General features: G+C 45.8%; 2 long non-coding RNA genes across 2 annotated transcripts; one reads left to right on the top strand and one right to left on the bottom strand.

Moving 5' to 3' along the window:
• Nucleotides 1-13,445: 13,445 nt before the first annotated feature.
• On the bottom strand, nt 13,446-55,509 carry LOC148149220 (uncharacterized). The gene is made up of 3 exons (XR_015758235.1): nt 55,279-55,509; nt 38,152-38,408; nt 13,446-14,247 (listed from the first exon to the last, which is right to left on the bottom strand). It is a non-coding gene; the product is annotated as an uncharacterized LOC148149220 (long non-coding RNA).
• Nucleotides 55,510-55,599: 90 nt separating this feature from the next.
• Nucleotides 55,600-62,118, top strand: LOC148149219 (uncharacterized). The gene is made up of 2 exons (XR_015758237.1): nt 55,600-55,636; nt 61,248-62,118. It is a non-coding gene; the product is annotated as an uncharacterized LOC148149219 (long non-coding RNA).
• Nucleotides 62,119-72,089: the final 9,971 nt, after the last annotated feature.

The following is a 72,089-nucleotide window of genomic DNA, read 5'->3' as shown; positions in this document are numbered from 1 at the left end:
TGAGCCCTGGTTCTGAACTTCCCCATCATTGGGAACATCCGTCTTGTCACATCTGGTTCCAATTTATAGCTTTCTCCAAGATTCCCTTCCTTCATTCTTCTCAACTCAAATGAACACAATCCTTACCAACTCAACCTCTCGTTATACGTCAGGCCTGCCATCACAGAAATCAAATGGCATTCAGTAATTAATATTAATCAGCTCATTGTGGAACACAGACTTTGAAGGTCAGGGTTTGAAGATAATCATTGCTAATTCTGAAATTCAGGTTTCTGTTGCAGTAATCTCAATGGAATTATTGGATACAATCTTACAACAGCAGAAATATGGGAGGTGTAAATGGAGGGTGCAGACAATGGCTGTGGATGCTGGGTGCAGACAGTGGGTGCAGACGGTGGTGTAGATGGTAGTGTAGACACGAGCAAGACCTTACGTGGTGACCAGACAAGTGGCTGTGTGGAATCACACAAAGAGCAGCCAGTGAGCCTGACACAGTCAGGGACACTCCCTGGTGCTGAAGGTCACGTTGCTGCTGGTAAAGGTCGCATTTCATCTGGAACTGCACTCCCTCCCTCCACACTCCCCTCTTGTCCCCACATGCCTCATTACAACTCCTGGAGATGCCAGCCAGCACCCTGTGCCCTCGCTCAGTCTCCATTGACCTTGTCTCCATTAGCCTTGACCCTCCTGCCAAGCACCTACTTGGGCCTTCACTGAAGCTTGAGCCATTTCCTCTGATCCTTGATGATGAGTTTGCCGTCTTGGAACAGCCTAACCTAGTCACCATTAACTTGCACTGTCCTCTCAGCATGGAGCATAGATTGACACAGCGCAGAAGAGGCCCTTTGGCCCATTGAGTCTGCACCAACATAGCTACCACGAAAGGCACTCTAATCCCAATTTCCTGCACTTGTCCCAGATCCTTAAATGTTATTCTATTTAAAGATTGTGAGGTTTCCACCCTCCACTACCTTCCCTGGCAGAGGGTTGTGTGTTTATAGTTTATATCACCTCAGGCTCATGGAGATTAACAAAAGCTCAACTCTTTGGGCTTTTTTAATGGATGGCAAGGTAGCTCAGTGGTTAGCACTGCTGCTTCACAGCACTAGGGACCTGGGTTGATTCCAGCCCCAGGTGACTGCTTCTGCACAGTTTGCACATTCTCCATGTCTGTGTGGGTTTCCTCCCACATTCCAAACATGTGCAGGTTAGGTGAATTGGTCATGCTAAAACTGCCCATTGTGTTCAGGAATGTGTGAGTTTGGGCCTCTTGGGGCTGCAAGAGTTTAACCTCCCTCATTCAGACAGCTCCCCTCCCTGTAAGGTAATATTGCTGCATTTAGTTTAGGGCTAATTGACCATTGAAATATGACTATAGCTCACCAGCATTAGCTGAGCAGGCAGCCACTACTGGAATGACCCTGGCTCCAGAAAATCCCCTTGTAATCGGGCAACACATTAGGGAACACTGACTCTGCAGTCCCTCCCTTACTGAGAATACACTCTCAGTATTCACCTTTCTCAGCTACCATCTCAAATTCACGGTAAATTCTGTGAACTATGATCCTGCCCTGCTAGCTACCAGATGAAGGAGCAGCACTCCGAAAGCTTGTACTTCCAAATAAACCTATTGGACTCTAACCTGGTGTTGTGTGATTTTTAACTTTAGCCATCTCACTGAGCTGCCATCTCAGACTGAATTGTTTTTCATCTGAGATTTGAGAAGATTTACGCCTAATCTTCAATCCCCATCACAAAGCCCATTCTCTATCCACCGCTAAGAGACAAATACCTCAGAGTCACCTACAGGCATCACAGAGTAACACACTCACACTCAGTGAGATACCGATGATCAGAACAGAATAACACACACACTGAGAGAGCCAGACATCACTGGGTAACATGCTCACACTCCATGCTGCCTGTAGGTGTCTCTCTGAGCGTGAGCAGGTTACGCAGTGCTGCCAGTCAGTGTCTCTCCTCAGGCAGCTGAAGAAATTTGGCCATCTTAATGAGCTGCCATCTCAGACTGAATCAGCTGAACTGTTTTTCATTCATGATTTGAGAAGATTAAAGCCTAATCTTTAATCTCCAGCACAAAGCCCATTCTGTATCCACCGCTACGTCTGGACCAACAGAGTGAGGAGGGAATGCCTCAGATTGGAATTATTGAGTCCCAACAACTTACAGTTTCTGTTCTGTTCATAACCTTGACAGATTCCAGATCAAATGGATCATTTAAAAGTGATTGTTGATTGGCTGTCTGTATCATCAACAACAGAATGACATGTAATTGATTGACAGGCAAAGTAGCCAATTGTGACAATAACCTGCTGAAATGCAGCCAATCAGCTCAGGGCAGCAGTCCATTTCCAATGTACACAGCCCTCCCCTTCACTGTTTGATCATGTAGCATTGCCCTCGAAGAAGGACATTGCTTGTCACTGGCCACTTGGGTGTTTCCTTTCTTTCTCTTGGTGGAAATTGAATAAAGATTTGTACACCTTGTGTCTTTCACTGTGTCCCACGCCTGCATACACACAACATGGGTGCTGGGGAAAATATAAGCAGTACTACAGTTCGGCGATAGTGTGGGGGTGTTATAAAATAAAAGAACAGGAGTGTCAGATATCCTCTTACTTAAAAAAATCCAAAGTACCCAGAGACAGAGACTGAATCTTCTTCATCTTTATTCCCTTTTCCAGATTGACATTGACAGAAAACAGACTGCAATTAACAGCCCAGACAGAGATAGCTGCACAAATTCACAGCTACAATGGAGCTTGAGGAAAACACTTGTGGAGACTTTCTCAATAACATGAGAATCCCTGTAAACAGTGACAAAACCTTAAAATGGAACTGGCGGCTGAGCAGGAAGGAGATCTGGTTTACTGAAGCAGAGACTTCTGAGGTTCACATTGTTTTGTACAGCTGACAGTCTTCAGCATCTTTGAAAGTTTTTACTTGGCATCACAAGACAACACTGTTCCCATCATACACTCCCAGGACAAGGACAACATCAGATTTTACACATCATAAAACTCTTTCTAACCTGTCCCAATAACCTGCCTTAACTCCTGAACCTCAGAAGTGTCTCTGAGCCAGTCCTGAGAAGGAAGAGAATTGAAATTCAGTGCTGACAATGACCTTTGACCTGCCAGCTCAGCCCTGTTCTGTTTTAAGTTGTGTCTCCTCTGTGGACTGTCTCAAACACTCTACACACATTCTGATCTCCTGATGCTCTTGCTGAGGGGTGAGGGGAGGGTCACGTGGGTGAGGGCACAGGAGAAGCGAGCGTTGGAATCCCAGTCAGACCCAGAGAGGGTCAGCAGGCTGCTGACACTGTAGGTGCTGTCCGAAGCTCGCAGGTAGTTGCTGGTCTGAACCCCGTCCGAAATGACTGCACCATCCTTCTTCCACTGCACCTCCAGCTCATTGGGATAGAAGTGATTGGCAAGGCACACCAGGGTGGCAGTACCCTTGGCATTGACCTGCTCTGGGGAGGGGGGCAGCAGGGTCAGCTTGGGCTGAGAGTTGTCACGGCCTGTAAGACAAGAGAAACAATTTTAATCCCTGCCATTCGAAGGGATTTCAACTCTTCGAACATTAACTGTTAAAACAATCCATTTGAACATTTGTAGTCAATACCTAACAAACCCGACAAAAGAACAGACATTGTTTAAATTGCTTCTTGGGATGTGAGTGTCACTGGCAGGGCCAGCATTTATTACCCATCCCTAACTGTCCCCGAGAAGGTGATGGTGACACAGCAGAGAGAGAAGGGACAGTTTTAGACCATCGTTTATAGAATGAATGTGGGCAGCTGGAAGGGCTATCAATGGGGGAGCATTTCAGTGACAGTGATCAGAACTCAGTGAGATTGAGAATAGGGATGGAAATGGAGAACCATGGAGCCTGTGTAAAAGTTTTCATTTGGAAATGAACCATTTTACTAAATTGTCGGTGATTTGGTAAAAGTGGACTGGAAACAGCGACTGGACAGGAACTCAGTGTCAGGGCAGTGGAAGGCCTTGAAGAACGAGACAGAGATTGTTCAGAATCTGTTCCCACAAAGAGTAAGGGTGGGGATGTACAAATCTAGGCTCTCAGTCCGGAATGTGTCAAAGCAGGCAGAGTAGGGCAGACCAAACAGGGAAGGTGATGTTGGTTATCTGGTGGTCAATCCTGCAGAAAGCTGAGAGGAGGATAGAAAATGCAGGAGTGAAATTGAACAAGACCAGAGGAAGGCAAAGAGCTGACAGGATGAAATGGAATAACAGCATTTACAGTACAGAAGGAGGCTATTCAACCCATCATGTCTGTGCTGGCTCTAGAAAGAGCTGTCCAGCCAGTCCCACTCTCCAGTCCGATCTCTGTTGCTCTCTAACTTCATCAATTTCAAATATACACATTGAAACCTTCAACAGAATCCACCTCCACCATCCTGTCAGGCAAAATGTTCCAAATCTTAACAACTCTCTTCGGAAAGACATTCCTCCCCATCTCACTCCTAGCTGTCTTGCTGACCATCTTGAAATTTTTACCCATAGTTACAGACATACCAACGCATGGAAATGGAATATCCTCCTTAACGCTGTCAAAATTGTTCAAAACAGTGAACAACTCAATAAGATCACCACTTAATCTTCTCTGCTCAGAGCAGAATAAGCCCAATCTCTCTAAGCTTTCCTTGTATCGAAAATCCCTCATTCTGGTATTATTCCAATACCTGGTATTATTCCAATAAACTCCATTGAAGTCTTTCCAGGGTTTTAATATTGTTCTTTAAATAAGGTGCTCAGACCTGAACACAATCCTCCAAATCTGGTCTGATCAGTGATTTATAGAGGTGGAGCATCAGTTCCTTGCTTTTATACTTTATTCTCTATTTTAAAACCCACAGATCCTGTTAGCTTATAACTAACAATGCAATAAGGGGTTAGAAGATGAAATACGAGAAGATGAAATGCCAGCTGGTAATATAAAAGAAGATTGCAAGACTGTTTTTTTGTCGAAATATAAAAGCTAAGAGGAAGGCAAGACTGGATGTTGGACTGCTGGAAAATGAGGCTGGAGAAGTACTAATGGGGAACAAGGAAATGGCAGAGGATCTGAATAGTGACTTTACATCAGTCTTCACAGTTGAAGACACCAGTAGTATACCAGAACTTAAAGAGATTCAGGGGCAGAGATGAGAGTAATGGTTATCACTGAGGAGAAGGTGCTGGGGAAGCTGAAAGTTCTGAGATGGATAAATCAGCCGGACTGGATAGACTACACCCCAGAGTTTGAAGGAGATAGCTGAGCAGATTGTGGAAGCATTGGTGGTGATCTTTCAGGAATCACTGGAGTCAGGGAGAGTCCAAGAGGACTGTAAAATGGTTAATGTAACTCCACTGTTTAGGAAAAGAGGGAAGCAGAAGATGGGAAATTATAGGCTGGTTAGTCTGACCTCAGTCATGAGTAAGATTGTAGACTTCAGTTTAAGGATGAGATTGCAGGGGAGCTGGAAGTGCATAGTCAGGTCGGCTGTGTCAGCATGGCTTCATCAAGGTGAGACCTGACAAATCTGTTCGAATTCTTGGAGGAAGGAATGAACAAGTTAGATAAAGGAGAGCCAGTGGACGTGATCTCTTTGGATTTACAGACAGAATTTGACAAAGTGCCATATAGGAGGCTACTGAAGAAGAGAAGAGCCCATGGTGTTAGGGGCAAGGTCTTGGCATGGATAGAAGGTTGGCCGCCTGGTAGAAGGCAGAGAGTGGGATAAAAGGACCTTTTTCAGGATGGCAACCGGTGACTAGTGTGGTCCTGCAAAGGTCCGTGCTGGGACTACAGCTATTTACCAAAAATGAATGATTAATTTATGATCTGGACAAAGGATCTGATGGCATTGCTGCCAAATCTGCAGGCAAACCAAAGATAAGTGGAGGGACAGGTCATGTTGAGGAATGGAGAAGCTGGAGTTGATCAGGCTCAGAGAGTGGACAAAGAAGTGGCAGATGGAATACAATGTGGGAAAGTGTGAGCTTATGCACTTTAGTAAGAAGGATAAAGGCATAGACTGTTTTCTAAATGAGGAAAGGATTCAGAAATCTGAATCACAAAGGGACTAAGGAGTCATAATCAGGTTTTTCTTAACGTTAGTATGTTGGTTCAGTTGGCAGTTAGGAGCACAAATGCAATGTCAGCATTCATTTCCAGAAGGCTAGAACACAAGAAAAGAGGTGTACTGCTGAAGCTGTATAAGGCTCTGGTCAGAACACAATTCATGTATTGTGAGCAGTTTTGGGCCATGTATATAAGGAAGAATGTGCAGGCATTGGAGGGTGTACAGAAGGGTTTTACAAGAATGATCTTAGGGATGAAGGGCTTATCATATGAGGAACAGTTGAGGACTCGATGGAGTTTAGAAGGAGGAGGGGAATCTCATTGAAACTTACAGAATACTGAGAGACCTGTCTCGAGTGGACACGGAGAAGATGTTTCCAATCGGGGAAGAGACCGGGACATGACGGCACAGCCTCAGAGTGAAGGGAAGACCCTTTTCAACTGAGATAAGGAGGAATTCCTTCTGCCATAGGGTTGTGAATCTGTGGAACTCACTGCTGCAGAAGGCTAGGGAGGCCCTGTAATTGAGTGTACTTCACACAGAGGTAGCTAGGATCTGAATGCTTCCCATCATGAGAGCAGGAAGTGTGGTCAGTGACAGCAGTTGGAGCTCCGGGTTTCGGAGCTTGAGCAGCAGCTGGTGTCAGTGCGGAGCATCCGTGAGGCTGAGAGCTCCGTGGAGAGCACGTTTTGAGATATGGTCACTCTGCAGTTTCAGAGTGTGCAGGGAGAGAGGGAATGGGGGAGCAGCAGACAGTCCAAAAGGACCAAGCAGCTAGTACAGGAATTCCCTGAGTGCATCCCACTCTCCAACCAAGATTCAGTTCAGAATCCTGATGAGAATGATGGTTCATCTGGGGAGTGCAGCCGGACCCAAGTCCATGGCACCACGGGGGGGGTGGAGGGGGGGGGCACAAGGAAGACTGGAAGAGCAATAGTGAGAGGAGATTCGAGTGAGGGCAATCGATAGGTATTTCTGCAGCTGCAGATGGGAATCCAGAATGGTGTGTTGTCTCCCTGGTGCCAGGTCAAGGATGTCACTGAGCAGCTGCACAGCACCCTGAGGGGAGAGGGGGAACAGGCAGCAGTCGTGGCCCACATCAGTCCCAGTGATAGAAGGAGAAAAGGGATGTGGCCCTGCAGTCAGAATTTAGGGAGCTCGGGAAGGAATTAGCAGCAGGAACTAAAACGTAGGAATCTCCAGATTATTTCCAGTGCTCCATGCAAGTGAGAATTGGAACTGGAAGATAAGTCAGGTGACTATGGGGCTGGAGAGAGGATCCAGGAGGGAGGATTTTTGATTCTTGGGGCATTAGGACTGGGTCTGGGGGAGACGGGACTTGAAGAGAACAGATGGATTGCTCCTGAGCAGAGCTGGGACAGATTTCCTTGTGGGGTAATTTGTTAGTGTTATTGGAGAGGATTTAAACTAACTTGGCAGGGCTATGGAAACCAGGATGGAACATCAGAGAGGAACACCAAGGATCACAGAATCCTCAGTGCAGTCTGTAGGTCACCAAGCAGTGGGCTGGATGCAGATGAATAAATCTCCAAGGAACTTACAGAGAAGTGGAAACATTACTGAGTTATTATAATGGGGGACTTTAATTATCTGAATATAGCCTGTGATTGGAGCAGCGTCACAGGCAGAGCTTGGCCAGCATTGTGGGAGTGTGTTCAGGTGAATTTTCTCCAGTTGTGTGTTTCCAATCCAATGAGAAAGGAGGCTCTGCTCAGCCTGGATTTTGGGAATGAGGAGGCTCAAGTAGATCAAGTGTCAGTGAGAGGACATTTAGGGAAGAGTGATCATTGTATCAGAAGGTTTAGGGAGACAGTGGAAAAGAACAAAGGCCATTCCGGGGTCAAAATGACCAAATGGGGAAATCACCAACTTCCATGGGGTAATGACACATCAGCTCTGAATAAACTAAGGTCTAAGGTTGGCAGGAAATTCCTGAGGTGAATAATATGGGGTATAGATCAGGAACAGTCGAAATATACTTAAGGGAGGGCAAGCAATCCCTGAGCCCTTTTGAGGGCAGAAGTGGAAGAATTAAAGTGAATAAAAAGGAGATTTTAAGAAGGGGAGTAGAGACAATCCTGGTAATCATAGACCAGTGAGCCTTACTTCGGTTGTGGGTAAGTGTTGGAAAAGTTTCTAAGAGATAGGATTTATAATCATCCAGAGAGAAATAAGTTGATTTGGGAAACTCAACATGGTTTTGTGAAGGGTAGGTTGTGTCTCACAAACTGATTGAGTTCTTTGAGATGGTGACCAAACAGGGGGATGAGGGTACAGTGGTTGATATGGTGTATATGAATTTCAGGAAGGCACTTGATAAGGTTCCCCACAGTAGGCTATTGCACAAAATACAGAGGCATGAGATTGAGGGTGGTTTAGCAGTTTGGATCAGAAATTGACTTGCTGAAAGAGGACAGAGGGTGGTGGTTGATGGGAAATGTTCATCCTGCAGTTCAGTTACTCGAGGTGTACTACAAGGATCTGTTTTGGGGTCATTGTTGATTGTCATTTTAATAAATGAGCTTGATGAGGGTGCAGAAGGATGGGTTAGTAAATTTGCGAATGACACTGAGGTCAGTGTAGTTGTGGATAATGCCAAAGGATATTGTAAATTACACAAGTGTATAAATAAGCTGCAGAGGTGGTCTGAGAGGTGAAAAATTGAGTTTTATGCGGATAAGTGTGAGATGATTCATTTTGGAAGGTGCAACAGGAATAAAGAGTACTAGGCTAATGGTAAGATTCTTGGTAGTACAAGTGAGCAGAGAGATCTCGGTGTCCATATACATAGATTCCTGAAAGTTGCTACCCAGGTTGATAGGGTTGTTAAGAAGGCATAAGGTGTGTTAGCTTTTATTGGCAGAGCGATTGAGTTTCGGAGCCATGAGATCATGTTGCAGCTGTACAAAACTCTGGTGCGGCCGCACTTGGGGTATTGTGTACAGTTCTGGTCACAGCATTATCGGAAGGATGTGGAAGCTTTGGAAAGGGTTCAGAGGAGATTGATTAGTATGTTGCCTGGTATGGAGGCAAGATCTTATGAGGAAAGGCTAAGGGACTTGAGACTGTTTTCATTAGAGAGAAGAAGGTTGAGAGATGACTTAACTGAGACATACAAGATAATCAGAAGATTAGAAAGGGTGGACAATGAGAGACTTTTTCCCCAGATGGTGATGGATAGCATGAGGGGACATTGCTTCAAATTGAGGGATGATAGATATAGGACAGATGTCAGAGGTAGTTTCTTTATTCAGAGAGGATTAGGGGAGTGGAATGCACTCCCTGCAACAGTAGTATATTCGCCAACTTTAAGGGCATTGAAATGGTTATTGGATAAACATGTGGAATGAAAATGGAATAATGTGGGATATATGGGCTTCAGATTGGTTCCACACTTTTGGTGCAACATCAAGGGCTGAAGGGCCTGCACTGAGCTGTAATGTTCTGTGTTCTGTGTTCTTTGAATAATGAAAGGGCAAAAGATTAGCTGGGACAGAATAGGGCCCCTTAAGGATAAATGAGGTCACATCTGTGTAGGCCCAGAGAAGACAGGTGAGATCCTAAAGGGATATTTCATGAATGTATTTACTGGGGAGAAAGACATGAAAGCTCGGGACCTCAGGGAAATAAATAACGATGTCTTGACAAGAATCCTCATTTCAGAAGAGGAGTTCTTAAAATGCATAAATTTGATAAATCTGATCTATGACTCTAAGTGTATCTCAGGACATGGTGAGAAGCTAGAAAAGAGATTGCTGTGTCCCTTGCTGAGATATTTGTATTATCAACAGCCTCGGGTGAGGTGCTGCCTGATTCGAGGTTAATGTTGTTCCATTATTGAGGAAAAGCTGCGAGGAAAAGCCAAGGAACTACAGGCCAGTGAGTCTAACACCAGTGGTGTGTAAGTTGTTGGAAGAAGTTCTGAGAGACAGCATCTATATGCATTTGGAAAGGCAAGGACTGATTTGGGATCATCAGCATGGCTTTTTTAGTGGAAACTTGTGCTATTGTTGTTCACCATTTATATAAATGATTTGGATGTGAAGAAAGGATGAATCGTTAGTACATCTGTGGAAGACATCAAAATTGGTGGCACAGTAGACACTGAAGAAGGTTATCTGAGAGCACAATGGGATCCTGATCAATTGGGCCATTGGGCTGAGGAATGGCTGATGGAGTTTAATTCAGATAAATGCAAAGTGCTGCATTTTGGTAAGACAGAGGAGATGGGTGAGATCTTAAACGAATATTTTTGCGGCTGTGTTTACTGTGGAGAACGACATGGAAGCTAGGAAACTTGGAAAAATCTCTGGGATCAAGTGTATCTCAGAATACTGTGGGAATCTAGGGAAGAGATTGCTGGGCCCCTTGCTGAGATATTTGTGTCATCAACAGCCACGGGTGAGGAACCAGAGAACTGGAGAGGTTGGCTAATGCTGTGCCATTATTTCAGAAAGGCTGTAAGGAAAAGCCAGGGAAATATAGACCAGTGAGCCTGATGTCAGTGGTGGGTGCATTGTTTGAGGGGATTCTGAGGAACTGAGGTTTTTTGAAGCGGTGGCAAAGAAGATTGATAAAGGCAGACATTTTCAACATGGATTTCAGCAAAGCATTTCACAAGATTCCACATGATACACAGGTTAGAAAGGTTAGATCACGTGGGATCCAGGGGATCCATTTGGATATAAAATTGGCTTGAAGATAGGAGACAAAGAATGGTGGCAGAGAGCTACTTTTCAGACTGGGGGTCTGTGACCAGTGGTATGCCACAAGGATTGATGCTGGGTCCACTGACTTTTGTAATTTGAAAGCATGATTTGGATGTGAATGTAGGTGGTACAGTTAGTGAGTTTACTAACAGTGTATATTATACTATGCAGTATATAGTAAAGAAGATTATTCTGGAGTACAGCAGGACCATGATCAGATAAGGCAATGGGTGGAGGAGTGGCAGATGTGTTCCAATATAGAGAAAGTGAGATGCTGCATTTTGGAAAGCCAAACCTGAGAGAACCCATACAGTGAATTGTAGGGCCCTGTGGAGTGTTGCTGAGCAAGGTGTTGGTCATCTGTTGCTGGGACTGGTGGGTTTGAGCTATCGGGAGAAACCAAAGGTCATTCCAGTGGTGAGGAATGTCAGTGATGAAAGTGGATCGGAGAAGTTGGGACTGTCTTCCTTGGAGAAGAGAAGGCTGAGAGGAGGTTTGTTCAAGGAATTCAGCTTCACGAGAGGTTTGGATACAGTAAATAGGGAGAAAATGTTCCAAATCAGGAAAAGGATTGAGTGCGAGAGGCCACAGATTGAAACTAATTGTTCAAAGAAACACAAGTAAAATGAGGAAAAAACATGTTCAGCCAGTGAGTGGTTAAGGTGTGGAATGCACTGCCTGAGAGTGTGGTGGAGTCAGCTTCAATTGAAACATTCTGAAGGGAATGAGACTGTTATTTGAAAAGGAACAATGTGCAGGGTGACAGGGAGAAGGCAGGAGAATGACACTCGGTAAATTGCTCATTCAGAGAGCTGTTTCAGACAGGATGGGCAGAATGGTCTCCTTGTGCACAGTAACAATTCTGTGATTGTGTGGTTGAGCAGAGTTAAAGCTGGGGGAGGTGGGAGCTCGGTGTCTCACTGTGCTGCTGCTGCTGCTGCTGCTGCTGAGGCCAGTGAGATCAGAGACTGGGACAGGGAGCCAGAGCTCACATCAAACTCTGCCCGTGTCCATCACACTGAGACTGGCAGGAGGCTACTTACTGATTTCACTCCATGCTGCAGGAATGGGACCACAGGCTGCAAATGGACAGAGCTCCTCCACACGGTGAGTAAAACTGACTGACTTATATCTTGCTGCTTAAAGGGGCAATGGAACTAAAGAAATACAGCTGGACACCCTGTTAGACACAGTGCTCCTCAATCAACCATTTCATTCACTGCAGCTCCACACTTACACCTTCAACAATTGGAGGGTGGTACAATTGCAACACTTAAGAGGCATTTGGATGGATTATGAATAGGAAGGGTTTGGAGGGATATGGGCCAAAATACAAAGTAGTTTCCAAAGTACAAAGGGATCTGGGATTGCTAGTCGAGGATTCTCTAAAGGTAAACATGCAGGTTGAGTCCGTGATTAAGAAAGCGAATGCAATGTTGTCATTTATCTCAAGAGGGTTGGAATATAAAAGCACCTTTGTGCTACTGAGACTTTATAAAGCTCTGGCTAGGCTCCATTTGGAGTACTGTGTCCAGTTTTGGTCCCCACACCTCAGGAAGGACATACTGGCACTGGAGCCTGTCCAGCAGAGATTCACACGATGATCCCTGGAATGGTAGGTCTAACATACGAGGAACGGCTGAGGATCCTGGGATTGTATTCATTGGAGTTTAGAAGATTAAGGGGAGATCTAATAGAAACTTACAAAATAATACATGGCTTGGAAAGGGTGGACGCTAGGAAATTGGTTCTGTTAGGTGAGGAGACTAGGACCGGTGGACACAGCCTTAGAATTTTTTTTTTAGATTACATTACAGTGTGGAAACAGGCCCTTTGGCCCAACAAGTCCACACTTACCCGCCGAAGCGCAACCCACCCATACCCCTATATTTACCCATTACCTAACACTACGGGCAATTTAACATGGTCAATTCACCTGACCTGCACATCTTTGGATTGTGGGAGGAAAACGGAGCACCCGGAGGAAACCCACGCAGACACGGGGAGAATGTGCAAACTCCACACAGTCAGTCGCCTGAGGCGGGAATTGAGCCCGGGTCTCAGGCGCTGTGAGGCAGCAGTGCTAACCACTGTGCCACCGTGTCGCCCAGAGGGGGTAAACTCAGAACAGAAATGCGGAGACATTTCTTCAGCCAGAGAGTGGTGGGCCTGTGCAATTCATTGCCACTGAGTGCAGTGGAGGCTGGAACGCTAAATGACTTCAAAGCAGAGATTGATAAATTTTTGATGTCACAAGGAATTAAGGGCTACGGGGAGAATGCGGGTAAGTGGAGTTGAAATGCCCATCAGCCATGATTGAATGGCGGAGTGGACTCGATCGGCCGAATGGCCTTACTTCCACTCCTATGTCTTATGGTCTTATGGGCCGGGTGCTGGCAGGTAAGACGTGATTGGATTGGGATATCTGGTCGGCATGGATGGGTTGTACCAAAGGGTCTGTTTCCATGCTGTACATCGCTATGACTTTATGACTCTATAATTCAGCATTTGTGTTTTAGAAAGTTTCAGTGCTTAATAACAGAGGATTGAGGTTAACTTACTCAGTCTGAGCTTGGTTCCTTTACCGAACATGTACCACAGTGAGAGCTCCCAGTGCAGAAGCTGTACAAAAACCTCTCCTCTCTGCTTCCCTCCATCACTCTCACCCTCTTCCTGTCCAGCTCTCATTTACCCTCAGCCTCTCCCTGCCCCTCTCTGTCTCTCCCTCATTCATGTCTTTCTTTCTCTCTGTTTCTCTCATTCTGTTTCTCTCTCTGTGATGTGTCCAGCTGGGCTCGGACGGTTTGTGAACTATATTTTTCATTGTCAAATCTTGCAGCTGTTCTTCACATGTGGCCATGGAGTGTAAGGGGGAAACTTGAGGCCTTCAGTGAGTGGTGGACACCACAGGGACTGGAGTGTGTAGTGGACAGTGACAATCCCGGCATGGGGTAATTTGTTCAGTTTCATTTATATCTAACTATGTGTATTGGTGGTGGAGGTAGGGTTATGTGTCTATTATTACATACAACATGTAATTATGAATGTGTCAATACAGGAGGTGGTGCTGTGTGTTTTGAGGTTTTTATACGGCTCTGTATCACTGGAAAGGTCTGGTGTAACGCTGCATACAGTAATAGTCAGCGACATCCTCATTCTGAACGTTGCTGATTGTCAGGGTGTAACTGGTCCCTGACCCACTGCCGGTGAATCGCTCAGAGACTCCTGTGAATCGAGTTGTTGCATCATAGATCAGGAGAGAGGGTTTCTGACCTTCTCGCTGCTGGTACCAAGCAAAGTAGCTGCTAATGTCTCCACTGGCCGAACAGGTGATGGTTGTGGTCTGGCCCAGTCCCACTGACAGCACCGGGGGAGACTGGGTCATGATGATGTCCCCACTGATACCTGAGGGGTCAGAGAGAAACACAGTGAAGTCAGAACTGTCACAGAAAGAGCCTGTCAAATGAGAGATTGTTGGAGACACTGAGCATTCCTCTGGTTTCAGCATTTTCCCTTCAATCACAAGTCAGTGGAATTGAAGAGAAATGGAGAGCAGCTAAAGATTCAAGGTGGAAGGAGAGAGATTTGTACCTGCGACACAGAATGCCAGGGGCCAGATCAGCTGGATGTGTGAAATCATGGTGTGTGCTCCTGTCCCTGTGCCTGGTCCCTGATAAACTCTCCCTTCACTGGGCTCTACTTTATAAAGCTGCAGCCTGTGAGAGTCTGACTGGGTGTTCTTCAGTATGTAAATGGCATCAGGCAGAGAGAGCCACATCAGCCCCTCACACTTCCTCTTCTCTCTCTCTCTCTCTCTCTCTCTCTCTCTGTCTCAGAGAGTCATTGATGTGAACAGCACTAAATGAGGCTATTTGGCCCATTGTGTCTGTGCTAGACAACAAAGACCTTGACAACTAATCCCATTTTCCCGCTCTTGTTCCATAGTCCTGGAGGCTACAGCAACACAAGGGAATATCTAAACACTGCTACAATGTCATGAGAGTTTGTGACTCAACCAGCCTTTCAGGCAGTGAGTTCCAGACTCCCACCACCCTCTGGGTGAAAACAATTCTCCTCAACTCTCCTCTCATTCTCCAACTCCACTGGGCCTAGACTCACTCGTGTTCGGAAGGATAAGAGGGGATCTGATTGAAATGTATAACATTCCAACAGGGTGGGGCAGGGAGGAGGTTTCTCCTGGTTGGGAATTCTGGAACCAGGGGACCCAGACTTGGGGGATACAAGGTTGACCATTTAGGGCTGAGATGGGGAAACATTTCTTCACTCTGAGGGTAGTCAACCTGTTAAATTCTGTACCTACAATGCAGACAGCTATGGAGGAGAGGGAATTGAATGTATTTCAGATTATTGTTTTGCCTTTTCACAGCATGAAGGGAATGGGGAGAAAGCAGGAATATGGCTTTGAGGGAGAGGATCAGCCATGATCATACTGAATGACAGAGCAGACTCAAAGGGCTGAATGGCCTACTCCTGCTTCTAGTTTCTGTGTTTCTGTGTCTGTGTTACCTTCAGTTTCTGACCCTGGTTTTTGACCCCTCTACCCATATAAAAACTGCCTTCCTGTCGAATCTATCTGTGCCCCTCATAATCTTATAGTCCTCTGTCAGGTCTCCACTCAACCTTCACAGCTCCAAGGAAAACAACCCCAGTCTTTCCAATCTTTCCTCATCTCTCAGACCCTACAGCCCAGGCAGCATCCTGGGAAATCTCTGCACCTTCCCGAGTACAATCACTTCCTTCCCACAATGTGGTGACCAGATCCTGTCTCTCTCTTTTTATCACTTTCTCTCTTTGTCACTCTCTCTCTTCCCATTCTGTTTCACATCTGTCAATGCTATCTCTCAGTCTCTCTCTTTGGCACTCTTAATCTCTCCCATCCTCTCTCTCTCTCTCTCTCTCACACACACACACACACACTTTCAACCCTACCGTCTCTCTCTTGATTCCCTTCACTCTTAGTCTCACATCTTCCTGGTCTCTTTCTGTCTCTCTCTCCGTCCCTCTCAGTCACGCTGTCTCCCACTCTATTTCTCGCCCCATATCCTTCAACCTCACCATCTCTACTTCCAGGTCTGCATCTCTCTCACTCCCTCCACACATCTCACACTATCACAGACACACCTCCCTCTCTCTCTTTCTCATGCATACACTTTCCCTCCAACTCTCATTCTGCCTCTCTTCCCTCTCTTTCTCACAGTATCCCAGGTGGTGACAGTTAATTGCAGGGTAAATCTCCCTCTGCTCTGGCCCACTCATGGATGTTAACCATTGACCCCAGAAGCATGTCTTCTCCAGGAGTAATGCCCCATTTCCCACATTGACCAGGCATTAGCCTGTCTCATGATGATGGACAGATTCTTGTTAAACGAAGGGCAGGTCTGTGCTGTTGGCCTGTTCTCACTGGGGATTGGTTTGGACACAAAGCGCATTCCATGAAGGCCCAGCAGAGAGAGGAGATCCTCAGGCCATCAGTGTGAACTGGGGGTACAGGACAGGTTCTGACCCACTGACCCATCCCGCCTATTCACAACATGACCTAATCCCTTCCCTTCTCCTTCCCCTTCCACGGTCAGGTTCTGGGTCAGGGTGTTTTACTGGGAAGAGGTCAGGACCATCACACAATTGCAACAGAAAGGAACTGAGTCTGACACCCACCATGGTGTCCATGATGCACTGGACTATCCAATGGAGACCAGTAAACATAGGCCTCCTTCCCACTGAATGTCCAGCAGAGACCAGTATATATGGATCTCCATATCATTGGATCATCCAATACATATCAGTAAACATGAACCTCCATTACACTGAGCCCGACAATAGACACCAGTAATCACAGGGCCACAGCCCATCGGATGCTCCAATAGACTTCAGTAAACATGGGTCACCATCTCACAAGACACTTCAGTAGAGGCCAGTAAACTAGGGCCTTCTTTGCCCTGGACCTTAACAATGGAGACCAGTAGACATGCATCCTGTTCCCACTGGATCTTCCAATAGTGACCAGTAAACATGGGCTTCCTTACCACTGCACCCTCCAGTATCTGAGCTTCAAACCCCACATCCTCTCCATCACTACGTCAGCCCCTTGACCGCAGAAACCCTTATTCCTGTTCATCCCACCTCCTAACTCCATAATTCCGGTGTGCTCTCTCACCTTCCTTCCACCCGCTCCATAAAGCCCAACTGTCTGAAATGGAGTGGTCCCTTCCCTGTCTCACACCAAGGAGGAAATGGGCAGATATTTACTGAGTAATGGAGTAAAGGATGATGGAAAGTTGTCAGGAAAGTGGAGTTGTGTCTGAGACGGGATCAGCCATGATTGTATTAAATGGTGGAGCGGGCTCAAGGGGCTGAATTGCCTGCTCCTGCTCCTAGTTCTTATGTTCATCCACCACCCTCCCCCATTCCTCATACTGCAAATTTGTGAAACATCCTGGAATGTTTTGGATATCGAAGGTGCGATGTGAATTCAAAATTTGTGTTGAATTAATGTGGGGACAGAATTATGCAGGGACTGTGATAGCTCCTGCAGTTGAATATCCTGCTGGCAGGCTTCGGCCTTCCACCTACAGAAAGGGAAAGACGGGGAGGTCAGAATGTGATGTTGGGATCAATGGCATTGTCCCCCAGCAATGTGGTTTACCCTTAACTGCCCTCTGAAATAGCCCAGCAAGGCTCTCAGTTGTATCAATCGTGACGACGTCTCAACAAAGAAATGAAACCAGACGGACTGCCTGACATCAATTTCGACACAGTAAAGGTATTGACAGAAACAGCCCTGTCTTCCCTGCTCCATCCTCCTTACTGACATCTGGGGGCAAGTGCCAAACTTGGGAGAGCTGTCTCACAGACTAGTCACGCAACAGCCTGACAGAGTCATACTCACAGAACCATACATTTTTTTTTAGATTACATTACAGTGTGGAAACAGGCCCTTCGGCCCAACAAGTCCACACTGACCCGCCGAAGCGCAACCCATTCATACCCCTACATTTACCCCTTACCTAACACTACAGGCAATTTAGCATGGCCAAATCACCTGACCTGCACATCTTTGGATACCTCACAGACAATGTCCCAGACACCACCATCACTGTCCCTGCATGTGTCCTGTCCCACCAGAAAGGCAGACCCAGCAGAGCTGATGACACAGTGGTCTACAGCCAGGAGGGAGTTACCCTGAAAGGCCTCAAAGTTGACTCCGGACCCCATGAAGTCTTATGACCCCAGGTTGAACATGGGCGAGGAAACCTCCTGCTGATTACCAGGTACCTTCCTCCCTCGGCTGATGAATTGGTCTCCTCCATGTTGAACAGCATTTGGAGGAAGCACTGAGGGTGGTGACAGGCACAGAATGTACGCTGGGTGTGGGATTTCAATGTCCACCACTGAGAGTGGCTCGGCAGCAGCATTACTGATCGAGCTGGTTGGTTCCTAATGGACATAGCTGAGGGACTGGCTCTGCAGCTGGTGGTGAAGGAACCAAAAAGATGGAAAAATGTACTTGATCCCATCCTCACCTCAGCTGTAGATGCATCTGTCCTTGACAGAATTCGTAAGAGTGACCATAACACAGTCTTTGTAGAAACAAAGTTTGACCTTCACATCGAGACTACCCTCCATTTTGGTGTGTGGTACTATCTATCTACTATTGGACAGACTCCAAACAGATATTGCGATTCAAGGCAAGAGCATGAATGTAGATCATTGCCAACAAGTGCACAATCTCAACGTCTCATATACTGAAGCAGTCCATGTTCAAATGCAGCAATATCTGCACAATACCCAGGTTTCATCTGAGAAGCAACATTTCCCATTGGTGCCATGCAAATGCCAGCCAATGACCATCAGCAATAACAGACAATCTAGCTATCGCCCCTTGACAGTCAATGCTATCACCATCACTGAATCCCCACTATCAACATTCTGAGGTACCATTGACAAGAAACTCAACTGGACTCACCACAGAAACACAGTGGTTACAAGAGCAGGTTAGAGGCAAGGAATACTGTATCGAGTAACTCACCTCCTGATTCCCCCAAAGCCTGTCAACCAGGTCAGGACTGTGATCGAATACTCCCCACCTGCCTGGATGGGTGCAGCTTCAACAACATTTATAGATTGATAGTGTCACAGAGTCGTACAGCACAGAAACAAACCCTTTAGCCAAACGTTTACATACTGACCAGGTTTTCTGAAGTGAACTCGTCTCATTTACATTAGGCCCATATCCCTCTCATCCATTCCTGTCTATGTCTATTGTATCCTATGTCTTTCTTATCCACTCAAAAAGCTTCATACCATCCAGAGCAAAGCAGCCTGCTTGATTGGCATCACATCCACTCTCACCATCACCGATGCTCAGTAGCAGCAGTGTGTATTATCGATGAGATGCGCTGCAGAAACTCACCAAAGATCCTCAGATAGCACCTTCCAAACCCATGGACAAAAATAGAAATTGCAGGAAAGCTCAGCAGGTCTGGCAGTATCTGGGGAGAGAAATCAGAGATAACATTTTGGATCAAGCATGAAATATTAATTCTGATTTCTCTTCACAGATGCTGCCAGATCTGCTGAGCTTTTCCAGCAATTTCTATTTTTGTCTCGGATTTACAGCATCTGCAGTTCCTTTGGTTTCCTTTCAAACCCACGTCCATTTCCATTTAGAACAAGAGCAGCAGATACAGGGGAACACTGTGAGCTACACGTTTCCCTCAAAAAAACTTAGCATCCTGACTTGAAAATATATTGCTGTTCCTTAACTGTTGTTGGGTCAAAATGCTGGCATTCTCTCCCAAGAACATTGTAGGTCAACTAACAGCTTATGGACTATAACGATTCAAGAAGGCAGCTTCCCATCACCTTTGGGATGGTACAGTGGCTCAGATGGTTAGCACTGCTGCCTCACAGGTTCGATTCCAGCCTCGGTCAACTGGCTGTGTAAAGTTTTCATATTCTCCCCGTGCCTGCGTGGGTGTCCTCCCACAATCCAAAGATGCGCAGGCCATATTAAATTGCCTGTAGTGTTAGGTGCATTAATCATGAGTAATGGAGCTGGTGGGTTACTCTTTGGAGGGTCGGTGTGGACTTGTTGGGCCGAAGAGCCTGTTTCCATATTGAAGGGAATCTAATCTAAAATCCTCAAGGGCAACTAGGGACAGTGTAAAAAATGCTGGCCCAGCCTTTGAAGCCCACTTCCCACGAGTGAATATACAAAACCAAATGAAGTGTCCCTCAGGAGGAGAGAGAATGTTCAGGGTCCTGAGCTCCATTTCCCAGCCCAGGCAGTTTGTCTCCCAATGAATGAATGAGATGCCAATTTGGAACCAGCTTCAGGGCAGTCTCATTCTGTGGCCCCAGGTCTATAAATGGGAATTGGAGATTGAGCTGAAAAGGAATGATTTGCTGGGTTATGGGGAGAGAGAGGAGCAGTGGGACTAATTGGGTCATTCAAAGGCACAATGGGCTGAATGGCCTCCTACTGTGCTGTAAGATTCCAGGGAGTTCAGACAATACACAGTTTTCTTCCGACTCAGTAACAAATGTCCAGCTGCTCCGAGCTCCTTCTTTCACTTCCTCTATTGGTGAAGTTTCAACCTTGCGCTCTGACAGTCTTTGCAGTTATTTTTTACACTGGGGCTTTCTGCTGTGGTCAGAATCTCTAATAATAAGTGTCCAGTCAGTGACCAATCACAGCAGCTAAGAGCAGTCAGGACTGAGGAGCCAGGCTCACTGGGAAACACATTGGGAAGATCAAAGCCATCCTCTTCAGCTCCCGGTACAAACTCCATCCCTCTCCCTGAGCACTTTGTGCTGCTCAACCAAACTCTTTACAATTTTAGCCTCATCTTTGAGGCTGATTTGAGCCCCATATCCTCCACATCACAAAGATCAGCCACCGAAAATCTCAGCAATGTCATGGGGACTCCAAACATGACCATTCCAATGTTATCCTGGTTATAAATCACACAATACCAGGTTATAGTCCAACAGGTTTATTTGAAGCACTAGCTTTCGGAGCACTGCTCCTTCATCAGGTGGTTGTGGAGAATAAGATTGTAAGACACAGAATTTATCGCAAAAGTTTCCAGTGTGATGTAACTGGAATTATATATTGAAAAAGACCCGATTGTTTGTTAAGTCTCTCACCTTTTAGAATGACCATGTTGGTTTCAGTTCTTTCATATGTAAATTGTAAAACGTTTTTTAAAAGTTACATTCTCTAGTGAACTTTAACAATTGGTGTCATGTCGGCTCAGATAAGGTATTGAAGGTGTTAACTCCCTGTGAGGCTGTCTGTGCCACAATGGTTAGACTGATTCTCATTCAAAAAACGGATATACAGAATCTTACATGGATTCATGCAGTTTTTGAGCAAAGTAAGATCTAATTCTGCAAATACAAATTCACCCCACAAACTTATATGTGTGTGTGTGTGTCTGTTTACCTGTGTGTATGTTGTATAGTGCAATGTTGGAGGTGCTGGTGTTGGGCTGTCGTGTACAAAGTTAAAAATCACAGAACATCAGGTTCTAGTCCAACAGGTTTATTTGGAAGTAGCAGCTTTCGGAGCGCTGTTCCTTCATTAGGTAGCTGTGGAGAATAAGATCTGATTCCATGTTTCTTTTGTGGAACATTCTTAAGTGTCTTCCGGAATTCCCTATAGACAACAGCCATTGCTCCCCAGTCCAACACCAGCATCTCCTAATCAATGTTATCCTGGCCCACATCACAATGGCCGCCACACCTCAGCTCATCCCAAACTCTGCTGTCAGTATTCGAACTCTCACCAAGTCTCCCACCCCATCCCACCACGACCACCCCCATCCTCACTGACCGACATAGGCTCCAGGTCCAGCAACACCTCAATTTTCAACTTCTCATCCTTGTTCTCAAATCCCTCCCTGCCCTCCACCCTCCCTATCTCTGTAACCTCCTCCAAGCTGCCTCACTCAGTGTGGTCAGCAATCTTCGAGACGTGCCTCTCTGCTTCTTCATCCAAGTCATTGAGAAATATCGTGAGAAGCTGAGGTCCCAGCACAGATCCCTGGGAATACCACGATTGACATCACTCATTGGAAACACACACACATTATCCCCCCTCTCTGTCTCCTAACTCCGGACCCATTCCTGACCCAAGGTAAATGCATTTCTCAAATTCCATCTGATTCCATGATTTGGAGGTGCCCATGTTGGACTGTCATATACAAAGTTAAAAATCACAGAACACCAGGTTTTAATCCAACCGGTTTATTTGTAATCACCAGCTTTCAGAGCGCTGCTCCTTCATCAGATGGTTGTGGAATGTAAGATCTGACTCCATGTTTCTTTTGTGGAACATTCTTAAATGTCTTCTGGAATTCCCTACAGACAATAGCCACCAACATTCCCTTATATCACCCATTAGGGAGCTCCTAACAAAGTGTAACAAGGTTGGTTAAAGATGTCTGAACCTTTGTAAATCCATGCTGACTCTCTCGGAGCAGTTCATATTTGTTTGTTATTCTCTCTCTAAAAACAGACTCAATCACTTCCTGACAACAAACATTCAACAGAGATGTTCATTGTGAATGAGGTGAGTAAACAGCTAGCACTGACATGACGGGCTGAAGAGCCTCCTCCTGTGCTGGAGCCTTCTCTGTCTCCTTGACAGAAATATTTTACAGATAAAAACTAAAGACCAACAGCAAATTTAAAAATACAAATTAAATACTTCTCAAGTAATTTCCACATACAGGGCCAGGCGATGTGTAGTAATTGCACGTTGGGGAAGCTGGTGGAGCCCATTGTAGCTCAGAGTGACCACATCTGCAGCAAGTGTTGGTTGCTCAAGGCACTCCAGCTCAGAGTTGATGATCTGGAGTCTGAGCTTCAAACACTGCGACACATCAGGGAGGGGGAGAGTTACCTGGACACTGTGTTTGAGGAGACAGTCACACCTTGTAGGTTAAATACTTCAAATTATGGCCAGTGGTCTGGGACAGGAGGGTGTGAATATAAGTGAGCAGGTCGATGCAGCCTGGATTTAGCATTGTAGGAGCCTCAGCTCCTTGTCCAACAGGAATGAGGTACTTGCTTCCTGTGTCAATGAGGAACAGGATTGTCAGGAGAATTGACAAAGGTGGTGTGAGCATTTCGGTAAAAGTGACCAGAACGCCATAAGTTTCAAAGTCATTATGTAAAGAGATAAAGATGGAGTAGAAATTAAGTGTCGAAACCGGGGGAAGGCCAATTTCAGCACCATTAGATAGGCACACACAGGGGGAGGCATACACAGGGGGAGGCACACACAGGGAGAGGCACACACAGGGGGAGGCACACACAGGGGGAGGCACACACAGGGAGAGGCACACACAGGGGGAGGCACACACAGGGGGAGGCACACACAGGGAGAGGCACACACAGGAGGAGGCAATGGCCTAGTGGTATTATCACTGGATGATTAATCCAGAAACTCAGCTAATGTTCTGGGGACCTGAGGTCAAATCCTGCCAGGGTAGACAGTGGAATTTGAATTCAAGAATGGTTCTGGAATTAAGAGTCTGATGGTGAGTATTGATGTATTGTTGACTATGGGGAAAGCCCATTCAGTCACTAATGTGTTTTAGAGAAGGAAATCAGTCATCCTTACCTGGCCTGGCCTACATGTGACTCCAGACCCACAGCAATGGGCGGCATGGTGACTCAGTGGTTAGCACTGCTGCCACACAGTGCCAGGGTCCCGAGTTTGATTCCACCCTCAAGGACTGTCTGTGTGGAAATTGCACGTTTTACCCCATGTTTACGTGGGTTTCCATCAAATGCTCTGGTTTCCTCCCACAGTTCAAAGATGTGCAAGTTAGGAGGATTGGCCATGCTAAATAACCCATAGTGTCCAGGGATGTGTAGGTTAGGTACATTAACCATGGGAGATGCAGGGGTAGGGGGATAGGTCTGGGTGGGATGCTCTTCAGAATGTTGGTGTGAATTAATGGCGCTGAATGGCCTGTATCACACTGTATGGATTCTATGATTCCATGTGGTTGTCTGTTAACTGCCCTATGAACACGAAATGCTGGCTTGGCCAGAGATGCCCATATTCTATGAATGAATGAAAGAAAACCACTGCATCACGGTCCAGGAGACCATTCAGGCTGGGGGAGCACAAAGAAAAGAGGGGGATTTGATAATGAGGGGGGGCTGATAGGATCCTTTGTGAGCAGGATTGAGAGTCCCACATGGTGTGTTGCCTGTCTGGTGCCAAGGTAAGGGGCATCTCGAACTGGTTTTAAAGTTTCGCAGAGTGGGGGGAGGGGGGAGCGGGGAGTCGGGGAGGATCCATTTGTTGTTGTGTGTGTTGGGACCAACAACCTCAGCAAAAATAGGCAAAAGGTCCTATGTGGGCAATATCAGGAAAGCTATCAGAAGTATATATCAGATTAAACAGATAGAGGGAAATAAGAAAGAGGTGAATACAGCATCAGTGCTGAGGAACAGATTCCAGTGAATGGACCAAATAAGAATACAAATGCACAGAGTGTAAGGAGTAAATTCAATAATCTGCTCGCAGAAATTCAAATTTAAGATTTGGCTGTAGGATCAATTACTGAGACATATTTGCAGAATCATTAGGATTGGGAACTAAATATATCCGGTTAGAAGGTTCACAGGATGGACATGGGGAAATGGCAGAAGAGGTGGAGCAGCTTTATTGATTAGAAACAAAATGACTTCAATGGTGAGGGAGGTTATAATGAAGGAAAAGCATTCAGTGCAACTGAGGAGCAGGAAAGGATCAAAAACTGTAATAGATGTTGGATACAGGCCCCCTGGCAGCAGCTCTGAGGTGCTGGATTATATAAATGCAGGAATTAGACAAGTGTGTAGCAAAGCCAGTGCATTATTAATGGGGAAGTTTAACTTTAACTTAGATTGGGAGAGAGACAAGCACTCTGTCAGAAAGCTAGTGAATTTCTGGAGTGTATCCGGAATAGTTCCAACAGCAATAGGTTCTGGATGTAACAAGGGGACAAGCAATATTGGAATTAGTAATGAATAATGAGCCAGATTTAGTTATGAAACATTTGTGCATGAACATTTATCAAATAGTGATCATAACACGATCAAGTTAAACATCACATTTGAAAGTGAAAAGCATGAATCACCTGCTAGAGTTTGAGATTAAGGTAAGGGCCGACTTTAACGAGATGAGACAGAGACTGTCCACAGTAAACTGGGAAAATCTGCTCATGGGTAAAACAACTGAAGAGCAGTGGGGAATGTTGAAAGAAACATTCAGCACAAAACAAAACCAGTTTTTACCTGAGAGGGAAAATCTCCACTTCTTCGAACTAACAACAATGGACAATTAAAGAGATAAGGAAAAGAATAAAACTAAAAAAAACTTACAAAAAAGCAAGTAAAATGACAGATTCTGCTGAATGGGAAAGATACAAAGGGCTACAAAGCAGCTTTGAAGAGCTACAAAAAGGGATTCTGAAAGGAAACATGTAAGGGATAACAAAATCAATAAGGAGAAATGTTACAGTTCCACAAAAGGGAAGCTGGGAGGTCAGGAGCAATGTTAGCCATTAAAAGTGGGGGATATTGTCAGTGACACTGAGGAAATGGCAGCCATGTTAAATAAATACTTTACCACAAGATTTGCAGTAGAAAAGAAGGAGGACTTGCCTGAAGTCCCAAAGGAATTAACAGAGGATCAGGGACAGGGACTGAATAAAATTAATGTCAGTAAAACATCTGTAATGAGGAAAATAATGGAACTAAAGAGTGACAAATCCTCAGGACCTGACAGTTTCCATCTGAGGGTGATAAAGGTAGTAACAGACCATATTTAGACACCCTGCCTATAATCTTTCAGAGTTCCCTGGATACAGGAGTCGTACCTCTGGATTGGAAAATTGCAAATGTCACTTCACATTTATCAAGGATGTGAGAGAAAATCCAGGGAATTACAGGTCACTAAGCCAACGTTTGTGGTGTGGAAATTGTTGGAGTCTATTATCAAGGGTAGCTGAAGACCTTGAAAATAGTCAGTTAATCAGGTAGAGTCAGCATGGATTCATGAGAAGTTGGTCATGGTGAAAAACCTCACTGAACTTTGTTGAAGAGATGAAATTCCTGGACACTGTAATGTCTATGGATGTTGTTTATATAGACTTCCAGAAGGCATTTGATAAAGTCCCATGTAAGAAACTGTTAACTAAGGTAGACATCTGCAGAATTGAGGCTAAAATACTGACACACTTGGAAATTGGTTGAGTGACAGGTGACTGAAAATAGGGATAATGAGTAAGTACTGAAATTGGCAGGATGTGACCAGTGGTGTCCAATAGGAATGTGTGCTCACACCTCAATTAGTTACATTATTTATCATTGACTTGGATAATGGCATAGAAAGTCAGATATTCTACTTTGCTCATGACACAAAGTTAGGCGGCACGGTGGCACAGTGGTTAGGCGGCACGGTGGCACAGTGGTTAGGCGGCACGGTGGCACAGTGGTTAGCACTGCTGCCTCACAGCGCCAGAGACCCGGGTTCAATTCCCGACTCAGGCGACTGACTGTGTGGAGTTTGCACATTCTCCCCGTGTCTGCGTGGGTTTCCTCCGGGTGCTCCGGTTTCCTCCCGGAGTCCAAAGATGTGGGGGTCAGGTGAATTGGCCATACTAAATTGCCCGTAGTGTTAGGTTTAAGGGGTAAATGTAGGGGTATGGGTGGGTTGCGCTTCGGCGGGTCGGTGTGGACTTGTTGGGCCGAAGGGCCTGTTTCCACACTGTAAGTAATCTAATCTAATCTAATCATTGTAGATAGTGTTGACAGACTCATAGCGTCATACAGCATTCATCCAGGGCAGTCTTTAACAGTGTCTAATTTGTCTTTGATTTACAACTTCTTCACCTCCATCCCTCCCTCTCACTGTCTCTCCCCACCCACTTCCCTACCTCAGCTGGATAGATCTCACTCTGAGTTCCATCCCTCTTTCTCTCTCCATGCTCCATCCCTGCCTCTCTCAGTGCTCCACCTGTCCCTCCATTTGAGCTGCTGGGAGTCTGATCTGAGCCAATTTCAAAGAATCCCATGAAGAATAATGATGGGATATTTGGAGTGTGACTTTGATGATGTAAATGTGAACCATTGCAGCAAAGACATTACAGATGGTTTGTACAGACAGCAAAGCCCAAACCAGAGCATTGTGTCAATCAACACAGAACCAATGAAAGCTTCAATAAGAATAGTTATTAATGTGATTCTCGGAGATGTGTCATTATTCTAGTTACAAATGACTCTTTCCCAGTGAAGGGGTCCATCCTGCTTAATATTAGGTACAGCTGGGCTTTGGAGAAATGTTGACAGATTGAGCGTAATGTGGGGGAGTGTGACCTTGTTCACTTCCACAATAATCATTCAAATGTGACTGGAGCGTCCTTAAGTCCAAATTACAAAATTCATCATTGGGTGTCATCCATTAGATGTGACAAATACAGAAACTCACTATCAGTGAGTTCTTGTCAATATCCTTTTAACAACTCAATTTTAGGTAAGAATGATACACTACCTACCCTGTCTGTGCAATCTTCTTGTCTGGGAATAGGGAATGAATTTGTGACTATATACACGTTCCTGGAGTCGACACAGAATCAAATTGAACAGTTTGGTTCAGGAACTAATCTTACAGGAGAACTCCAATTACTCTGACTTGGTTCAATCAATTCTCCAACATGGAAGCCCTCTGTTACGTTGGCCTGTTTCTGTTAGTGTTTGTTTTATTGTGTCTGAATTACCAAATCCACTTCATTCTTGAATCATGTGGTACATCGAAATGTATCAATACAAGTCCACAAGATAACGGAGCAGAATTGGGCCATTTGGCACATCAAGTCTGATCCACCGTTCATTTACAGTTGACAATGTTTCTCAACCCCAATCCCTGTAGATCTTGATCCCTTGACCAATCAAAGAGCCAATCTATCTCTATCTTAATTCACTCAATGACCTGGCCTCCAAGGCCCACTGCAGCAATCAGTTCCACAGGTTAACAACACTCTGGCTGAAGAAATTCCTCCTCAACTCAGTTCGAAAGGTCATCTCTTCACTCTGAGGCTGTGCCCTCGGGTCTTCAACTCTTCTATTATTGGAAACATCTTCTCCATGTCCACTCAATCCAGGCCTCTCTGCATTCTGTAAGTTTCAATGGCATTCCCTCTCATCCTTCTAAACTCCATCAAGTACAGAACCAAAGTCCTCAATGACTCCTCATACAAACATCTTTGTATTTTCAGAGCAATACCATTAAATCTAGCTGTTGATCTTTCTCCACATACAAAAATACAGTGTCTGAATTCTCTAATATCTCTGAATTTGTTCACCTAATAACAGGCAGTTCACTTTGGGAATTGTCCAGTTCTTTTTCGATCTTAAGCATTTTCTCATCCCCTCCTTGATTATACTCACTACTTGACAAACCTGTACATGTCAGGATGGTTCCTCAAAACTTGGGAGAGGAATTAAGGATGCTGGTTTTGTGCTGAGGTTTACCTACAACTTGACAAGTAGGACACATTTTATAAAACTGCACCACATCTTTATCCAATTGTGGCTCAGTAAAATACCTGTTTCTGAATGCCTGTGTTTTCCAAATCCCCATGTGACCTGCCATGGGAGCTGAAAATGTGTTGCTGGAACAGTGCAGCAGGTCAGGCAGCATCCAGGGAACAGGAGAATCGACGTTTTGGGCATAAGCCCTTCTTCAGGAATGAGGAAAGTGTGTCCAGCAGGCTAAGATAAAAGGTAGGGAGGAGAGACTTGGGGGAGGGGCGTTGGAAATGCGATAGGTGGAAAGAGGTCAAGGTGAGGGTGATAGGTCAGAGTGGGGTGGGGGCGGAGAGGTCAGGAAGAAGATTGCAGGTGAGGAAGGCGGTGCTAGGTTCGAGGGATTTGACTGAGACAAGGTGGGGGGAGGGGAAATGAGGAAACTGGTGAAATCCAAGTTCATCCCTTGTGGTTGGAGGGTTCCTAGGCGGAAGATGAGGCGCTCTTCCTCCAACCGTTGTGTTGTTGTGGTCTGGCGATGGAGGAGTCCAAAGACCTGCATATCCTTGGTGGAGTGGGAGGGGGAGTTGAAGTGTTGAGCCACAGGGTGGTTGGGTTGGTTGGTCCGGGTGTCCCAGAGGTGTTCTCTGAAACGCTCCACAAGTAGGCAGCCTGTCTCCCCAATATAGAGGAGGCCACATCGGGTGCAGCGGATGTAATAGATGATGTGTTTGGAGGTGCAGGTGAATTTGTGGCGGATATGGAAGTTTCCTTTGGGGCCTTGGAGGGAAGTGAGGGGGGAGGTGTGGGCGCAAGTCTTGCACCTCCTGCGGTTGCAAGGGAAGGTGCCGGGAGTGGAGTTGGCGTTGGTGGGGGGTGTGGATCTGACGAGGGAGTCACGGAGGGAGTGGTCTTTATGGAACGCTGATAGGGGAGGGGAGGGAAATATATCCTTGGTGGTGGGGTCCGTTTGGAGGTAGCGGAAATGACGGCAGATGATACGCTGTACATGGAGATTGGTGAGGTGGTAGGTGAGAACCAATGGGGTTCTGTCCTGGTGGCGGTTGGAGGGGCGGGGCTCAAGGGCGGAGGAGCGGGAAGTGGAAGAGATGCGGTGGAGGGCATCGTCGACCACGTCGGGGGGGAAATTGCGGTCCTTCAAGAAGGAGGCCATCTGGGTTGTACGTTTTTGGAACTGGTCCTCCTGGGAGCAGATGCTGCGGAGTGAAGGAATTGGGAAAATGGGATGGCGTTTTTACAGGGGGCAGGGTGGGAGGAGGTGTAGTCCAAGTAGCTGTGGGAGTCGGTCGGTTGTAGTAGATGTCCGTGTTGATTTGGTCGCCTGAGATAGAAATAGAAAGGTCGAGGAAGGGGAGGGAGGAATCTGAGAGTGTCCAGGTGAATTTGAGGTCGGGGTGGAAGGTGTTGGTGAAGTGGATGAATTGTTCAACCTCCTCCGCCATGGGAGTCTCATGTACTCCTTGCACTATGATAGCTGGGTGGGACCACTAGCCAATGTCTAACCAATCATTCTTCATCTGTTGGTCTATGAGGGGGTCTCCAATTCCTCATCAGCATTCCATTCTGAAGATGATAGCACTCTGCAATTCCTTCAGCCTTGATTTCAGTATTAACTGACTATGTTTATTTATTTCATTCAGGATCTGCTTTTTGGATCTGCTGTAATTAGGGACATCATTGCAAACACTCCACCTGGATTATCTTCACCCTTTCGGAAAGTTTCAGCGATCCTTTCACTTGCCTGTGGTGTCACATCATCCCTTATTGATGGGTTTTGTTTAACCATTGCCCTGGTTACCTCACACGAAGGAGAGAGACCAGGAACCTGTTCCTGTCATTGTTCTGTTTCTTGGACCTCCTTTGGACATTCTGTAATTATCGGGGAAGTTACTGCCTTTAGTCCTGACAAATCATTCCCCAGAAGGAAATCGACTCCCTCAACAGGGAATGTTTTCCCCACTCCGACAATTACTTCTCCTGATAACAAATCACATTCCAGTTGCACTTTATACAATTGAAGTGGAATATATTCCCCACCAATCCCATTGATTAATACCTTAGCTCCCATCGAGCTCTCTGGAGGGAACATCAATTCTTTCTCCAGTAAAAGTGATTGTGTTGCCCCTGTATCTCTCAGTTTGGTTCTGGGTTTAGCTGAAGAAAAAGTGGTCACCATTCCTTTTGATAAAAATCCTGTCCATCTCTCATCTACCTTCCAACTTCCTTTACTAATGACAGAATTCACCTCCAGCCTTTTTGTTGTAGTAACAGCTACAACCTGCTCCGTGGGATTATCTGTTTGTGTTCCCTTCTCTGATTCATTTTTACTAACTCCTCTAAGTCCCATGGGTCTACCTCAGAACTTCCAACATTCCAAACGCAGATGGCCCACCTTATTCCCAGAGAAACATTTCAGCTTCTGATCATCACTTCCACCCTCAGCAATTTCCTTCTTAATCTGAGGAGGAGTTCTCGGGCTGGTCTCTCCTGTCCATTCTCTCCCCTGGCTCCCTGCCTTCCTCACACTCTCTCAATTTTTATTTTTCTCCCATTTCTGGGCCTGATGGGAATAAGGTTTCTGGATCGGTCTCCCATCAGGTGACTTCTCCACCTCCTGATGCTGCTTGGCTTGTTGTGCTCTTCCAGCCTCCTGTTTGAAAACTTTGGATTCCAGCATCTGCAGGGTTTTGGCTTTAACAAAGTCTATAATCATCAGCCATTGTAGCTGCCTGTCTTACTGTTGTTACTCTTTGGTCTTCCAATTCTGATTCTAGAAGGGAAACAAGTTTTAAATTCTTGTCAAAGAATAATTTCTCTGAGAGCATTGTAAATAGTCTCAGCCTTTAATGCTCTTGTCCACCTTAAGCTTATTCCCTCTGGTAATAGACATGTCTGCCATGGGGAAAAGATTCTCATGAATTCTCTCAAACTCAGAGAGAGAATTCTGGATGCCTGTGTTTTCGTAATCCCCAAGTGACCTGCCATGGGAGGTGTCCAGGCTGTTTCTGTAAGTTCTGAAACATTTGCTGTATGTTTCCAAGACCAACTCATATGTGCTTCGAATAGCCATTTTCACCTCCTCATGATCCCGAGAACATTCCTCTGACAGGGATGCAGAAACCTCTTGTGATTCCCAAGTTCGTTTTTGCATGGGTAAGCGCCCACCTTGATTGTGTTGCTGTCTTGACAAAAGACATGAAAAATGCTTCCACATCCTTCTCTTCATTGTCATAGTGTCATACAGCAAACAAACAAACAGCTCTTTTGCCCACCATATTGATGCTGATCACTTTACACCAAACTGCACTAATCCCCCTCCATTTACGTGCACTTGGTCCATAGCCTTCCATGCCCTGGCATTTTATGTGCTCGTCTGAATGTGTCTTAAATGTTGTGAGAGGAGCTGCCTCCACCACCTTCTCAGGCAGCACATTTCATATTTTTTCCACCCTCTGGGGATAAGAAATCCCCAAATCCCCTCTAAACCACTTTTTCATCATGTTAAGCTTATTCCCTCTGGTAATAGACATGTCTGCCATGGGGAAAAGATTCTCATGAACGACTTTGTCTACGCCAGTCATATTGTTGTATACCTCAATCAGACTCCCTGCATACTTCCTCTGCTCCAGAGAAAACAAACCCAGTCTATCCAGTCTCTCCTCATAACTAACACTTTCCATCCCAGGGAACATCCTGGTGAATCTCCTCTACACCCTTCCAGTCCAATCATGTCCTTCTGACAGTGTCATGACCAGAACTGTACACAGTGTTCCAGATATGGCCTAACCAATACTCTGTAAAGTAACAACAAGACTTCCTTACTCCTATATTCTACACCCTGGCTAATGATGGCAAGTATCCCATGTGCCTTCTTCACCACCCTGTCTAGCTGTGCTGATGCTTTCCGGGATTGATGGACTTGTACACCAAGGTCCCTTTGTTCCTCACTACTCCCAAGGTACATAAGAACATAAGAACTAGGAGCAGGAGTAGGCCTTCTGGCCCTTCAACCCAGCTCTGCCATGCAATAAGATCATGGTTGACCTTTTCATGGACTCAGCTCCCCTTACCCACGCTCTCACTATATCTTTCAATTCCTTTATTTTTAAAAAAAAACTGTCTTAGCTTTAAAACTTTTCCTGAAGTGGCGCCAATTTCTTTGTTGGGCAAGGAATTCCAAAGGTTTGCGACTCTCTGGGTGAAGAAGTTCCTTCTCAATTCGGTCCTAAATCTACTCCCCTTAATTTTGAGGCTATGCCCTTTTGTTTTAGTTTCACCTGCCAGTGGAAACATCCTCGCTACTTCTGTCTTATCTATTCTCTTCATAATTTTATATGTTTCTCCATGATCCCCTCTCATTCTTCTAAGTTCCAATGAATATATCCCAGTCGACTCAGTTTTCTCTCACAGGCCAACCCTCTCAACTCCCGAATTAACATAATGAACCTGCTCTGCATCCCTTTGTGTGCCAGTACATCCTTTCTCAAGTAAGGAGACCAAAACTGCGCGCAGTACTCCAGATGTGGCCTCACCAGCACCCTGTACAGCTGCAATATAGCCTTCCTGCTTTTAAACTCAATCCTTTTTGCAATGAAGGCAAAATTCTATTTGCTTTCCTAATTGCTTGTTGTACCTGCAGATCAACCCTCTGTGATTCATGCACAAGGACACCCAAGGTACATGCCTTTCATTGTGTATAACCTTCCCTTATTAGACTTCCCAAATTAGATCACCTCACACTTATCAGGATTAAATTTAATCTGCCATTGCTCTGCCCAATTTACCAGTTGATCTATATCAGACTGTAGCCTGAGTCCTGGTAATCCAAGATGGCAGCTGACTAAGACGCTTCAGACCGAGTTCAACTGCTCAGTCTGTTTCATTTTCTTCTTTCTATTCCACCTTTTTTTGCCTTTTCTTTTGTGTTTGTCTTTTGTCCTTCTTGCTTATTTACTCTCCCGGCCATGGACTCCCAGTCTCAGACACCTGGCCTCTGACCCAGCGCAGCCCCAGTGAGGCGGCCTCTGGGCTTGGTGTGGCAGTCTCCTGGCCTGGCAGGGAGACTCTTGGTTCAACATGGTGGCTTCTCTGTTCGATGTAGTGCCCTCTCAGTTCCATGTGGTGGCCTCTCGGTCTAACATGGTGGCCTCTCAGTTCAATGTGGTCGCCTCTCGGCCCAGCATGCTGGATGATCTTGGCCTAGCGTGGTGATCTGTCAGTGGCTCAGCGTGTTTATCTCTTGGCCTACAGGGTGGTCTCTTGCTGTATATGGTGGTGTCTCAGCCCGGCCTGGCCTCAGCATGGACTTCTGGTCACAAGGTGATGACTCAAAGTGTGATCCCATGGCAGCTAAGTGCTTAAGAAAGACTAATGATTGAATTTCCAGATTTATTTCTTTATTTTCTTCTTAAAAACTGAAAGGTCTGTAACATGTAACCTTTAACTTCATTCTTTCTTTCTACCTTTTCTTTAGATTCTGTACCTCTATCCTTGTCCCTAAGATGGCACTGTGCAAGGCGACATTACATACATTTCACTGTCCTCCCATACTTTTATACTTGAGTCCACATGACAATTAAATAAAAATCAAATCAATATCAACACCACCAATTTATGTGTCTTCTGAAAACTTTCTAATTAAACAATTGCAGTGAATTCATTACAAACAGAAAGTATCGTAGCCCCAATCCCTGTCATACACCACTGGTCACAGGCTTCCAATCACAAAGACAACCCTCCACCATCACTCCTTGCTTCATATTTGGAAGCCCCTTTTGGATCCAATGTGCCAACTTGCCTCGGATCCCATGGGCTCTTACCATTTGGACTGCCTTCCATGTGGGGCCTTGGTCAAACAAATCAATACTGGCATCCCTACCTCTCCAAGTATTGCTTAATCCTGTACTTCAGGATAATTTCCCTCACACTGACATCAGACTAACTGGCCTGGAATTGCCTGGCCTATCCCTGCTGCCCTCTTGAACAAAGGAACCACGTTGATAATCCTCAAGTCTGGCACTTCACCTGTGGCCAGTGAAGTATTAATCAAGGAAAAGGCAATCAAACTTTAAGACAATGAAATGAAAAATACAGTTAAGTTAAACCTAAAGATGCGATGGAGAAATGAACCCCTCTCCCTGTTATTTGAGCACGATAAAACAATGACATTATTTTGCAGTGTGTTTTGAAATCTTTTGAATTTGTGCTTTAGATTAGATTAGATTCCCTGCAGTGTGGAAAACAGGCCCTTCAGCCCAACCAGTTCCCACCAACCCTCCAAAAAGTAACCCACCCAGACCCATTTCCCTCTCACTAATGGACCTAGCACTATGGGCAATTTAGCATGGCCAATTGACTTAACCTGCACATCTTTGGACTGTGGGAGGAAACCTACGCAGACACAGGGAGAGTGTGCAAACTCCACACAGACAGTCGCCTGAGGCTGGAATGGAACCTGGGACTCTGGTGCTGTGACGCAGCAGTACTAACCACTGAGCCACAGTGCCACCCCACATACTTTCTGTCAGAATGTTTTATCTTCATTTCTTTTGTGTAAGGAGGCCTTATTACTAAATCTGAATCATCAGCATTTGTGCTTATGCTCCACAGATGCTGCAGATCAACTGCATTTCTTCAGCAGTTTTTGTGTTTGTTTCAGTCTGAGATCTGTGTTGTCCAATAATACCAGCAGTTGGGATGGGAATAGTTGGCTAGCATTGTGATTATCACTCTAGTTATAAATTGGTACTTTGTATTTGATGAATCCAACAAATCCTTGCACTGTTTTCACATCTGTCAGTCACCACATCACTGCTACCACTCCTACCTTTCCAGAATCCAGGCAAATCCTTTTGCTCTCAGTGTATGTATGACTTAAGTACTTAAATTGGGCATCTTTAATTGCAAACTTTCTTGTTCAGCTTAATGACTCTTTCTTTCTTGTTCCTGACAATGTAGACACTTAATTTCTGCACTGCCCTTATCTCGTTCCATAATAACTATGAAACTTGTTTTTTTTTTCAACTATAATAATTGTAAAGAATGATATATTAATCTTTGTGGCATTTGAGGGATATAACTTTCGCTGGTTTCTCAAAAGTGCCGGTTCATAAGGTGCAGATAACAACAAAATTTGCTGCACATCTTTTATAATGGACTCCAGTATTTCTCCCACTACTGATGTCAAGCTAACCGGTCTACAAAAACCACTGTGTTCTCTCTGCCTCCCTTCTTAAATAGTGGGGTTATGTTAGCCACCCTCCAATCCATAGGAACTGCTCCAGAGCCTAGAAATTTGAAAGATGACCACGAGTGCATCTATTCATTCTTCTGCCACTTTTTTAAAGTATTCTGGGGTGAGGGGATCAGGTTGCCAAAGATAATTTATGGCCCCGCTTGCCCTCCTTTTTGTTTAAGCACCTCCCCACACTTTCTCTCCTCCTGAAGGGCCTCCCTTCTTGTTGATGCTCTGTCCCTGACATTTGCTTCCTTCTTTTTCTTTCTCAAACAATTATGTCCCTTGACATCCAGGATCCCAGGAGTTGCTATCCTTGCCTTTCTTTCTGAGCTGGCCCTAAATTCTCACTGTCTCACATTAAAAAGATTTGCACTTTCCGAATGTCGACTGACCTGCAAGTAGCTTCTCCCAGTCTATGTTTGCCAGATCCTGTCTCACGACATTGAAATTGGCCTTACCTCATTTTAGACATTTAATTCTGCACTACCCTTAATCCTTTCCATAATAACGATGAAACCTATGGAGTTATGTTGACTATCTCCAAAATGCTCACCCACTGACTCTCCAACCATTTGATCGGCTTCATTACCGAGGATTGGGTCCAGCACTGTCCATGTTTAGAGGGACTATCTATGTACTGGCACCAAAAGCTCTCCTGGATGGACTTTAAACATTCCACCATTCACATAAAGGCAATCCCAGTTCATGTTCAAGAAGTTGAAATTCCCCACTAATATAACCCTATTCCTCACACCTCTCTGTGATTTGACGACATATCTGCTCCTCTCTCTCCACCTGACTATTGGGAGGCCTGTAGTATAATCCCAGCAAAGTGAGTGTCCTTTTTGTATTTCTAGCTCTACCCAGATGGCCTCATTTGAAGAGCCTTCCAAGAAATACTCCTTCAATCCTGCAGTGATGGTCTCCTTTATCAATAATGCAATGCACCCACCTCTCTTGCAATCCCTCTATCCCACCTGAGACTTCTCTACCCTGGAATCTTGAGCTGCAAGTCCTATCTTTCTTCAATCATGTCTCAGCAATTACAACAATATGAGATTCTCACGTACTGGTCAATGCTCTCAGTTCAACCACCTTACTAGTCAGGTTCCTTACACTAAAATAGATACAGTTCTGCTTTCTGATCCTCCTATGTTCTGGATCCTGTTCTAGTGGTTTTCTGTGTAGCCCTTACTCTCACATGAAGGGAAAAATCCAGCATTTACCCTGTCAAGCCCCTTAAGAATTCTGTACATTTCAATGAGATTACTTTTCATTCTTCTAAACTCCAGTGATCAGATTCCAAACCTGTTTGACCTTAGCCCATAAGACAATCGTTCTATACCAGGAATCAGTCAAGGGAACTATCTCTGAACTACTTCCAATGCAGCTCCTGTCCTTTCTTCAATAAGGAGCCTGATACTGGACACCATACTCCAGATGTGCTCTCACCAAGCCCCTAACCCTAACCCCTGTACAGCTGCAGTAAAACGTCCCTGCTTTTAGATTGCATTCCCTTTACAAGGAGCACCAACACTCCATCTGCCTCTGGATTCACTTGCTGTAGCTGCATACTAACTTTGTGATTCTTGTCCCCCACATTACACTCCATCTGCCCAATATTTCTCAAAGCCCAGCTGTATCTAATATTCATCAGGATGAACCCCTTCACTGGGAAAGAGTCTTTTGTAACAATGCCCTGGTTTGGGCTTTGCTGTCTGTACAAACCATCTGTAATGTCTTTGCTGCAATGGTTCACATTTACATCATCAAACTCACACTCCAAATATCCCGTCATTATTCTCAAAGGCTGAAGAATATGGCCCTGGCTGATCCTTTCCCTGCAGCAAGGGATCCAGTGGAATGTCATCAATGGAATCCATATTTGAGAGGAACAGGCACTCAAATCTGGATTACATTTTTGGGAATGTGCTGGAATGCTGGATCTGAGAGTGGAGTCTCCTCCAGAATTGGGAAAATGCAACAATGAGAATTCCAATCAGACAGAGCATTGTCTGGGAGGAAGGAAGGGAGGAGCTCTTTCTCTCTTTCTCTCTATCGCTCTCTCCCTTTCTCTCTCTTTCTCTCTGTTTGTCTCTCTCTCTCTCTTTCCCTTTCCTTCTCTTTGTCTTTGCCTCACCCCATCTCTCCCTCTCCCTCTCTCTCAGTGTCGATGCTGACTTCAACCTCTGAAGGAGTTATCTGTGGGTCAGTGTTTAATCGAAGGGGCTGGGTGTCAGTATATTTTCGATGCTGTAGGGTTTATGAGCATGGGGGGAGGGGATTCAGGCTCCATTCTTTGACGTCAGACAGTGATGCCTGACCCAGTGGGTCAGACTGTGATGCTATTGTTTGCTGGCACTGACACTATGATATTGATTGCAATGTCACTCAGTGTGACAGGAGGTTACGTGGCTTGATCAGTGGTGAGGGAGGAGCAAACTGAACAAGGAGCTGCAATCATTAGTCATGTTTGAAACCCTTCACACAGCCCTTACCTTCCAGAAACCAGGTCCCAAGTTCGATTCCAGCCATGAGCGACTGTCTGTGTGGAGTTTGCACATTCTCCCATGTCTGTGCGGGTTTCCTCCCACGGTCCAAAGATGTGCAGGTCATGTGAATTGGCCATGCTAAATTGTCCATAGTGTTAAGTGCATCAGTCAGAGGGAAATGGGTCTGGGTGGGTTACTCTTCAGAGGGTTGGTGTGGGCGTGTTGGGCCGAAGGGACTGTTTCCACACTGTAGAGAATCTAATCTAAAAAAAAGTTCCACACAAGTGTTATCATGTTCTATTTTAAATAAAGATGAAGACCAATTATAAACTTATTCTGAACCTTTCTGCACAAATGAATTCTCAAATATATCTCAAAAAGGTTGGTGACCCCAAGGCTTTGACAGATCAAGGTATTGAAGGAAATCAGTTTTTGGAGGGAAATGGTTCTGGAAAAAATAAAGTTTGTTAAATCAACAGGGACAAATAGTCTATTTTCCAGAGTACTTCAGGACATGGTTGAATAGTATTGGAAACATTGATGGTTATCTGTTTGTGGAATAGTCCTGCAGAGTGGAGGGCAGCTAAAGTCACACATCAATTGAAAAAGCGGGAGAGAGAGAGAGAGAGAAAATAGAGAATTTTTGACCAATTAAACAGACATCAGCAGTGGAGAAAGTTCATTACAAAATATTTTATTGCTTAGCTCTGAGAAAACAATGACAAAATTGGACAGAATCAGCATGGCATTTTGAAAGGGAAATCATGATTAAAAACTCAACTGGAATTGTTTGAGGATGTAGCGAGTAGATTTGAGAAGGGAGAGCCAATGGATATGGTTTGTTTGGACATTCGGAAGGCTCTTGATAGGTCCAAGGTAAGATGTTAATCTGTAAAATTAAGGCTCATGTGAGTGGGAGTAGCATATAGACATGCAGAGAGAACTGGCCACCAGACAGGAAACAAAGAGATGAAATAAATAGGCCTTTTTCAGAATGACAGGTAGTTACTAATGGGGTATCATAGGCCTGGATCCCAGCTATTCACAAATATACATCTGAATAATTTATAAGAAGGAACTTAAAATGATATCTCCAAGTGTGTAAATGGCACAAATCTGGGTGGAAGGGTGAGCTGTGAGGAGAAGGCAGAGATACCACAGTGTGATTCAGAGAAGTTGAGAGAATTGCAGATGAAATATAATGTGAGGGTACCCAGTTTAATAGTAAAAACGGGAAGGCAGATTGTTATCTGAATGGTGATAGATTTGGAATGGGGAGGTGCAATGAGACCTGGGTGTCCCTGTACATAGGTCGCTGAAAGTCAGTGTGCAGGAGCAGCAGGCAGTGAAGAAGGTAAATGGGATGTTGGCCTTCAGAGTGAGAGGATTCGAGTACAGGAGCAGGAATGTCTTGCTGCAATTGTACAGAGCCTTAGTGAGATCACACCTGGAGTATTCAATTCCAAATTGGTTCAGTGACAGGAAACAGGGGATGAGGCAGAAAGCTGTTTGTATAACTGGAATCCAGTATGCAGTGGGATACCACAGTGATCACTGCTGGGTCTCTTTTCAGTTGTGATATATAGAGACAATGTAGATGACAATGTGACGGGGAATGATAAGTAAGTTTGAAGATAACATGAAGATTGGCTCGGTGAAAGAAGGAGGTTGCAGGAGGATGTAACCGGATTGGTCAGACAGACAGATCAGAGGCAGATGGAATTTAACCCTGATAAATGTGAGGTGATGCACTTTGGAAAAAGGAACAAGACAAGGGACTCAATAAATAGCAGGACTAGTTGAACTAAGTTAACCGTAAGAGTAAAAATGGTAGGAGATCCCAGACCTGTGTTATGCTCCTCTTCTTCAATGTGGGAACTCAAGGACACGGCTGATGTCCCTGACTCCTTCACGTGCAGGAAGTGCTGTAGCTCCTCTTAGACCACATGATGGCTCTGGAGCTGTGGATGGACTCACTTTGGAGCATCCATGATACTGAGGAGGTCGTGGATACCACGTTCAGTGAATTGGTCACACCGCAGATTAGGATTGCTGAGGGAGAAAGGGAATGGGTGACCAAATGGGAGAGAAAGAGCAGAAAAGCAGTGCAGGTGTCCCATGCAGTCATGTCCTTCCAAAACAGGTCTACTGTTGGGGGAAATGGCTCACCAGGGGAAGGCAGCAGGAGCCAGGTTCATGTCACCATGGCTGGCTCTGCTGTACAGAAGGGCAGGAAAAAGAGTGTAAGGGCTATAATCATCGGGGATTTAATTGGAAGGGGAGTGGATAGGTGGTTCTGTGGTTGAAAACGAGACTCCCAATGGTATGTTGCCTCCCAGGTACACTTGTCATGGTTGACTCTGATCGGCTGCAGGACATTCTGAAGGCGGACGGTGAACAGCCAGCTGTCGTGATGCATACAGGCACCAATGATTTGGTAATAAATGGGATGGGGTCCTAAAAGCAGAATTTAGGGAGATCGGAGTCAAGTAAAAAGTAGGACCTCAGGGATAGTAATCTCAGGATTGCTACCTGTATCCTGTGCTAGTCAGCGTAGAAATGAAAGAATAGACAGGATTACTGAGTGGCTTGAGAGATGGTGCAGTCGGGAGGGTTTCAGATTTTTGGGACATTGGAACTGGTTCAGGGGGAAGTGGGACTATTACAAATCAGACAGTCTGAGTAAGGCTGGAACCAATGTCCTTGGGGGTGCTTTTGTTACCGCTGTTGGGGAGGGTTTAAACTAATATGGCAGGGGGATGGGAACCAAATGAGGAGGTTAGTGAACAGTAAGGAGGCAGTAACTAAAGCCAATAAGGAAATAGATAATGAAGTCAGCGTGACTAAGGGGAAGAGTAGGCAGGGAGCAGATAATGAAAGTAAAGGGACAGGTGGTCTGAGGTGCATTTGTTTTAATGTGAGAAGTGTAGTTGGTAAGGCAGAGGAATTTAGGGCTTGGATTAGTACCTGGGAGTATGATGATATTGCTATTACAGAGACTTGGTTGGGGGAAGGGCAAGACCAGTAACTAAATATCCCAGGATACAGATGCTTCAGGTGGGATAGAGAGAGAGGTAAAAAGGGTTTGAGGAGTTGCATTACCGGTCAGAGAGGATATCATAGCTGTGCTGAAGGAGGGCACTATGGAGGACTCGAGCAGTGAGGCAATATGGGCAGAGCACCAAAATAGGAAGGGTATGGTAACCTTGTTGGGGCTGTACTACAGGCCTCCCAACAGCGAGCGTGAAATAGAGGTACAAATATGTAAACAGATTATGGAAAGATGTGGGGGAAAAAGGGTGGTGGTTCAACCCTGTCATGGTAGGTGCTGCAAGACGTGTCAGAGTATGAACATGGATACCACCATTACACGTGGGGACACCTCCCACCATGTACATGGCAGGTACTCATGTGACTCAGCCAACGTTGTCTATCTTACAAATTGCAGGCAAGGATGCCCTGAGGCATGGTACATTGGGGAAACCGAGCAAAGGCTATGGCAACGGATTAATGGGCATAGCACAACAATCAACAGACAGGAGGGTTCCCTCCCAGTTAGGGAACACTTCAGTGGTCCAGGACATTCGACCACAGACCTTCAGCTGACCACCCTCCAAGGCGGACTTCGGGACAGGCAACAGTGAAAAGTGGCTGAGCAGAGGCTGATAGCTAAGTTCAGTACCCATAGGGAGGGCCTCAACAGGTGACCCCATTGCACTATACACACACACAAACACTCTTATACACACACATATACACGGACACGCATATACACAGACACGCACACAGACACACACATACCCTTACAGACACACACACTCCCACATTCACACATGCATCCTCTCAGAGACTTAGACCACTCTACACTCACACACACACTCTTTCCCATCGGCACTCACAACCCCCCCACCCCAGACACGCACACACACTCCCACACACATGCATCCCGTCACAGACATAAGACACTCCACACTTACATACACACACACACATACACTCTCTCACACTCACAACCCCCAACCCATACCAAAAGACAGACACACACGCACACACGCACACACACACACAGACAAAAAGACCCACATTAACACATATATATATATATATATATACATTTGTGGGGTGATTTTGTACTTGCAGAGTTACATTGTACTTTGCTCAAAAACTGTATGAATTCATGTAAACCTCCGTTATCTCATTTTTTAGATTAGACTCAATCTAAGCATCATGGCACAGACAGAGAACACAGGGGCTAATACCTTCAACATATTATCTAGCTAACACCAATTGTTACAATTAACCTGAGAATGCAACGTTTTAAAAAATGTTTTGTGATTTACACAACAAAGAAGTGAAACTATCATGGCATTCGAACAAATGAAAGGCTCAACAGACAATCAAGGTATTATTCAATGTATAATTTCAGTTACATCACACTGTGAACTTTTGCTATAAATTCTGTGCCTTACAACTGAGCCGACCACAACCACCTGATGAAGGAGCGTCGCTCCGAAAGCTAGTGTGCTTCCAATTAAACCTGTTGGACTATAACCTGGTGCTGTGTGATCTTTAACTTTGTACACCCCAGTCCAACACCGGCATCTCCAAATCATAAGAGGAAAAAGGATGCATATCTAAGGTCTAGATGGTTGAAAACAGACAAAGCTTTGGAAGAATATTGGGAAGTAGGACCAATCTGAAATGAGGAATTAAAAGGGCTAAAAGGGATCATGAAAAGTCGTTCGCAAACAGGGTTAAGGAAAATCTCAAAGCTTTTTATTTGTATATAACGAGCAAGAGTGTGACTAGAGAAAGGATTGGCCCACTCAAGGACAAAGGAGAAAAGTTATGCGTGGAGTCAGAGAAAATGGGAGAGATTCTTAATGTGTACTTTGTGTCGGTATTCACCAAGGAGAGGGACATGACGGATGTTGAAGTTGGGGATAGATGTTTGATTACTCTCTGTCAAGTCAGCATAAGGAGGGAGGAAATGTTGGGTATTCTAAAAGGCATTAAGGTAGACAAGTCCCCAGGTCCAGATGGGATCTATCCCAGGTGTCTGAAGGAAGTGAGAGAGGAAATAGTTGGAGCCTTAACAGATATTTTTGTAGCCACCTTGAACATGGGAGAGATTCCAGAGGACTGGAAAATTGATAATGTTGTCCCCTTGTTTAAGAAGGGTAGCAAGGATAATCCTGATAATTATAGGCCAGTGAGCCTGACGTCAGTGGTAGGGAAGTTGCTGAAGATAGGTTCTGAGGGATAGGTTCTATTTACATTTGGAAGAAAATGGGCTTATCAGTGATAGGCAGCATGATTTTGTGCAGGGAATGTCATGTCTTACTAAACTAATAGAATTCTTGGAAGAAGTGGGCGGCACGGTGGCAGTGGGTGGCACGGTGGCACAGTGGTTAGCACTGCTGCCTCACAGCGCCAGAGACCGGGTTCAGTTCCCCCCTCAGGTGACTGACTGTGTGGAGTTTGCACGTTATCCCCGTGTCTGTGTGGGTTTCCTCCGGGTGCTCTGGTTTCCTCCCACAGTCCAAAGATGTGCCGGTCAGGTGAATTGGCCATGCTAAATTGCCCATAGTGTTAGGTGAAGGGGGAAATGTAAGGGTGAAAAGGTAAATGGGTGTGGGTAGGTTGCGCTCCGGCAGGTCGGTGTGAACTTGTTGGGCCGAAAGGCCTGTTTCCACACTGTAAGTAATCTAATCTAATCCAATCTAAGTGACAAAGTTGATTGATGAAGGAAGGGTTATTGTTGTCATATATATGGACTTCAGTAAGATTAAATTAGATTACATTACATTAGATTAGATTACATTACATTAGATTAGATTAGATTACATTACATTACAGTGTGGAAACAGGCCTTTCGGCCCAACAAGTCCACACCGACCCGCCGAAGCGCAACCCACCCATAAGGGGTAAATGTAGGGGTATGGGTGGGTTGTGCTTCGGCGGGTCGGTGTGGACTTGTTGGGCCGAAGGGCCTGTTTCCACACTGTAATGTAATCTAATCTAATCTAATCTAATCAGTACCCCTACATTTACCCCTTACCTAATACTACAGGCAATTTAGCATGGCCAATTCACCTGACCTGCACATCTTTAGACTGTGGGAGGAAACCGGAGCACCTGGAGGAAACCCACGCAGACACGGGGAGAACGTGCAAACTCCACATAGTCAGTCGCCTGAGGCGGGAAGGTGTCTAATAAAGTTCCCTATGCTAGCCTGATGGAGAAATTGAAGTTGCATGGGGTCCACGGTGTACTAGCCAGATGGATAGAGAACAGGCTGGGCAACAGAAGATAGAGAGTAGTAGTGGATGAAAGTTTCTCAAAATGGAGACCTGTGACCAGTGGTGTTTCACAGGGATCCATGCTGGGACCACTGTGGTTTGTGATATACATAAATGATCTGGAGGTAGGTATAGGTGGTCTGATGAGCAAGTTTGCAGATGACACTAAGATTGGTGGAGTTGCAGATAGTGAAGGGGACTGTCAGAGAATGTAGCAGAACATAGATAGATCGGAGAGTTGGGCAGAGAATGGAGTTCAATCTGGACAAATGCGAGCTGATGAATTTTGGAAGATCCAATTCTAGAGTGAACTATACGGTGAATGGAAAGCCCTGGGGAAAATTTATGCACAGAGAGATGTGGGTGTTCAGTTTCATTGTACCCGGAAGGTGGCAACACAGGTTGATAGAGTGGTCAAGAAGGTTTACGACACACTTTCCTTCATCGGATGGGGTACTGAGTCCAAGAGGTGGCAGGTCATGTTAGAATTATATCGGACTTTAGTTTGGCCACATTTGGAATACTGCGTACAGTTCTGGTTGCCACATTACCAGAAGGATGTGGATGCTTTGAAGAGGGTGCAGAGGAGGTTCACCAGGATTGCCTGGTGAGGAGGGTGCTAGCTAGGAAGAGAGGTTGAATAGATTAGGACTATTTTCATTAGAAAGTCGAAGGTTGATGGGTGACCTGCTTGAGGTCTACAAAATCATGAGAGGGAGAGACAGAGTGGATAGCAAGAAGCTTTTTCTCAAAGTAGGCGACTCAAATACCAGGAGTCAGGAGTTCAAGGTAAGAAGGGAAAAGTTTAAGGGAGAAATGTGTGGAAAGTTCTTTACGCAAAGGGTGGTTGGTGCCTGGAACACGTTGGCAGCAGAGGTGGTAAATGGTGGCATGATCACACCATTAGCTGTGTCTAGACAGATACATGAATGGGCAGGGAGCAAAGGGATACAGATCCTTGGGAAATTGATGACAGGTTTAGATAGAGGATCTGGTTTGGCGCAGGCTTGGAGGGCCGAAGGGTTTGTTCCTGTGCTCTAATTTTCTTTGTTCTTTGTTCTTTGAAATGAGGAAACTCTGAGAAACAGAGTGATCTTGGGGTGCTTGTCCACTGATCCCTGAAAGTGGCAATACAGGTTAACAGAGCGGTTATGGAAGCATATGGGACACTTGCCTTTGTCATTTCAGGTATTGGTTATAAAAGCAGGAGGATATGTTGCAGTTAAGCAGAACATTGGTTAGGCCACAGCTGGAGTACTGTGTGCAGTCCAGGTCACCACACTGTAGGAAGGAGGTGATTGCACTGGACGGGGTACAGAGGGGAATCACCAGGATGTTGTGTGGGATGGAACCTCTCAGTGATGAAGAGAAATTGGATCAGCTCAGGTTGTTTTCTTCAGAGCAGAGAAGGTGGAGGGGGGACCTGATAGAGGTGTATAAGGTTATGAGGGGAATGGACAGGGTGGATAGAAAGCAGCTGTTCTCCTTCATGGGAGGGTCAATAACAAGTTGGCTCACATTCAATGTGAAAGATAGGAGGCTTCAAGATGTTTTGAAGAAAATGCTTTTCACCCAGAGGGTGATGTGGGTCTGGAAGGCATGGCCTGGGAGGTTAGTTGAGGTGGGAAACCTCACAAGCTTTAAAAGGTACATGGGTGAGCAGTCGAAATGTCATAACATTCAAGCTATGCACCTCATGTTGGAAAGTGGGACTGGTGTAGGTTTAGTGCAGTTTGGCTGGTATACAGTTAATGGGCTGAAGGGCCTCTTCTGTACTGTGTGATTTTATGATTGTATTGTGTGCAGTTTTGGTCTCCTTATCTGAGGAAGGATGTTCTTGGCTGTGGAGGGAGGGCAGCGAAGGTTTACCAGACTGATTCCTGGAATGACAGCACTTAAATCTGATGAGAAACTGGATCAGTTAGGATTATATTCACTGGAGGTTAGAAGATTGAGAGGAATCACATTGAAAACTGTATAAAACCCTCAGGACAAGACCAGAAAAACACAGGAAGGATGTTCCTAATGACTGGGGAATCCAGAATCAGGAATTACAGTGTAAAGAACAGGGAAAGGCCATTTCAGACTGAGACGAGGAGCCATTTCTTTTACCAGAGAGCGAGAAGCTAGTGGAATATTCTGTCATTGAGCAATTGAACCCAAACTATGAAATGTTTTCAAGAAGAGGATAGGTATAGTTCTTATGACTAAAGGGACTAAAGGTTATGAGGAAAAAGTGGGAGCAGGGGATTAAGTTGGATGATCAGCCATGGTCAAATTGAATGATAGAGCCCACAAGAAGGGCTGAATGGCCTACTCCTGCTCCTAGTTCCTCTGTTTCTACATTTGAGAGACTGTTCATAAACATGGAAACATATGGAATTATAGAGTCATAGAGTCATCGAGTCCTACAGCACAGAGACAGGCCCTTTGGCCCAATCTGGACCGTGCTGACCAAAATGTCCATCCACACTAACCCCATTTCCCTGCACTTGGCCCATATCCTTCAAACATTTTCCTATCTATGTATTTGTCCAAATGCCTTTTAAATGTGTTAATGTACCTGCCTCAATCACTTCCACCAGCAACTCACTCCATATGTATACCACTCTCTGTGTAAAAATGTTGCCCCTCAGGTTCCATTTTATTCTTTCCCCTCCAACCTTAAACTGATACCCTCTCGTCCTCGATTCCCCAACCCTGAAACAAAGGCTGAGTGCATTCACCCTATCCATGCCTCTCATGATTTTATACATTTCTGTAAGATCCCCCCCTCAGTCTCCTACACTCTAAGAAAAAAGTCACAGCTTGACAAACCTCTCCCTATAACTCAGATCGTTGAGTCCAGGCAACACTCGTGTAAATGTTTTCTGTACTCTTTCTATTAATAAGACCCTTCCTATAACAAGGTGACCAAAACTGAACACAATACTCTAAGTGCGACCTCATCGATGTCCTGTACAACTGTCACATAACTTCCCAACGTCCCTACCCAGTGCCCTAACTGATGAAGGCCAGTGTGCCAAAAGCTTTCTTTATTGCCCTGTCTAACTGTGTCTCAACTTTGAGAGAACCGTGTACCTGAACTCCAAGATCCATCTGTTCCACTATATTCCTTAAGTTCCTACCATTCACCATGAAACTCTGACCTTGCTTTAACTTTCTAAAATGCAAGACCTCGCACTTATCTATATTAAACTCAATTTGCCATTTCTCTTCTCACTTCCCCAGCTGATCAAGATCCTGCTGCAATATCTGATAAGCTCCACGATTCCAGCTATTGTAATGTCATCTTTAAACTTCCCAATCATGCCTTGCAGATTTTCATTCAAATCATTGATATACACAACAAATAGTAATAGGTCCAGCTGAGGCACTCCGGAGAAAGTGAGGACTGCAGATGCTGGAGATCAGAGCTGAAAATGTGTTGCTGGAAAAGCGCAGCAGGTCAGGCAGCATCCAAGGAACAGGAGAATCGACGTTTCGGGCATGAGTCTTTCTTCAGGAATGATTCTCCTGCTCCTTGGATGCTGCCTGACCTGAGGCACTCCACAAGCCTCAGGCCTGCAGTCTGACAAGCATCCTTCCACTATTACCCTCTGCTTCCTACCATCAAGCCAATTAGAGAAAAGTATTTGTCTTTGGTAAGGAATTAGTTTGGATGAAGGAGACAGAGAGAGGGATAATATGTGTGTCCTCCAATGAGCAAGATGTGAATAGTGGTGCACCCAGGGATCAGTGCTGGGGACTCAGCATTTCATGATATTTCTCAATGACTTGGATGAAGGAATAGAGAGCCATCGATCCAAGATTGTTGATCACAGAGTGAGGAGACTTGAAGGAGGTTACAGAGATAGGGAGGGTGGAGGACAGGGAGGGATTTGAGAACAAGGATGAGAATTTGAAAATCAAGGTGTTGTTGATCCAGGAGCCAATGTAGGCATGGGGTGCAGGGGGTTGGGGGAAACGGGACTTGGTGCAAGTTTGGATATGGGCAACAGAATTTGGGATGAGCTGAAAGTTATAGAGTACAGTGGCTGTGATGTGTGCAAGCACAACATTGGAATGGTCATGTTTGGAGTCCCATAGACATGGCTGAGATTTTCAGCCATTCCTTTGCGATATGGAGGATATGGGGCTCAGATCAGCCTCAAATATGAGACCCAGTTTGTAAAGAGTCTGATTGAGCAGCAGACAGTGCTCAGAGAGAGGGATGGAGTTTGTACTGGGAGCTGAAGGGGATGGCTTTGATCTTCCCAACGTGTTTCCCAGTGAGCCTGGCTCCTCAGTCCTGACTGCTCTTAGCTGCTGTGATTGTCATTGATTGGACACTTATTATTAGAGATTCTGACCACAGCAGAAAGCCCCAGTGTAAAAAATAACTGCAAAGACTGTCAGATCGCAAGGTTGAAACTTCACCAAGAGAGGAAGTGAAAGAAGGAGCTCGGAGCAGCTGGACGTTTGTCACTGAGACAGGAGAAAACTGTGAACCCTGGAATCTGACAGCACAGGAGGCTGGTTCTGGGATTTGTTTTGCAGAAACAGCACAATGATGGAAAAAGTGTCAGCCACTCTCTCACCAACACACACGCCTGCACTCGGAGATCAGAAACACAATCCAGCAGCAGCTCTGTCTCCAAGCTGTGAAGCCTGCACAGAATTGTTCCCTCATTCAGTTTTTAACTGGCAGAATAGACCAAGCAGGGGAGGCAACACAGTGGTGTGTCCAGTCAGAAGGGAGTTGCCCTGGGAGTCCTCACCATTAACTATGGAACCCATGAAGCCTCATGACAGCAGGTCAAACATGGGGAAGGAAACTCCTACTGATTTCCACATAGCACCGCACTCCCCTCCAACCTCAACTGAGCAGTCAGTCCTCCTCCATGTTTAACAACACTTGGAGGGAGGACTGAGGGTGGGAAGGATGCAGGATATACCCTGAGTAAGGGACTTCAAAGTCCACCATCAAGAGCTGCTCAGAAGCATTACTACTGAGCAAGCTGGTCAAGTGCCACCTGATTCAGCTGCTGGACTGGACCTGGGGCAGGTGGTGAGGGAACAAGAGGGAAAAACATACTCACTATTGCCCTCACCAATCTACCTGCTGCTGTTGTAGCTGCCATGACAGTATCAGTAAGAGTGACCACTGCACAGTCCGTGTGGAGACAAAATCCCATCTTCACATTGAGAATACCTTACATTTTGTTCGGTAAGAGATACAGGATGTCAGGAAGAACTTTGTTTTTAGCAGCAATTGGTAATGACTTGGAAATTAGTGCCCATTCAGGTGAGGCAGGAGGGTCAGTAACCAGAGGGCACACATATCAGAAAGGGTCTGAAGAATAAGAGAGAAGATGGAACATTTTTATCCAACGAGTTCATGATGACTGTCTGCAAGGTGAGTGGAAGTGGATTCAACAGCAACTTTCAAAAGGGCATTTGGAGAAATAGCTGAAAAGGAAACAATCGCAGGGTTATACAGAAAGGGCTGGGTAAATGGGACTCATTGGACTCATTTGACACACAGTCACAATAGGCCCAGTGACCTCTGTCTGTGTTGTATAAGACCTTACACACACGTAGTCGCACCTTTACACAAAGATTGGGAGAAACAGACAACCCAGTTTACAGAAGAGTGTTTTCTCAAGCAAAATGCTCTTGAACAACTCAGGGAACAGGTCAGACTAGATTTACCAGAATAAGTCAGCAAATCAATGGCAAAGCAACAGTGAACCAAAAGTAATGGCACTGAACAGTATATTCAATAGCACAACCATTGAGAGGGGAAGTGAGGAAGGGCAGGAGGTCAGAGAGCATGTTGTAGGGGTCTGAAGGCTCTGCTGTCAATGGTGGCTTGGAGGAAGCAGCAATGGGCAGGAGACCAGAGACAGAAGGTGGAAGGGGGTGGGAGGGAATGTGAGTCTACAACAGGACACAGAGTGAGGGAAGAGGGAGGCCATGAAGGCAATTGACTGGCAGTGAGGTCAGGGGTCTATCTGGAACGACACTAGGTGTAAGAGAGGGAAGGGCCCACTCCATATCAGACAAGTTGGGGTTTATGGAATATGGCTTCAGGAAGCTGGGAAAGGACATTGGAATCATATAGTTAGGAGGTGGGACAAACAGCAATTAGGGTTTCTGTGGTCAAGGGGCTGAGTTAGTGCAGAGACAGACAGTGTTGTTGAGATTGAATTAAGATACCTACATGATGGAGAGGATGTGGGGTTTGCAGCTCAGATACTGGACAGTCCAGTGGGAAGGAGGCCCATGTTTACTGGTCCTATGGGAAGTTGGCCGATGCATACATCATCGTAGAGTCATAGAGGTTTTCAGCATGGCATCAGGCTCTTCAGCTCAACTCACCCATGCCGACCAAGTCCCATTTGCTGTGTTTGGCCCAATCCTCTCTAAATCCTTCCTGTCCATGTCCTTGTATAAATGTTCTTGAAATGTAGTAATTGTACTCACCTCTACCACTTCCTCTGGAGGCTCATTACACAGATACACCAACCTCTGTGTGAAAAGGTCGCCTCTCAGGTTCCTTCTAATTCTTTCCCCTCTCAACTTAAACCTATTCCTTCTTGTACTGGACTCTCCTACCCTGGGGAAAAGACTTTGACTATTCACCTTATCTATGACCCTCATGATTCTATAAACCTCTGTAAGGTCACCCCTCAATCTTCTGCATTCCCTGGAGAAACATCTCGGCCTATCCATCCTCGCCTTGTAATTCAAACCTTCCAATCTTGGTAACATCCCTATTAATCTTTCTTTTATCCAAACCAGTGTAATAACTTCCTTCGAGGAGAAAGTGAAGACTGCAGATGCTGGAGATCAGAGCTGAAAATGTGCTGCTGGAAAAGCGCAGCAGGTCAGGCAGCATCCAGGGAACAGGAGAATCGACGTTTCGGGCATAAGCCCTTCTTCAGGAATCCTGAAGAAGGGCTTATGCCCAAAACGTCGATTCTCCTGATCCTTGGATGCTGCCTGACCTGCTGTGCTTTTCCAGCAACACATTTTCAGCTCTAATAACCTCCTTCCATATAGCAGGGTGAGCAGAAATGTACACAGTTTCCAAACATGGCCTTGCCAATGCCTTGTACAGCTGTAACATGATGTCCCAGCTCTTGTACTCCCTGCTTTGACCAGTGAAGGTGAGCGTGCCAAATACCCTCTTCACCACCCTGTCTACCTGTGACACCACTTTCAAGGAACTATGTACCTGTACCCCTCAGTCTCTCTGTTCAACAACACTCCCCATGGCTCTACCATTAATTGTGTAATTCCTGCCCTGGTTTGTCTTACCAAAATGCAACTCCTTCCATTTATCGAAATTAAACTCCATCTGGATTTGTTGACCCACTGGCCCAGTTGATCAAGATGACATTGCACTCTTGGATAACCTTCTTCCCTGTCCACGATGCCAACAATTTTAATGTCAGCCACAAACTTCCTGACCATTCCAGCTATTTTCTCATCCAAATTGTTCATATAAATGATGAACAACAGTGGATCCAGGATCGATTCTTGTGGCAGACGGCTGGTCACTGGCCTCCAGTCTGAAGAACAACCCTCTCTCACCAGCCTCTGCCTCCTATCATCAGGACTATTTTATATCCAACTGGCAAGCTCTCCCTGGATCCTATGTGATATAATCTTATTGAACAGTTTACCATGGGGAACCTTGTCTAAGGCCTTGCCTAACTCCATGTGGATAGAGTGTACTGCTCTACCTTTATCTATCTTCTTGAATACTTCTTCAAAAACTCAGTCATCTGCTCATCTCCATCGGAAACTCCAGTGAATAGGAGGTCCATGTTTACTGGTCTCCTTGGAGAGTCCAGTATGAAGGAGGCCCATGTTTACTGGTCTCTCTTGGGATGTTCAGTGGGAAGGAGGCCCATGTCTCTCCACTGGGCAGCCCTGTGAACTGAATTCCATGTTTACTGGACTCTGGTGGAGTGTCCAGTGCATCATGGACACCATGGTGGGTGTGGGGTCAGTTCCATTCTGTTGTAACTGTGTGATGCTCTGACCTTTATCCCAGTCAAACAGCCTGAATCAGAGACTGATCATGGAAGGGGAAGGACAGGGGAAGGGATTGGAACATGTTGTGAATGGACAGGATGGATCAGTGGGTCAGAGCCTGTACTGTCCCGCCAGCTCACACTGATGGCCTGAGGATCTCTTCTCTCTGCTAGGCCTTCATGGAATGAGATTTATGCCCCAAACAGTCCCCAGTGAGAATAGGCCAATAGCACAGAACTGCACTTCATTTGACAAGAATTTGTCCATCTTTCTGAGAGAGGCCAAACCCTGGTCAATGCAAGAAATGGGACCTTACTCCAGGAAAAGACATGTTCTGGGGTCAAGGGTTAACATCCATTAGTGGGACAGAGCAGAGGGACATTTGTCCTACATTCAACTGTCACCACCCAGGACACTGAGAAAGAGAGAGAAGCGAGACAGAGAGAGAGAGAGAGAGAGAGAGAGATGGAGTGTGTGCGTGTGTGTGATCAAGGGATAGAGGGAGGAGCATCTGAGACAGTGTGAGTTATGTGAAGGGACCAAGAGAGAGGGAGAGGGAGGTAGAAATGGTAAGATTGAGGGATAGAGAGAGAGCAACAAGATGTGACTGAGAGCGATGGAACGAGAGGAAGAGACAGAATGGGTGTGATATCAAGTGAAGGGAATCAAGAGAGAGAGGGTAGAGTTGGGTGTGTGTGTGAGAGAGAGAGATGAGTATGGTTAAAGACAGAATGACAGAGACGGAGGGAGAGAGAGATAGAGGGAGGAATAGAAAGGGGCAGATAACATTTGGAGGCTTTCAATTGAAGTGAGAGATGGACGAGTGTCTGAGACAGTGAGAGATGGAGAAATAGAGATTATCCGACGGAGTGAGGAAGCGTGAGTGAGTTGGAAAGAGCGGCTATGAGACAGAGTGAGAGAGGGAAAGAAAGAGAAAGAGAGAATATGAAAGAGATTAACAGTGGGAGAAAGGGATAGTAGTAGAGAGAAAGAAGTGGCAGATATGAGTCAGAAAGGGAGATATAGAGAGATAGGTCCTGGTCATCACATTTTGGGAAGAATGTGATTGTATTGAGAGGGTGCAGAGATTTCCCAGGATGCTGCCTGCGATGGAGGGTCAGCTATGAGGAAAGCTTGGAAAGGTTGAGATTGTTTTGCTTGGAGCAATGAAGGTTGAGAAGGGATGTGAGAGAGGGATATAAGATTATTTGAGGCAGTGATACAGTGGGTAGGAAGGCACATTTTACATGAGTGAAGGACTCAATAACCAGGGACAGTGATTGAAGGTAGCACAGACATGGAGATATAGAAACAACAGCAGGAGTAGGCCATTCGGCCCTTTGAGTCTGCTCTGTCATTCAGTGTGATCATGGCTGATCCTCTCTCTCAAAGCCATCTTCCTACTTTCTTCCCATTCCGTTCAAGTTGTTAAAATGCAAAACAATGATCTCTCTCTTTTTCTGGAATATATTCAGTGACTTGTCCTTCAGTGGTACAGAATCCAACAGATTGACCACATCTTAAGTGAAGAAATGTTTCCTCATCTCAGTCTGAAATGTTAGAATTTTATACATTTCAATCAGATCCCCTTTCAACCTTCTGAACTCGAGTGAGCCCAGGCCCAGTCGAGTTACGGAGTGAGAGGAGAGTTGAGGAGAAATGTTTTCACACAGAGGGTGGTGGAAGTCTGGAACTCACTGCCTGAAAGGCTGGTTGAGTCACAAACTCTCGTGACATTGGAGCAGTGTTTAGATATTCCCTTGTGTTGCTGTAACCTCCAGGGTAATGGGCCAAGAGCTGGAGGATGGGATTAGTGTCATCAGATCGCTGTTTAACAGCACAGATACAATGGGCCATATGGCCTCATTCAGTGCTGTTCACATTAATGACTCTCTGAGACAGTGAGAAAGAAAGCGAGAGAGAGAGAAGAGGAAGTGTGAGGGGCTGACGTGGCTCTCTCTGCCTGATGCCATTTACATACTGAGGAACACCCAGTCAGACTCTCACAGGCTACAGCTTTATAAAGCAGAGCCCAGTGAAGGGAGAGTTTATCAGGAACCAGGCACAGGGACAGGAACACACACCATGATTTCACACATCCAGCTGATCTGGCCCCTGGCATTCTGTGTCGCAGGTACAAATCTCTCTCCTTCCACCTTGAATCTTTAGCTGCTCTCCATTTCACTCCAATTCCACTGACTTGTGATTGAAGAGAAAATGGTGAAACCAGAGGAATGCTCAGTGTCTCCAACAATCTCTCATTTGACCGGCTCGTTCTGTGACAGTTCTGACTTCACTGTGTTTCTCTCTGACCCCTCAGGTATCAGTGGGGACATCACCATGACCCAGTCTCCCCCGGTGCTGTCAGTGGGATTGGGCCAGACCGCAACACTCACCTGTACGGCCAGTCAAAGCATTAGCAGTTACCTTGCTTGGTACCAGCAGCGAGAAGGTCAGAAACCCTCTCTCCTGATCTATGATGTAACAAATCGATTCACAGGAGTCTCCAATCGATTCACCGGCAAGGGCTCAGGGACCAGTTTCACCCTGACAATCAGCAACGTTCAGAATGAGGATGTCGCTGACTATTACTGTCAGCAGCGTAAGAGCTACCCTCTACACAGTGATACAGATCCGTACAAAAACCTCAATACACACAGCACCAACTCCTGTACTGATACATTCATAATTATATGTTATAACATAAATATAATTATTCATAGTTATGTTATACATAATAATAGACACACCGCCCTATAACTGATACAAACACAGTAATATAAAATGAAACTGAACACATTACCCCATGTTGGGATTGTCACTGTCCTCGACACACTCCAGTCCCTGTAGTGTCCACCGCTCACTGAAGGCTTCAAGTTTCCCTCTGACACTCCATGGCCACGTGTGAAGAATGGCTGCAAGATTTAATATCAAAAAATAAATTTGACAAACCTCCCGAGCCCAGCTGGACACATCTCAGAGAGAGGAACAGAATGAGAGAAACAGAGAGGAAGAAAGACATGATTGAGGGAGAGCCAGAGAGGGGCAGGGAGAGGGTGAGAGTGACAGAGGGAAGCAAAGACCAGAGGTTTTTGTACAGTCCCTGCACTGGGAGCTCTCACTGTGGCTTACGTTCGGTAAAGGAACCAAGCTCAGACTGAGTAAGTAAACCTCAGTCCTCCGTTATTAACCCTGTCAATACTGAAACACAATTTCTAAAACACAAATGCTGAATTGTTGAAGGTGTTAGTGGGGAGCTGCAGTGAATGAAATGGTTGATTGAGGAGCACTGTCTCTAACAGGGTATCCAGCTGTATTTCTTTAGTTCCATGCCCCTTTTAAGCAGCAAGATATAAGTCAGTCAGTTTTACTCACCGTGTGGAGGAGCTCTGGCCATTTGCAGCCTGTGGTCCCATTCCTGCAGCATGGAGTGAAATCAGTGAGTAGCCTCCTGCCAGTCTCAGTGTGACGGGCACGGGCAGAGTTTGATGTGAGCTCTGGCTCCCGGTCCCAGTCTCTGATCTCACTGACCTCAGCAGCAGCAGCAGCAGCAGCAGCACAGTGAGACACCGAGCTCCCACCACCCCCAGCTTTAACTCTGCTCAATCACACAATCACAGAGTTGTTACAGTGCACACGGAGGCCGTTCTGCCTATCCTGTCTGTACTAGCTCTATAAATGAGCAATTCATTGAGTGTCAATCTCCTGCCTTCTCCCTGTCACCCTGCACATTGTTCCTTTTCAAATAACAGTCTCATTCCCTTCAGAATGTTTCAATTGAAGCTGCCTCCACCACACTCTCAGGCAGTGCATTCCACACCTTAACCACTCACTGGCTGAAAATGTTTTTCCCCATTTCACTTTTGTTACTTTTCCCAATTACTTTCAATCTATGGCCTCTCGGTCTCAATCCTTTCTCAATTGGGAACATTTTCTCCCTATTTACTCTGTCCAGGCCCCTCTTGGTTTTAATTCTTCTAACAAATCTCCTTTCAGCCTTCTCCAAAGAAGACAGTCCCAAATTCTCCAATCAATCTTCATAACTGATCTTCCTCATCCCTGGAATGACCTTTAAGGATATAACTTGCCATCTCTACAAAACATTCACATGCTTCCTGAATTAGTCACATTATCTATGTCCCTCATGATTTATAAATGTCTCAGCCTTCAATGCTGCAGGGAAAATTGCACCAGTTTATTCATCTTCTCCCTATCGTTCAAATCCTCCAATTCCTAGAAAAATCCTTGTAAATATTTTTCTGCATCTTTTAAAAGTTTAACAACATCCTTCCTATCGCAGGATGATCAGATTTGTTCACATTATTCCCAAAGTGGCCTCACCAATCTCCTGTACAGCTGCAACATGATGTCCCAACTCCTGTACTCAATACAGTGACCAATAAAGGCAAACATACCCAACACCTTCTTCAGTGCCCTGTCTCCCTGTGATCCAGTTTAAAGGAATAATGCAGCTTACCCTCACCCCTCACCCCTCACCCCACACCCCTCACCCCTCGGTCTTTTTGTTCAGCAACACTTCACAGGGCCCTACCATTACCTGTATAACTCCTGCCCCGGTTTGCCTTTCCAAAATGCAACATCTCACATTTATCTAAACTGAACTCCATTTGCCACACCTCTGCCCATTGCCCCAAATGATCAAGGTCCCACTGTATCCTGAGATCATCTTCTTCACTATCCACTGTCGCACCAATTTTGGTGTCATTTACAAACTTACCGTAACTCCTATATATTTACAGAGAAATCATTTATTTAAATGACCAAAAGCAGTGGACCCAGCCCCAATCCTTGTGGCACACAGCTATTCACAGATCTCCAGTCTGAAAATCAACCCTTAACCACCACTCCCTCTCTCCTATCTTCAAGCTAATATGCGAAGTATCCTGAAATTCCCATATAGGTGCACATTCTCTCCACTCTTTGGTTACCTCTTGACAATGATCTGATGATAGCTGAAAAATGTGTTGCTGGAAAAGCGCAGCAGATCAGGCAGCATCCAAGGAGCAGGAGAATCGACGTTTCAGGCATGAGCCCTTCTTCAGGGCTCATGCCCGAAACGTTGATTCTCATGCTCCTTGGATGCTGCCTGACCTGATGCGCTTTTCCAGCAACACATTTTTCAGCTCTGATCTCCAGCATCTGCAGTTCTCACTTTCTCCTAATGATCTGATGACAAACAGCTCCAGCAGGGCTCACAGTCCAGTGGGTTCAGTGTTCCAGGGTTTTGGTTAAACACTTCAGAAGACATTAAGAAATAGGAGCAGAAATCAGCCATTCAGCCCATGGAATCTACTCTGCCATTTGATCTTGGCAGATATGCTTCTCACCCCCATTCTCCTGCCTACTCCACAGGAACATTCGATCCCCTTAACAATCACGAACCTATCTATCTCTGTCTTAAATACACCCAATGACTTGGCCTCTACTGCCCTCTGTAGCAATGAGTTCCACAGATTCACCACCCTCTGGCTGAAGACATTCCTCCTCATCTCAGCTCGAAAGGGTCTGTAAATGTCTTTCGGAGAGCCTGAAATGTTAAGGGCTGGATTGAAATACAATTAGAATCAGAGAGATGGACAGCACAGAAACAGACCCTTCGGTCCAACTCGTCCATGCTGACCAGACATCCTAAATTAATCTAGTCCCATTTGCCAGCATTTGGCCCATATCCCTCTAAACTTATCCTATTTATATACCCATGCTTTTTAAATGTTGCAATTGTACCAGCCTTCATCACTTCTTTTGGCAGCTCATTCCATACATTTAACACTCTCTGAATGAAAATGTTGACCCTTAGGTCCCTTTGAAATCTTTCCCCTGTCACCTTCAACCTCTGCCCTCCAGTTCTGGACTCCCCCACTCTGGAGAAAAGATCTTTTCTATTCACCCTATCTATGCCCCTCATAATTTCATAAACCTCTATACGGTCACCCATCAGCCTGCAATGATCCAGGGAAAACAGCCTCAGCCTATTCAGCCTCTCCCTTTCGCGCAAACCCTCCAACTTTGGCAACATCCTTGTAAATCTTTTCTGGATCATTTTAAGGTTCACAACATTTTTCCTACAGCAAGGAGAATTGCTCACGGTATTCCAAAAGTGCCCTAACCTGTACAGCTGCAACAGCTCCCAACTCCAATACTTAATGCACTGCCCAATAAAGGAAAGTAAACCAAATGACATTGTCACTCCCCTACCTACCTGCAACTTCATCTTCAAGGAACTATTCTTTTTTTTGGATGAACTGGGAGTCTTTCAGTTGTGAAAGATGCCATTCCATGGCACTATTGGATAAAGAGCAGGCAGTTCCCCCTGGTGTCCATGGTCAATATTTATCCCTCAGTCAAAATCACTAAAAATGTTTTTCTCTGCTAATTATCACATGATGTTTGGGATCCCACTGTGCGCAGTCTGCTGGAAAGATCCATTGGGTCATTCTGAGTTGGGGACAGGAGCTACACAAATCCAAGTTTTTCTTTAAGACTGGAGTCTCCTGATCCAGACACTCACCCATCGTCTGCGCACGCTCACCTTCCAGGGGCCATGGGGCCATTAGGAGCAGTGACCCTGCCTGACTCTGGAATAGGAAGACTCATTGCAGCCTCACCCTTGACCCTCAGAACAGTGGTGTGCAGCAAGTTTTGAAATATAATCTAGAACCTTCTACACAGACACCCAACATGACTCTTTCCTGAAATGTGTGGAACCGAGTCTGCTCCAATATTCTCGGATAAAGTTCTCCTGATATGTGGGTGATCGGAGGTTTGTTAAAGAGGTATCGAGCTCCATCCCACTTTCCAGCTCTTGCTCCATAGCTCTGGAGGTTTCGCTGTTTGAAGTGAATATCCAAGTGTTTTTTCACTGTGATGAGTGTTTCTGCCTCTCCCACCCTTTCAGACAGTGAGTCCCACATCCCACCAGCCTCTGGGTGAAAACAAATACCCTCAACTCCCCTCTAATCCTTCCCCAACTGATTTCAATCTCTCCCCATGGTTATTGCCCTCTGTGCTGATGGAAATCAGTCCTTCCTGCACACTCTATCCAGGCCCCTCATTATTTACATACCACGATCAAATCTCCCCTCGGCCTCCTGCGATCCAAAGAAAACAGTCCCAGCCAATCCAATCATTCCTTAAAGTTCAAAGTCCCCATTCCAGATAAACTCCTCCTCTGTCCTGGTCTCTAGTGGGATCACATCCTTCCTGTAATGTGGTGACCCGAACCGTACACTGTTCTCTCACTGTGCTCTAACTGGGGTTTTATATAGTTCCAGAATAAACAAACTCTTTGCTTTCAACCAAAAATGAGATAAAGGAGGTGGTGGTCTCATGGTATTATTGCTGAAGTGTTAAGCCAGAGATCCAGACAATGTTCTGGGGACCAGGGTTAGAATCCAGCAGATGGTGGCATTCAAATTCAATCAAAAAACATCTGCAATTAATTGTCAGAAAAATGGCATCTGATTCCCTAATGTCTTTTAGGGAAGGAAACTGCCATCCTTACCATGTGACTCCAGACCCACAGCAATGTGAATGACTCTAAACTGACCTCTGGGCGATTAGGGATGGGCAATAAATGTTGCGGATCCAGCAATGCCCTCATTCCATCAAGGGAAAAAGAAAAACAGTTTATCCCATGTGTCTTCCTAACCACCTTACTGACCCGCATTCATTAATCACCATGGCCACATCTTCCACCTCCACACACATGTGACTTCCAGCTTCAAATTGATGAGAGACATTCCTTCATTATCTGAGAAACAGATAGAAACGTTCAAACTAGGAGCAGCAGTAGACCATTCGGCCCCTCAAGCCTTCTCCACCATTTAATATGATTTTGGCTGATCATCCAACACAGTCCCCTGTTCCTGCTTTCTCCCCACATTCTTTGATCTCTTTAATCCTAAGAACTATATCCAATTCCTTCTTAAACGCATACTGCATCTAATTCCCTCTTGCTAGAAAGAAGAATGAAATTATTGGGTTGTTGTTTTTTGACCAGTATGGACACAATGGGCTGATGGGCCTTTTGGTCTCTCTGATTCTATTATTATATATTATGAATAACTGGGTATCAAGGATTGACCCCTGTGGCACCCTAAGTTGTAACTACCTGTTATTCAGAAAAAGACTCCTTCTTTCTGTGCTGTCGGCCAACCAGTACCCAATCCATGTCAGTACATGACCCCCAATCCTCTTGTTCATTCGGTCTAGATCTGGAAGTCCCACCTTTACTCTTTGTGGGAACAGATTCTGAATGATCTCTGTCTCGTCCTTCGAGGGCTCCCACTGCCTTGACACTGATTTCCCATCATGTCACTGCTTCCAGTCCACTTTTACCAAAGCACCACACAGTTTAGTAAAATGAAAAGCTTTACACTTACTGCACAGTTCTCCATTTCTATCCATACTCTCAATCCCACTGAGTTCTGATCACTGTCACTAAAATGCTCCCCCATTGATAGCCCTTCCAGCTACCCACTTTCATTCTATAAACGATAGTCTAAAACTGTCCCTTCTCTCTCTGCTGCTTCACCATCACCTTCTCAGGGGCAATTAGGGATGGGCAATAAATGTTGGCCCTGCCAGTGACACTCACATTCCCAAGAAGCAATGTGAACAATGTCTGTTCTTTTGGTGGGTTTATTCTGTATTGACTAAAAATGTTCAAAAAGATTGTATTGACAGTAAATATTGTGAGGGTTGAATTCCCTTCGAATGACAGGGATTATAATTTCTCCTCTTATCTTTCAGGCCGTGAGAACTCTCAGCCCAAGCTGACCCTGCTGCCCCCCTCCCCGGAGCAGGTCAATGCCAAGGGCACTGCCACTCTGGTGTGCCTTGCCAATCACTTCTATCCCGATGAGCTGGAGGTGCAGTGGAAGAAAGATGGTGCAGTCATTTCGGACGGGGTTCAGACCAGCAACTACCTGCGAGCTTCGGACAGCACCTACAGTGTCAGCAGCCTGCTGACCCTCTCTGGGTCTGACTGGGAGTCCAACGCTCGCTTCTCCTGTGCCCTCACCCACGTGACCCTCCCCTCACCCCTCAGCAAGAGCATCAGGAGATCAGAATGTGTGTAGAGTGTTTGAGACAGTCCACAGAGGAGACACAACTTAAAACAGAACAGGGCTGAGCTGGCAGGTCAAAGGTCATTGTCAGCACTGAATTTCAATTCTCTTCCTTCTCAGGACTAGCTCAGAGAACCTTCTGAGGTTTGGATGTTAAAGCAGGTCATTGCGACAGTGTCGAGAGAGCTTTACGCTGTGTCAAACCTCATACTGTCCTTGTCCTGGGAATGTTTGATGGGGACAGCGTTGACTTGCGATGCCAAGTAAAATCTCTTGAAGTTGCTGAAGACTGTCCGCTGTACAATACAATGTGAACCTCAGAAGTCTCTGCTTCAGTAAACCAGATCTCCTTCCTGCTTAGCTGTCAGTTCCAATTTGAAGTTTTGTCACTGTTTAAAGAGACCAGATTATCGTGTTATTGAGCAAATCTCCACAAGTGTTTTCCTCAAACTCCATTGTGGCTGTGAATTTAGTTAGCTTCCTGTCTGGGCTGTTCATTGCAGTTTTTTTCTGTCAATGTGAATGTGGAAAAGGGAATAAAGGTAAAGATTCAGTCTCTGTCTCTGTGTGCTTTGGAAATAGACGACCTCCAACCACCCCCCAAGTTGATTGGCTGCATTTCAGCAGGTCATTATCACAATTGGTTGCTTGGCCTGTCAATCAATTGCAATTATCAATCATTAATCATTTTCAAATGATCCCTTTGATCAGGGATTTGTGTAGGTTACAAGGTTCCAAAAAGAACAGAAACTGAAAGCTGCTCGGACTCAATAAGTACAATCTGACGCATTCCCCTCCACTGTGTTGGTCCAGGCCCAGCTGATGGGATCGCACTGTGCAATCTCTGCTTCATGTTGGTTAGCCGCTGAAACAATCTTCGGCCATTCACAGACATTGTCGGCCTTATGTGTCTCTCTGAGTGAGTGTTTAACTTAATGTTGCCTGTAGGTCTTTATCGGTGTGTGGTCTTGTTACTCAGAGAGACACCTGCAGGCAGCACTAAGTACCATGCTCACACTCAGAGAGACACCCACAGACAGCATGGAGTGTGAGCATGTTACTCAGTGCTGCCTGTCTCACATAGTGTTCCCTGTTGGTGTCTCTCTCAGTGCGAGTGTGTTACTCTGTGCTGCCTGTAGGTGTCTCTCTGAGGTCTGTGTCTCTGAGCGATGGATTGAGAATGGGCCTTGTGCTGGGGATTGAAGATGAGGCTTTTTTCTTCTCAAATCATGAATGAAAAACAGTTCAGCTGATTCAGTCTGAGATGGTAGCTCATTCAGATGGCCAAAGTTAAAAAATCCAACAACACCAGGTTATAGTCAAACAGGTTTATTTGAAAGTAGAAGCGTTCAGAGCACTGCTTCTTCATCAGGTAGCTGGAGGGGCAGGATCATTGGACACAGAGTTTCGAGTAAATTGAGATGGCAGCTGAGAAAGGTGAATACTGAGAGTGTATTCTCGGTAAGTGAGGGATTTCAGAGGCAGTGCACACTGTGCTCCTGAATGTGTTGCCCAATTCCGAGGAGATTTTCTGAATGCAGAGTCAGAGCAGTCGTGGCTGCCTGCCCAGCCAATGCTGGCTCCCCATAGTCATATTTCAATGGTTAATTAACCCCAAGCTAGGTGCAGCAATATTACCTTCCAGGGAGGGGAGCTGTCTGAGGGAGGGAGGTTGAACTCTTGCAGCCCCAAGAGAGGTTGCGGTGGATTAATGACAGGTATGACCACCATGAAGGTGCCACCTTCTCTCCCCCTGCCTCAGCTGTGATGACCCTCAGGTTAAAAGTGGGACTGCTCTGGGATGATGACCACGTTCATGGGTGATGGAGGGAAGGTCAACCTCTCCCAAAGGCAGCACAGGCTGGATCAAAGGGGCATCAAGAGTAAGCATGGGGAGATTGAGGGTGACAGAAGGAGGGGGTTGGTTGGCAGGTTGTTATTCAGAGTCAGGTCCCAGAGTATCAGTCCTTCTGACACTCCCCTTTTTCTTCTTTTTTTCTTTTTTTTCCTTCTTTTTTTATTATTTAACCCCAACACTACCACCTAAGTGCGGTAGTGCTTATTTTTTTCCCCAGCACCCATGGTGTGTGTAGGTGTGAGACACAGTGAAAGACACAAAGTGCATGAATCTTTATTCAATTTCCACCACCAGGAAGATAGGAAAACACCCGGGTGGCCAGTGACAAACATTGCCCTTCACATCAAAGGGCAGTGCTGTGTGATCAAAAACAGTGAAGGGGAGGGTAGGGACTAAATCAAAATAGAGTTGGAGGGAGAAATGATGCACTCCACTACCTGCAGCGCCCACCTCTCCCTGAACAACTCCAGGGTGTTGGTCGACACCGCGTGCTCCTTCTCCAAGGACACCTGGGCTCTAACGTAGCCGCGGAAGAGGGGCAGGCAGTCGGCCCTAACGACCCCCTCCACGGCCCGCTGCCTGGACCTGTTAATGGCCAGTTTGGCCAGGCCCAGGAGCAGACCCACGAGGAGGTCTTCAGACCTGCCCTCCTTCCTCCGTACCAGGTGCCCAAAGATCAGGAGCGTGGGACTGAAGTGGAACCAAAAGCAGAGGAGGAGGTTTTTAAGAAAATCAAAAAGGGAGTGCAAACGCCCACACCCAATATATACATGGTCCATGGACTCCACAGCGCCACAGAACAAGCAGTTGGGCTGGGAGTCCGTGAACCACCGCAATCTGCGGTTGCAGGGGACTGCTGCATGCAGCACCCTCCACCCCAGATCCCCGAGAGAAAGGGGGAGGACTCCCGCGTAGAGAGCCCTCCACTGGGGATCCCCACCGCCCAGTGGACACTTCCCTTTTTATCTGTCAGCCAGGCCTCCCTGATTGGACAAAGTTAACTGTCCCTATCAGAGAACTCATATTTTATCAAAAAGAATAAAACATTTATTGAACAAGGAGCTCAAGAGCTAAACGATATTAGACAAAATGAATGGTTTGAAAGATTTCATCATGGACACCGCAAATGAGATTTGGGGAAGACTGTTTTCACTCAGCGGGTGGTGGGAATCTGGAATGGACTGTCATAGAATCCCTACTGTGAGGATACAGGCCAATTTGCCCGACAAGTCCATACTGATCCTTGGAAGAGTAACCCACCCAAGACCCAATCCCCTATCCCATTACTCTACTTTTCCCCTGACTAATGAACCTAATCTACACATCCCTGATCACGATGGGCAACTTAGCACAGCCAATTCACCTAACCTGCACGTCTTTAGATTGTGGGAGGAAACCAGAGCACCAGAGGAAACCTGCGCAAACACTTGGAGAATGTGCAAACTCCACACAGACAGTTGCCTGAGGCTGGAATCGAACCCAGGTCAAAACATTTGGACCGGCCTTGACTTCACTCCAGCCTCTGCCTCCACTTCTGGCCCCTCCCACACTGCAACCCAGACTCCGACTACATTTCCCAGAGTCACCCTGAGTCTAACTGCCTACCTGCAGCCATCCAGCACACTCACTCTCCCTCCTCACCCATACACCCCCACAGTGCACCCTATCCCTCCACTTCTCCCTCTTCACCTCATCCCCACCTTCCCACTCCCCCACCTCACTCCACAACCCACCTCCATCCCAATCTCCTTTCTCTCCCACACCCATTCCCCCGTGCTACAATCACAATCAACCCTCACCCACCACATGTCATCACCCTTCCCCCCTCCCCTCCTTCAGCCACCTTGGGCCCTCCCCAAAAACCTCACGCCCGAGCCTTGCCCCATATTTACTATCCCCCCCCGACCTCGAGCTCTCTGAGGCCAAAAGGTCCATCCTCAGGAAAGGGGTCACAGTCATTCCCGCCTGATCCCACCTCAAACGAAACCCGCACCCACCACGACACAGAGCTCTTCTTCCGCCGCCTCTACCTCCGTGTCTTCTTCTTTAACAAAAACTCCCAAAATCCCTCTGAGGAACCCTCCTCCCACCTCCAACCTTCCTCCTCCATTTGGTTACCCCCCCCCACCACCAGCTGTGTACACACCCGAGACCTCTTCATTGCTGACTGTTGATGTGCCATCAGCCGCCTCAATTTCTCCCCTCACCCACTCCAACCACACCCCCTCCGATTGTGCACTCCACTCTCTCTGCGCCAACCCCTGGTTCACCATCAAACCCGTTGACAAAGGTGGGGTGGTGTTAGTCTGGAGAACAGACCTAAACGTCACAGAGGCCGAACCCTAATTCTCAGACACCATGTCCTACTTCCCCCTTGCCCATAACCCCGCCATGACCCATCAAGCCAAAATCACTCGCATTGTCAGTGCCCCCATTGCCTCCAGTGATCTCCCCTTCACTGTCTCCAATCTCATAGTCCCCCAGCCCTGCATTGCCCAATTCTACCTGCTCCCCAAGATCCACAAGCCCAACTATCCGGCTGACCCATCGTCTCAGCATGCCCCTGCCCCACCGAACTCCTCTCATCCTACCTCAACTCTCCTCCTTGGTTCAGGCACTGCCCACCTACATCCGCTGCACCAACCAAGCCCTCCATCTCTTTAGTAACCTCCAGTTCCCCAACCCTAAGTGCTTTATCTCCACTATGGATGTGCAGTCCTTATATATGTCCATAGCCCACAAGGATGGCCTCCAGGCCCAACACCTTTTCCTCTGCAACAGACCCATCCAGTCCCCCTCCACCAATACCCTCCTCCGTCTTGCCAAACTGGTTCAGGGGGTAGCCATGGGCACCCGGTTGAGCTATGTCGACCAGTCCCTCTTCAGTGACTATATAGGCACTGTGCCCCAACTCTTCTGCCATTACATCAGTGATTCCATCAGTGCAGGGCATCCTGCACCCAGGCTGAACTGGAGCAGTTCATTGACTTTCCCCACAACTTCCACCCTGTCCTCAAATTCACTTCATCCATCTCAGACACCTCCCTGCCCTTTTCTGGTGATAATCTTCAGACAGACATTTACTACAAACCCACAGACTCCCATTACTACCTGGACTAGACCTCCTCCCAACCAGTATCCTGCAAGAACTCCATCCCATTCTCCCAATTCCTCTGCCTCCACTCCATCTGCTCGGATGAGGAGACATTTCACTGATCACAAATGTCCACCTCTTATGAACAACGTGCTTTTTCTCCTTCTGTCATCCTTTTAGTCATCCACTGCACCACCTCCATTTCCCGTTCCATTGCTCTAAACCCACCCCCCTCCAAACACAATAAAGTCAGAGTCCCCATTGTCCTCAACTATTACCAATCCCCGTACGAATTAACGCATCATCCTTAAACATTTCCACTAACTCCAGCTAGACCACACCACCAAGAACATCTTCCTCTCCCCACCCCTGGCTGCCTTCCACAAGGACTTTCCCTTTGACAATTCTTGGTTTGTGCCACCTGCCCACCTACCCTCCCGAACCCCCAGGAACCTTCCCCTGCAACCCAAAAAGATGCAAAGTCTGCTGGTACACCAACCCCTCACCTCCATCCAGGGTCCCAAAAATTCCTTCCGGGTGAGACAGAGGTTCACCTGCCTCTCCTCCAACCTAGTTCACTGCATTAGGTGCCTGCGATGTGGTCTTCTCTACATTGGGAAGACCAAATATAAACCTAGGGAACGTTTCACCGAGCATCTCAGCCAGGCCTGCAGGGGCTGACTAGACGTCTCAGTCACCGCCCATTTCAATTCCCCTTCCCATTCCCTTTCCGACATGACCACCATCAGCCTCCTCCATTACCACAATGAACCAAACCACAAATTGGAGGAACAATATCTCATCTTCCATCTGCGCAGCCGACAGCCCAGATGACTCAACATTAAGTTCTCCAATTTCAAATAACCACTCTTCTCTTCCCCCGACTCCTTTCCCAGCCCCATCCCTCCCTTCCACTCCTCCCTGCCATCTACCAGATTCACTCCTCCCATTGACCAACCAAGTTGTACCATCTACCTGTCATCAGCAATCCCCACTTCATCATCCTGTCCCCACAACTCCTTTATCTGCAGCTTCCTGTATACCCAACCCCGTTCCTGAAGAAGGGTTACACCCAAAACATCAACTTCTCCACCACCTGATGCTGCCTGACTTGCTGTGTTCTTCCAGCCTCCTGCCTGTCATTGAATGGAACCAGCAGGAAAGGGTTAGACAATCAAGTGTCAGGGCCATCAACAAATGGGAATGGGGCATGCTACAGACAGATGCATTGAGATGGTCAATCACAAAGAGAAAACCAAACTGGAAATGAAACACTAATACACAGTGGATGGAATTTAATGTCAGAAAGTCTGAGACCATGCACTTGGATCAGAATAATCTAAAGGCCGACTATTAGTTAAATAGTGAGAGATTCCAACAAAGTGCAGCACAGAGTGATCTGGGTAGTATTGTGCATGAAACACAGAAAGTTAGTGCAGGTACAGCAAGTAATTGAGAAGGCGAAAGGAATTTTCACCTTTATTGCTGGGGGTTGGAAATTAAAAGTAGAGAAATCCTGTTAAAACTATAGAGAGTGTTAGTGAGCCTGCATTTGGCGTATTGTGTGCAATTTTGGTCCCTGTATTTAAGAAAGGATGGACAGCTATTGGAGGCTTCCTCCTGCTCCTATTTCCCATGTCCTTGTGTGCTCCATTGTCCTTCCCTCACAGCAGAGCTGGTTTGGAGCCTGCCTGCAGTAGCATCCATCAGTCTCTGGGTGGTGCTGCCAAAAGATCTGCCTTTTCCAGGCTGTCACAGTTCCCACATTACAATAATGTCTGGACTTTGGAAGTATTCCATTGACTGTAAAATATTTCCAAACATCCTAAGTTCAAGGAACGTATAACACACATATAATTCTCTCTCCTTTTATATTTTATCTCCATGTCTTCCCAGCTGTCGCCTGACAACATCACACATTTGTGCTAAATCTAGAATGAATCATGAATCTCTGGGAGAACTTAATCTATGACAACACTGGGACTACTGACCACCTCCCCAGTGGGCTTTGAGGGTGAAGGTCAACAGCAGTCTCACTGGGACTTGATCTGGGTTATCTTGATTGTGATCCAGTCAGTCAGTGTTTTTGTCTGGGTCCAGATAGTACAGACCAACCTCGGACCCTGTGATCTAATTGAAGTGAAGGGTTAGCTGTGCTGGGCTTTCGCACATGGCTCACACACATAGTGAAGCAGGGATTACACATTTTATGAGAGTAAGTGACACCCCCACCCTGTCCCCAAGAGAGTGGGACAGAAACAGTAATATTCTCAGACAGAAAGAATGGTAAAAATGATATCCCGCAAAGAGAGAGAAGACAGGAAAAGTGACGCTCCCCAGAGACAGGCAAACAGTAACTGTCTGCTCCCCACTTTCTTGTTGTGACATATGTCCTTGGGAAATGGGTTTGGTTTATATTTTCTCAACTGTGTTTCAGTTTGATGAGGTGATTCGGGAACAAGGATTCCAATTCAATATTTTGTGTAGCAGCAGATCTACTGAAGGTCATGCTTTCATTTGAAGTTTGCCCAGGATTCTGTCCAGGCTGATCCAGCATGATCTACCAGCGCTGCTCCTATTGGGCTAATCCATCACACATGAGGGAATCTGACGGGCACTTTCTCTTTGTGCTGGCAAAGGGCGGGATTTGCTTTTACTTCAATGGCAGCCAAAGAAATGAGTCAGTGGAGGTAGTTCCAGCTGAATATAATGTTCTGATGTTCATGTTGGGATTAACCTCGACAGTTCCCACTTGCCTTTACCCCGACAGTGGAACAGGAAGTCACCACGCAGTGGTCTCCTGGCTCACACTGAGAAACCAAGCTGATGGTATAACTGCAGAGAGCAAGGCAATGGCTTGGACTCACCGAACAACCAGAGGCTTCAGCCAACAACTGGATCACAGGCAAATGGAGTGTTGTGTAAACTCTCAGTATCTCAGGGAACAAACACAACTACTGAGCTACAAAACTGAACAGGATATTTTTATGACAAATTGGCATTCCAAAAATGAAATTCAAACACAATATGCATAAAATCTAATTTCAGAGACCACAGCATTTTCTTTGAAAGCTGGATGATAATGAGATGAAAATTCAAACAGCCACCCACTCCGTCAAATGCTGTTGAAGTTGCATTGTCCTCATCATAACACGTTTGCAAGCTTCTTAATAACATGAAAGGGGAGAGAAACATTGCAAACTGTATTACTGTGAGTGAGGATCAATTAAAAACTAGGACCATGATGTTAAATGCTCCCAGCCATAAATAACACTGGTGCATTCACATCATTAGAATGTTAAATGATGTTAAAAAGTCTGCCAACCACTTGCATGAAGAAGGAGTATTTAAATCTCAAGAGGCATTGAAGATTTTTTTTCAGTATCATAGCAAAGAAGCAGCAGCTGACATATGAACTCCAACAAACTAATGATAACAGGCACTGAATACAGAGTAGGCTCCTGAGAGAGAGAAAACAGATCAACAGCAGAGATCTGTCCAGTGCTGGGATCATTTTAGGCAAGACACCTTGTTGCCAGCAAGTTACTGCAGCTTGAAAACTCCAGTACGGTCAGAAAGAGAAAAAGGACAATGTGCAGATTGTTGAACAGGCCCCTACACCTGGGCCTGAGGCAGGAGCCCAAGCTCCAACACACTGGCCTCACTTCACACCAACCTTCACACAGTGCGGGGTCATGAACTCTAGCCATAAATCCCTCTGGGACCGGGACGGAGGGAGCAGGGGTAATTGTAGAAGTGTCAATAGAGAGTAAAGCAAGATGGAGAGGATGTTTTGGAAAGGGGTTAGAGGAGGAAATATACTTTGTGCCACTCAGTACTGACATTGTCGATGTGTTTAACAGAATGAACAAAACAGCACGCTGTGAAGACAAACAAAAGTCACATCAAAGTACTTTCCCTATCACAGGGGACATTTTCATTGTGGTGTGATAAGTACCCTGCTTCTAAAGCTGTACATTCTATGTATCTCTACATATTGAGACTGTTCGCTCCAAGCAGGGCCCCAGTTTTTGTTTTACTGATCAGGGACAGTGAAGCAGCTGCCCTCTAGTGGCGAGAGAGCACTTGCACGGCTGCTGAGGATTATGGGTAAAGTCCCCTTCCATTCGCGCCCACACAAACCAGCAGCCACTTCAGCTGCTTTATTGAAAACCACAAGCTTTCAAGGGGCTGATCTTTCAACGGTGGAAATGAATTAGGGACAAATGAAGGAGATTCATCCTCTTCAGCCTGCTCCCCATGGCTGACCTGATTATTCCACATTCTTGTCTCACTCCAATAGATTTATGATAAGCAATGGCTATCTGCTGTTGTTCAGATCCCAGCGCCTTCCTTCCCAGATATTACATGGCTCACCACTGCCCTCTCCAGGACAATTAGGGAAGGGCAACAAATAGCAGCCACTTTTGTGCCCGCCCATCCCAGGAGAAATCAAAATAAACGAGATACACTTCAAATGATCAAACTGGTGAGGCTTGAATTCATCTCTTTGAAAGACTGGAGCCTAGCCTAGAAATAGAGCCATGACATGGGTGACCCTGGTTTGTCAGACTGAAAGGTGGAGTGTCCTTCGGATTGACACCGGGATCAGGCACAAAATGAATTACATTCAAAGACCGAACAAACGGCTATCAAAGCGGGTCACCAAACTGCAAAGAGCAGCAATTTATCTGGGAGAACTCAACAGGCATCAGTGTGTGTAAGAGCATTAGGCAGGCAAGTATCAGATATTGCTGAACACACCGAAAGCACAGTCACACATTAAGGGAAGCTATTGGGATCGAGCAGGGAAACGGGAATAACTGAATTTCTCCACTGAGAGCTGGAAGTGGTTTTCTCGGTTGTAACACATCTGAGAACGATAAAGGTTGAAGGACCACTTATATTATAAACAACACTGCAGTGCACAAGAAAGGATGTCAAGTGATATATCTCCTTTAACTTGGGAACAATATCAGAAACAAAGGTCAATGTGGTTTTGGATTGAATATTGAGAGTGAGGAGATGGAAGGGAGAGTGACCATGGCAGCTGTCCTGAAGAATGGTTAGGTCATGGCTAGAATATGGTGCACAGTTAGGGGCTGCTTTGCGGGACAATACATAATGGGACATGGACAGAGGATCTAGGTCACAAGGTTTTATTTCGGGATGTAGATTTCTTTACACAGAAGGTGGTAAGAATTTGCAATTTTCTGCCACAGGCTGTTAAAACAAAACCTATCCATGTTTTATTCTCTGGTGGGACATGGGCACTGCTGGCTGGCCAGCATTTCCTGCCTGTCCCTCATTTGCTTTGAACGTGGTGAGGAGCTGCCTTCCTGAACCCGCTGCAGCCATGTGCTGTAGGTAGACCCAGTGTGCCCTGAGGGAGAGAATTCCCCGATTTTAACCTTGTGACAGTGAAGGAACAGGGATGTATTTCTAACTCAGGATGATGAACTGTTTGAGGAAAATCCTGCAGGTGGCGGTGTTCCCATGTGTGCACTATTTTAAAAGGGATTTAATAACCTGAAAAAGAGGAATAATAAAGGGAAAGTAATGCTAGAAAGCAT

The sequence above is a fragment of the Chiloscyllium plagiosum genome, unplaced genomic scaffold, assembly GCF_037043375.1.
Source record: "Chiloscyllium plagiosum isolate Xiang-an unplaced genomic scaffold, Cpla_swu_hap1 HiC_scaffold_9, whole genome shotgun sequence".
NCBI classification, from domain to species: domain Eukaryota; kingdom Metazoa; phylum Chordata; class Chondrichthyes; order Orectolobiformes; family Hemiscylliidae; genus Chiloscyllium; species Chiloscyllium plagiosum.
The sequence above is the reverse complement of the archived record's forward strand: the minus strand, read 5'-3'. Positions and strand labels throughout refer to the sequence as shown.